General features: G+C 41.3%; 4 protein-coding genes across 4 annotated transcripts; all 4 read left to right on the forward strand.

Annotated features, from left to right (window-relative positions):
* Positions 1-17,005: 17,005 nt before the first annotated feature.
* On the forward strand, positions 17,006-21,420 carry LOC136884753 (cuticle protein 21-like). Its single transcript, XM_067157043.2, has 2 exons — positions 17,006-17,318; positions 20,945-21,420. Exons 1-2 carry the CDS (start codon positions 17,006-17,008, stop codon positions 21,418-21,420), a joined length of 789 nt encoding a protein of 262 aa, XP_067013144.2.
* A 1,672-nt stretch (positions 21,421-23,092) lies between these two features.
* LOC136884752 (cuticle protein 21-like) lies at positions 23,093-35,417 on the forward strand. The gene is made up of 2 exons (XM_068230050.1): positions 23,093-23,206; positions 34,914-35,417. The coding sequence occupies exons 1-2, from the start codon at positions 23,093-23,095 to the stop codon at positions 35,415-35,417; spliced, it is 618 nt and encodes a 205-aa protein (XP_068086151.1).
* A 19,907-nt stretch (positions 35,418-55,324) lies between these two features.
* Positions 55,325-55,861, forward strand: LOC136885123 (cuticle protein 21-like; the record flags this gene model as incomplete). Its single annotated transcript, XM_067157591.2, has 1 exon — positions 55,325-55,861. A coding segment is annotated over one exon (537 nt), but the record flags the coding sequence as incomplete, so codon positions are not given.
* Positions 55,862-66,106: 10,245 nt separating this feature from the next.
* On the forward strand, positions 66,107-67,989 carry LOC136884749 (cuticle protein 21-like). The gene is made up of 2 exons (XM_067157038.2): positions 66,107-66,217; positions 67,471-67,989. The coding sequence occupies exons 1-2, from the start codon at positions 66,107-66,109 to the stop codon at positions 67,987-67,989; spliced, it is 630 nt and encodes a 209-aa protein (XP_067013139.1).
* Positions 67,990-72,089: the final 4,100 nt, after the last annotated feature.

Genomic DNA, 72,089 nt, shown 5'->3' on the forward strand with positions numbered 1-72,089 from the left:
ACGGACTCCTGGCAAGAGCTTCTATCAGCAAGTAGTCCCGTGAAAGGGTGTCCTGCGGTCATCTCTTTATTGTAACCTAGCAACAGTACCTGCATAACCAAGTTATTGAACTGCTTTCGGTAAGCACATCACGGAGAGGCGAAACTGCGTTCGAGAAATATACTGCCAATACATTCTCCTGTTTATCATGACTGACCTACTCAAGAACAGAACCAGTGAGGCCTACCCAGTGTTGTGAGATACGAGATACTAGAAACTCAACGGTTCATCAAGAATTATAAATAGAATTCTCATGGTAGTTAACCAAAGGTAGGTTTTAGCTAGAATAAGAACCAACACTGGGGGGCCAAGGTGAATGGGGAGGCGGGGAATTCACGACTGGTTAAAATACTAATTTTTTCCCTGGCTGATGATAGGAATACTTTTTGCGTTGCATGGAAAACACGTTCACTCTACCTTATTTTAACCTACATATTATATTTGTAATGTATCTTGTCGTTCATTAACATCCCCACTTGTGCAGTTCCAAAGTTTCGAGGTAATGAAATAATACACACGAACTGTTGTGGTAATACGAGCATGTAATATTATATCAACAAACACTTGAAAATACGTCACAAAAAAGAAATATTACATCTGATTTTATGCAGCTTTGTGACTTTGTGAACTTATTGCAAATTATTAATATCTATTCGGTAAGTCTGTACATCTTTAGTAACTGCGAAATAATTAATCCAGTGCCGTAGAATAAACAATATTATATTTCACACACATCGCAGGTTCTACTACTAGTCATGAAGCTGATGTGAAGGATTCAGAGAGAAGATTTCTCAACCTATAACTTAAACGAAGTCTTTACAGCTAGAATGAATAGAGTCTAGAAAATACGGATTAAAGTCATCGTTCAAGAAGAGGAATGCCAAACTATGACACCAAGTAGTCCGCACCTGAAACTAACATTCCATACGCATTCATGGAACTGAGCTTCACTTTCCAGAGAATAAATTGCTGGATTTTATCATAGATATTCCTTAGTAATTTAAGTTCCAAACTATTCGTTTGTCCAGTCTATTCGTTAGGATTTTTGATATAAAAAATCCACGGCTCTATCCCTTCAGACAAGTAACTCAATTTTAAAATTTCCTAGAGATATGAGCTGCGAATTTTAGGTACATAAAATATAATGAAGTAGGAGAATATATTCTTTATTTATTCATAGAAATTGCAATCCTTTTCTTAATCATTGTTATCCGGTCGATTAGATTATCAATTTGCCTTGTTCTATCACTACGAGCGCTAATCTGAGCCAATGCAGAGTTTCACTTAAGCCCTTATAACTACATTCTGCGTGCACATTTTTCAAAAATCAAAAACGCCTGAGGACATTGAACCAAAGAACACATTACAGAAAAATGATGTAAATAAGTTAATTTGGTTCCGATTTGAATAAATTTCTTTTATAAGTTGCTTTACGTCGCACCGACATAGATAGGTCTTATGGCGACGATGGGACAGGAAGGGGCTGAGACTGGGAAGGAAGCGGCCGTGGCCTTAATTAAGGTACAGCCCCAGCATTTGCCTGGCATGAAAATGGGAAACCACGGAAAACCATCTTCAGGGCTGCCGACAGTGGGGTTCGAACCTACTATCTCTCGAATACTGGATGGTGGCCGTACTTATGCGACTGCAGTTATCGAGCTCGGTTGGTTTGAATCAAAAAGAGAACGAGTAAAGAAACAAGCGCGTTTAGGCTGTTTTCTCGGTACTGCATTTAGGCCCGAAGTAATTTTCGAAATTTGATTTTTAGTCTGACAGAGCTATCCAACACTCACAATTTGAAATCTTTCCGGGCCCTTAACCCTTCAACTATCAGCACAATTGATGAAATTGCTTAATTGTACGTTTTTCGTAGTACAGTATTTAACATTAACATGGCGTCAACACATGAACCTTCTACCCGTACATCACATATTATGACCAGTTTTATATGTCTTTGACAACATAACTACTTTTACGACCAGTCCGATTGCCTCATGAGCAGATCCCAGATTTTCAAGCAGTTGTCAGGAGTAACAAGTATAGTCTAATCTGCACAACGGTTGTGCTATGAGTTTGGCATAAACATTAGGGGTTCGGCCCATCAGACCCCCCAGAATGTATGCCACTCTCACTACGTTACGTTAGAGCGGATAGTCGGCGCTTCCTAGTAACCAATTTAGTTTGCAGTCTACCCTATACAATCCGGGGGCTGCTTATGAGCCTTGGTGCAAATTTTGGTACTGTTCAGTGGAGGCGTGTAGATTTGCATAACGAACAAAATAACATTTGAATCCTCTAGATTCAAAATCTCCTAAAGACCATTTTTGAAAAATTGAGATAAGCATAGCAGTAGATTTCCAAGGATGAGTTTGATTGTTAGTGAACCCCTGAGTCTCAAAACTCGCTAAGTTACATAGAACGAGCTACTTGAAAATCACTGTTAAATTCAAAATCCTCTATATCCACCACCAGTTACTTTCAAAAGCCTGTATTTGTATCAACCAATGAGAAATTCCAGATATATTGAGGAATAAGAATGACGTCACTTGTTTAGTAATGCAGCCAACTCTTACGATTTTCTCTTAACTGCAGATTTTCCTATGCTAATGAACCGAATGAAGACAAAACAATATGATTGTCAGAGGATAATTTGAACGTATTCACAGGGATTTTGAGTAAAGTAAAAGGTTTAATCACTGGAGAAAGGACAAGTTGTCCGTTCTTTCTACCTCGGACAGGAGAATTCTAAAGCAGTATGTTGGCAATATGCGTTACTCTGATAGTAGGTGGATTCCTAATGCATTAAGGAGAAAACGATTTGTTTTCCATTTCTTTGGCATCATTTATTGAAAAATGAGGGACGAAACTTTCCTTCTTGCTAAAGCAACTCCAAAAAGAGGGCAAAAAAGGTTGCGGCAGGTGGATACTTGGAAAAGGTCTAGGGAAAAGTGAGAAAGGTGAGTAATGTTTAGCGATTGAAGTATTATTGAAGTGCATTTAGTAAAATTGTTGACTGTGCTTTAGAAGTTTGTATTCATGATTACTAGGCCAAGAATACAAAACAGTTGTATAAACTGTGATTCAGGGATCTTATAGTGTTTAACATAATTTTCGTGACAAGAGCTGAAGTAAAGCGAGTTAGTTTCAAAATGCTCCATATCCAGTAGTATTCATGAATATGAGATTCAAAACTCCCTACGTTCATATTTAACACTGATTTTACTGCATATTAATATCTCTTAATGTATTTTATATACCTTATAATTGCTTCTGGATCCTCTTTGCATGTTTAGATAACATAAATGGTTCAATATCATTTTAAGAATAACCTGTCAAAGAAAAAGTCACTTCCTGAACAATTTATGAAAGTAGATATAGAGGATTTTGAATCTAGAGGTTTCATTTCATGTTATAGATTGATTATTACCGGGGACTGAAGCCCGCCTCGTGGCCATGAACGTTAATGTGATTCTAACTGCAGATATCGTTCGATTTCACTGTAACAGTACTACAGTGCACAGTGAGCGAAGTTAAGACGACAGTGGTTTTTAATAAACGACGCTGGCAATAGTGACCACGTGAATGCGACCGTGATGTGAATATAATGGTGTGTCAGTAACAGAGACGAATACGCGTTGCTGCTGCGCAGGTGACGTCACGCGGGGAGCATTGCGAGAAACCGGCTCCACAGCCACATGGCTTGCCGCTGTTGTACTGTATGTTTTGTGTGATAAACCTGCGTTATCTATTGAAATACGTGTCATATATAATTTGAAGCTCTGTTAGTATTCTCGTTAATGTACACGGATCACACTTTTGAGAATGCCAGACTGTGCAGTAGCAGGTTGTTTAAGCTACACCAGAAAAACCAAAGGATCAGACATAAAGTATTTTTCATTCCCGAAAAATGAAGACCTTGCCAGAGTGTGGGAAAACGCATGTCGGCGCAATGACAAATTCAGTTTGAAACATGGTACGTACTTATAAAATATGATAAATTATTATTGTCGTTATTCTATTTATGCTGTATTAAATTAATACAAAAGTATCTTATTGCTTTAGGTCGAGTTTGCTCGCTTCATTTTGCTACGACGTGTTTTGAAATCTTTCTAAGACAACAACTACTAAATTATCGGAATAAAAACAGCCGTAATTTAAAACCGGATGCAGTTCCCACTGAGAATTTACCACTAGCACGAATCATATTAACTCCCAATAATGACAGGAGGGTTGAGGGGGCAAAACAGAAAAATCGACATAAGGATGTAGCTGAGCTAAGATCGCCGACTGCTGGTTTGAACAGGTGAGTGAGGAAATACGGTACAATAAATATATGCTTAAATGTAACATTCCCACTTTTTTTCAACTGAAAGAATAAATAACGTGTCTATATTGATTTTAGGGAAGATGGAACTGAAGCAAAGAAGGACTACAACGGAGAAAATGGAACTAACGAACTGGAAGGTTTGAGAAGGAAGATACTACTGTTGGAAAGAGAAAATAGTGGCTTACGGAAAAAATATGAACAGCTATTGAAGAATGTAGGAGAATTACTAGAACAACTAAAAAAGGCAAATGACATTTCTGAGAGAATAGCTTCAATATTCGGACATACCTTTTCTCCAGGGCAAATAAAAGTGTTAATGAATCGTGAAAATAAAAGTGAAAGTAAAAGAGTTCGTTGGACTTATGACGATATAGCAGCAGCGATATCATTGCGAAGTGTTAGTCCAAAGGCATACCGTTACCTAAGAGCGCATCATTGCCCGTTTCCGGCTCCTTCAACATTGCGCACATGGGCGGCATGTTTCAATGTAGAACAGGGTATACTACGCGATGTGTTTGTTTTAATGAAAACCAAGGCCCAGGAATTAAGTAGTCAGGAGCGTTTAACTGTTATGGTATTTGATTAAATGTATATATCGAATGAAATTTGCATCGATAAGAAACTGCAGCAAAGGGTAGGACCACACAAGACTTGTCAAACTGTCATAGCAAGAGGCTTAGTTAAAGTATGGAAACAACCCATCTATTACAAATTTGATCAGGTGATGACACAAGAAATTCTGCGCGAAATACTGGTAGAATTGTACAATATCGGTTTCACTGTTGTTGCCATAACTTGTGACATGGGTGGTGGGAGTATGAAACTTTATTCCGGACTAAACATTGGATACAATAAGCAGTGTTTTATACAGCATCCTAGTGAAGAGTTACTGAAAATATTTTTTATGCAAATGTGCCGCATTTACTGAAGCTTGTGCGAAATCATCTACTTGATCAAGGTTTCAATGTGAATGGTGCAGTAATAGACAGATCAGCTTTTGAAAAATTGCTGTGCGCATCAAGTAGTGAAATACTGTAACACTTGCTCACAAGGTTACTAGGTACCATTTAGACGTGTCTGGATCTCAGAGACAAAAGGTACGACCTGCTGCTCAGTTATTGTCTAGGACAGTCTCAAAAGCGATCGAATATTGTGGCAGCCACGGCTTGATGCCAGATATTAACTGGAAACAAGTAGCTCTCCTGGTACAGCTGTTCAATGACTGGTTCGATATTTTCAATTCGTGGGCAAAATTTGGAGCCCATTCGGGTGTTAATGCTTTTGGCACAGATTTGACAAACCAGACTGCTCTTTTAAGCAAGGTGACGGAACAAGTGTTAGCAATGACTGTTGGAAAGCATAAGTCTTTGTTGCCCTTCCAGAAAGGAATCCTACTTAACAATGCGTCCCTGATAGAAATGTATCGGTACTTGGTCTCTAAATACAGCCTGAATCAGGGCGTTGTTGAAAATTTGTTTTCATATATAAGAGGAATGGGAGGTCCTCATGATCACCCAAGTCCCTTGGACTTCAAACATGGATTAAGGTGGTACATTCTGGGTAAACATTCTGCTGCTGTGTTTACTCAGAATAAGAACACCGTGGACAACAACGAATCGTGTTTAATTAAACCACTACATGATTGTGACAATTTACGTATTGGTGATGGAAAAGACGACGATTATTGCTTTACACAAACCATGCTGGCTCAGCTAAGCAAAAGCTTGGATGATGAAAACGGACAGAGTTACTAAGAAGAGGAAATTAATGCTAATATTTTCGTTCAGTCTGAATATCAGAGTGTAAACGAGGTGGACATGGCATATTTTAATATGACTCCAGAACACGCAAATGTGCTTGAAGCTTTTGAAGATATGTTATCAAAAGAAACAATTACCCAGGAAGGCTAGAAATACATTGCTGGCTATATCGCTCACAAGTTTCGCAACAAATATTCCTACTTAGGCACAATTGTTCAGCAGCCAGAAGCAACAAACAAACAACCAGACTGGCTCCAATGTATGTCAAGAGGAAATTTATTGAGTCCCAGTGACGATTTACTGGAAGTTACAAATATACTGGAGAAAGAATTTAATGACCTTCACGGTAATTACCTTTGCGGGGAACCCTGTATGTTTGACAAACTGACAGAGAGAACCATGAAGCAATTACCGCCAGCAGTGAAAATTCCTCGAGAAGTGATTTTAACCTTAGCGCGCACAAGATCTTATGTTCGCTGAAAACAATTGAACAGGAAGAACATTCTCTTATATTCACGTAGAAAAACGTCCAAGAAAATGTCAAAAATTACAAACTGCTAGTGCTATAACGCTTATGTATAAGGCATTCATTACATAAATTGACAGTAGTAACGTATTTGAGGTCTCTCAATTGTAAATAAATACATTTTGAGCGATGCGCTCTCTCCACAGCGCGAGAAATGTTACCGCCTTCCCTGCTTTGCTCCCAGCGTGACGTCACTACGTTAGACGGGATGCGCAATGACACACCATTATACTCACATCACGGATGCGACATGTTTTGTTCATTCTTCGCAATGACCGCGGTTTTAAAGTTGACTGCCGTTCGTTGACAACGGGTACAGTGAAATAAAAACTTAAAGACGCTTTTAGTGTTCGGGTAGAATGCGTATATCTCCGAAAGTATTTAACTTACGACAATGTTTCATGCCTCAATTGACACATAAAAGAGGAGGATACCTGTTGCAAAGATACATGAAAATCTGAAACGCAGTTTTCATAAAATAGCGCTTCAAAGTAAGACAAAATTTGTGCTAAAAATGTGATGTCACACCTATACTCTGTTATATGATGGCGCTATGTTGACTCACGCGTTCATTTGGAGATTAGCTGTCGTTTGAATACATCGTGGTCAGTTGTAGAGAATGACAAATTTTCACTCGTAATATTTAGAGCCCGAATTTTTATGCATTAATAGATTAGAATGCAAAGTTTCTGAAGCGAGCAGCAGGTATAGTCTACCTTCACAAAGATTATGCTATGAGGTTTGCATAAACATTAGGGGTACGGCCCATCAGATCTCCTGTAATTTATGTTACTCGTGCTACATTGGGGAAGAGCGGGTGGCCGACACTTCCTATTAACCAAATTTAGTTTGCAATCTAACCTGTTACGGCATAAAAATCCGGGCTTTGGTAATATTCCTCCCGAACTCTTAAATTATGTCTCCTATTTCTCATTTCACAACGAGTTATTGCCCACATTCCAAGTGTACCACGTTCTAATGAATAAAATTTATAATCCACATAATATTTGTCCTTTATTTTTCATAAGTAAATCTACGGAGCCCTCAAAACGCTGCGGCCTATACAACAGTGATAGCCTACCGTCAATTTTTTTAAAGAATCATATCTGAGGGTATGCAAACAATAAATGTAATTTTATTATTTAGCGTATGATGAATACATAATTATATACAATATGTACAATTACCATCTCATGTTCATAACTGAAGTTCAATGTTGCTCATGCCCGTAAGTTTCACCTTAAATTACCCTACACATGTCCCCCGGATGGTGCTAAGTGAGCAACATCAGAATAAGATGAGATCGAACTGTCGGATACGACCTCCCGGTCAAGGAAAACGGAGAAGAACCACACCTAGAGGACCTTCTCAGGGCCCTCAAGTTCGTAACATTGGCCCTTCAATGAAAATGTGCCAGCTTAACATCGAGGGCATAAGCAGAGCAAAGTGTGAACACCTAGCAAAGATTCTCAAAGAACACCAGACTCATATCATCCTGCTTCAAGAAACCCACACGGAAAATGTTCTCCAACTGCAATCCAGAGGGAGAATTCCAGGATTTAAATTAGCCTCCGCAGTTAATCATGCAAAGTACGGGATTGCCACCTATGTGAGGAGTGATATCACCCACTAGCAAGTCTTGCCATCATCCTCAGATAATAAATGTAATAACCCAGTTTTGCTAATTCTCCCTCCAAAAATATTTATTTATCCGTTGTACCTACACATGCTCACTCATATTTTAAGAAATTGTCCCTTCATGAATTCACAGCTTCTACTATCTCCTTAAAAGCACTCTTTGAAGTCTTTGCACACTATTGTGTAACATTTTATTCGGAGTTCCTTCATGAATTCTTCATTCTCCGATGTTTCAAATTGTTGTAATCTGTCCATCCAAGCAGTGCATTACATTATTCAAGCATCCACATTTTATAAATCATTCTAACCAATTTTCATACATCGGCCTCCTAATCGTGTTCGATACATCACCCTTTCATTCAAAATTTCCCACGCCAGCACGCGATGGGCATCGGCGCTGTCTGGCGGCCAGCGGAACACCACAAACCGCTGTTGCCCAATGAATAAATTCCGATGGAAATGGACAGAAAAGGACTTCACTACGTGATGTACTTAAGTGAGCAAGTCCTCGTAATTCAAGACATGCTGACGATGTAACATTGCCGCTTGCCAACCGTCATGTACCACTGATGTGGCAAAGAGATGCCGACACTCTGTGTTCCAGGTATTGCCAGACAAATTAGCTAGGCAGAATTCTTTGGTATGCAATCTCCTCCAGCGACATTTCTGGGTGGCGAACTTCGCCCTCCGGATCATCCACTGCATATACGAATGACTAGTGTTTAATACTCGAAACTACCAGCCAAAGCGATCAAAATGCAAGAAACTAACCATCTTATTATCTTCTACTATTTCTTCCACTTCTTGTCGTTTTGGCCAGCTATGAACCAGTGAATCCAACTGCTTCCTTCCACGAGCTTTAACACTTTTGCCAGTAAAGCCTTGTTCGTTCCGGATGTTGTTGCTTTCTTGAAAATGAAATTATCGAGATTTCAAAATAATATTTTACAAGATTGTGTTTTTCCTTTGTCTCGGATAACGCTCACTTCCGTCTTCACCACAGAATTTATTATCGCGGTTCACCAAAACTAAGTTTTCGTTTTAAACTGAGTTTGAACCGCAAATTTTTCATACTGAAGCACGAAAAACAAAATACTATGTGCTGCCGCCACTATCGAAATATAAACAAGTTTTTGATTCTATTGAGCAGATACGAAGAGAGAAGCCTAATATGAATTTCTAAGAGAGTGAAATGTTACTGAATTTGGTGGCAGAAAGCATTAACAACATAACATAGCCTACACATTGTATATTTCACTCGAAATATAAGGCAGTATTCCTTAATTCTACATTAAAAAGTCACCCAGTCGTGTACCGTACAAGATACAAGCTATGATCGAGAATTCGTCTTAGGCCTAGCTGTGTGTTGGGAATTCCAGGTTATGTTCGATCATGCATAACACTGACAGTGTGGAAGCTTTAGATGACCTAAACTGTGTCTGAAAAATCAGTGCCGTCGTAGTCCTCGAAATATGACGCTCGTTCTTTTATCCACCTAGGATGTTTATTAATTGAATAATCTTGATCCTATCACTCGTCGCTGCGATTTTCCTTTAGCAATTAGCAAAGCCCGGATTTTCATGCCGTAAGAGGTTAGATTGAAAACTAAATCTGGTTAATAGGAAGTGTCGGCCACCCGCTCTTCCATAATGTAGCAATAGTAACATAAATTATAGGAGTTCTAATGGTCCGTACTCTTAATGTATATGCAAACCCCATAGCATAATCGTTGTGAAGGTAGAATATACTTGCTGCTTGCCTCAGAAACTTTGCATTCTAACCTAGTAATGCACAAAAATCCCGGCTCTAGCAAATAGATATTCCAGCCTTTTACCAGCAGCCATCTTGGAAGCCTATTATCCTAGATTTCCCATTTTACCGGCCAACCAATCTCCGGCAAAATTTTAAACCGAGATAAGGTTGTTGGTGAATACAAATTTAACTCTTATCTCGGTTTATGTAGCATCAAACTTAAGATAAAAGATTTTACTGGCGTTTGCTGAATACGGGCCTACCTGAGAGTGAAAATACAGTGGAAACCTTTTTATGCGACACCGCTTTTAACGTCGTATTTGATATAACGGTGCAAACTAACGGTCGCATTTAAATTATATTTAAACACTGTATTTAAAATACCGCTTAGTACGACATCGCTTATTAGGACATATCGTACTAAACGACGCATTTTTTCCACATTTTCCGAAAAATGTTTCGACAATAACGCCCAATATTGATTTTTGTTTGTTACGCATTTGGGGATTGCCAACAATAATGCGAAGCTTATTTTCAAACTCTTGTTTTCAGTTGATTGTACATTTCAAATCAGTCTGTCAGTTAAACAGTCAAGGCAAGCATCGCTGTGGATATGTCACAAAAGAAAGGGAAATATTGAAGATATTATGTCACAAATAAAATGGGAAAACAAATATCAGAGTCGCGAAATAATTGTGTGTATCACAGTCAAAGATTTCTAAAATTTGTAACGACAGAAAGAACATTTAATTTATTAGCCACGACCGTGTGCGACATTATTGCTACTTCTTTCCTCAATATTTTATATTTTTGTGACATATTATTGCTGTAAGTACCGTTTGAACAGTAGAAGAAAAATTTCTCTTAGTCCCACTCCACAAATATTGTACTTCAGATATAGTAGTTACTTCACTTACGTTGTTTGAAGTTTCAACTTGACTCTGTTAATTAATCACGTAAGTGTGCACCTTAAAATTCAGAAATATGACATCTTTAACAAAAACAAAAAACTGCTTTACGACTATAATATATCAATCAATCAATCAATCAATACTGATCTGCATTTAGGGCAGTCGCCCAGGTGGCAGATTCCCTATCTGTTGTTTTCCTAGCCTTTTCTTAAATGATTTGAAAGAAATTGGAAATTTATTGAACATCTCCCTTGGTAAATTATTCCAATCCCTAAATCCCCTTCCTATAAATTAATATTTGCCCCAGTTTGTCCTCTTGAATTCCAACTTTATCTTCATATTGTGATCTTTCCTACTTTTACAAACGCCATTCAAACTTATTCGTCTACTAATGTCATTCCACGCCATCTCACCGCTGACAGCTCGGAACATACCACTTAGTCGAGCAGCTCTCCTTCTTTCTCTCAATCCTTCCCAGCCCAAACTTTGCAACATTTTTGTTATTGGAATTGGCGATCACTTCGGAGTCGTTCTAACCAGTCTCGACTTTACTTCGAAAGTAGCAATTTTTTGTGTCCAATAAACGAGCAAGTACACGTGACAAACCAACATGTTCTGAAAATTTTGAATGATGTTAAAATAAGGTACCATTAGCATTGACTGCGATGATAATGAAATAGTGCTTTGTCCTGTTGAATGTCTTAACATTTTCAGCTCCATGTGTATCAAAAGCACATTTCCTCCCAGCCCAAGATGTTTTAATTAGCAAGTACTCCGCCCATGTGCATCACATTGACACACAAGACATAGCCTTGTTCTTCAAATTGTGACGCTTTCAGACTCACACGTACATTGAAGCTGTGGGGCCACAGGGCAGTTAGGGGTCCTATATTTCTCGGATGTTGGCAGCACTGATTAGTTTTATCATTTGTTCTCGTCTGCCACTGTTGCCTTCAAATTAATAATATTATTTTCTTCCGATGCTTGTGTATTGTTGCACAAACATGGATTCTGATGAGATAAGAGAAGAAACTGGAAAGTATTCAGATGGCAGTGGTAGTGCTCTTAGTATGAAAGACTCAGAAGATCCGACAGTGCTCTTGTCAAATCTTGATTGCGACAGTAGTGATAGTAATAAAACTATATCCAAATTTGTATGGAAGAGTTATAACTGACAAAAAATAATTTTTGAAACTTTCTTCGTGTATCAAAATAACGCACACGAAAAGTTTGTATCACATTGATACATATGGGCTGCCAAGAAAAAAAAAATAAACACACAAATCTTATCCATGGCCCACGTCTTATTGACGCACACCTTATAGATGTGAGTTGAAAATGGGAAAATGTTTTTTTATTTATTTTAAAACATCCATACGCCATCGGAAAATCTATTTCATGCAATAGATAGCCTTAGTCTGTGGATTAAATTTTACAACTCTTAGGCTGGGAATAACGGTGTATCAAGGACTAAAAGTGTTAACTCACTCTATCTTTCAGGCACAAGTTAAACGAACAAGTTGTATGCTTCGTAATTTTTCTTAACAAACTAAATACTAAATATGATTAGTGCAATGTGATAGACTGTGCTGAAGCTATACTAGACTTAACTAAATTTGGCGTCTGACAGGTAAGGTTGGAGGGAGGAGCATTGCACGTGCCATTTCACGGTGTTGCCATATTCCAGCATTCTTTTCTACATGCTCTTATCCCTCTCTTCCGGCTCACTTGTTCCCTCCTTCATTCTGACCGCTGTGATCTGTTGTAGACTACCTGGCCAGGCGGTGTCGTCCCATTTGCGATCACTCTTATACAAACAATCAGGTTCTTATCAGTGACAGTGACAGGTTTGGCAACTCCCAGCAAGACGAGCTGCCCTGAAGTTTTATCTCCATGGCAACCGCAGTCGCCCCACCCTCGTTTCCATGGCAACCAAACAGCCACTCCCTTTATCCCGCCTAGGCAGGCAGTAAACGGACCTCCCTCTAAGAAATGTCACACACCAACTCTTATTATTAGCAGTATAGACAGAAATATCGTTTATGCAGAATTTCAGACAATCGCAGCTTCAGGAAGAATATAATATCTCTTACCTGTTAATCCTGACATAGCATTAGTTCTTAAGCGGAAGCAATAGCCTATACATTTAGCCTTCTCTGTCGCAGACAAGTAGACGCAGGTATAAATCTTACGTACAGTTTAGATAAATCCCTCCACTCTGGTGTTTAGCAGCGGACTACTGCACTCACAAAGTTCGCAAATCCGTAGGCGTCACAGAACAACTCATGTCAACAATAACACACTCAGTACGATTCATAAGGAAATTGTATAATGCCTGTTCCAATTCTATACAAATAATATGTATGGGATGTAACATGGGAAGTGTAACCTTTACTCATAAGGTACATAAATACGTTCGTTTCAAATTTCCAGTTTTTTAAGAGAGAAAATCCATTTGTATATCTCCCCCTTATTGTAGGAAAACCACAAAGGTTCAATATACTAGCTGATCCGCAAGGAAAACAAAAATACATTTACTTAATTTTAATTGGATTTTTTTAATTTTGCAGTATTTATTCATCTTCGGACAACTACACCGCCCTGATGGATTCTATTTATTCAGATTATTTTTAAGTTACACAGATGATTTTTGGAGTGAATCTCTCAAGATCACAATTGACATTTCATGTCGAACTTTAGCTGGGAGTCGAAACATTTTGAAAATATTCAGAGAGAAATTTGTGACTGCTCCGTGCGCATCAACCAACATATACCAGTAACTTGCCAGTTCTTAATTTTATACTTGTGTCTCAAGTCACGAAAGCAAGGCTCATAGTGGCTTTCCTTTTCTGTATCAACCTCTTTGGACTGCTCTTCGTGTCGCTCAAATCTCCCTGTTGGATCAATAATGACTCCTATGTCGGGTTTCCCATCAATGCCTACAATGTTTAATGGGGCCTTCAGCGTTACTTCTTCATAAACTTCAGATGTGGAAAACAGGCTTGCAAACTAGAATTATATGAGTGCGTCTAACTGAACAACAAAATGAGAGTTATTTATATGATTCTGGTTCAATTCCTTCTGTTAAAGTGATACATTCTTCAGTCCTTGTTTATCAATTTATGATACCTGACCACGGAAACAATTGCTTTGAACATATATATATATATATATATATATAATGAGAGTTTTGTCTGTACACTGCTCACTATTTAAAAAAGAGTAGCCGGGCTGAGTGGCTCAGACGGTTAAGGCGCTGGCCTTCTAAACCCAACTTGGCAGGTTTGATCCTGGCTCAGTCCGGTGGTATTTGAAGGTGCTCAAATACGACAGCCCCGTGTCGGTAGATTTACTGGCACGTAAAACAACTCCTGCGAGACTAAATTCCGGCACCTCGGCGTCTCCGAAGACCTTAAAAAGCAGTTAGTGGGACGTAAAGCAAATAATATTATTATTATTATTATTATTATTATTATTATTATTATTATTATTATTATTATTATTAAAAAGAGTAGTATATCTGTATCAATCGCGTCCGCGGTGAAAAGGAAGTGCACATTTTAAGTTCCCGTCATGGCTGTCTGTCTATCTGTACCAGCATGACGAGAAAATGCCGAAGAAAATGTAAAGAAAATCGGTATGTAATGTGGGGGAATGATGTATAACAATCTAGGCTAAAACTATTTTGTCCACGGTGAGTGAAATGGTAGTTTAGGGTATGGCCTAAAATGGAACATCCATTTATGCTATTAATGATCCTATGATAAAGACTACATAACTAAAAATATACAACTAAATTTCCGAACCTTTGTGTCTTGTACATTTTTACCGTACCGGCTATGACAACACATATATTCGTGAATTTCGATTTTTGTTGCTATGTTCATAACAACGCCGAATCACGAGAATATGGAAGAACAGAATTTAATAAAAATCGGTATGTAAAGTCTGGGAATAAGGTGCTACAGTCTAGGATATAAATATATTTTATTCATGCTCCATAAAATGGTAGTTTACGGGAAGATACCTAAAACTTAATTTTGTAAATACCTATGTTATTGGTCTTATCGAAAAGTACTCAGTTCAAAGAAATTAGGGGAACATGTTTCTGAACGTATGCCATGCTCCACAAAGCAATACCTCACACCCAGTTATATTACCAACTAAACCTTTATTCTTTACCGTTGAAGTATACAAAAGAACATCGGTGGATTCGCGTTCATTTTCAGAACACAAACGGTAATGTCCAAATAGCGTCGAAAACAAAGTGATAACAGTCCTCCAGGGTGGATTTTTATCACAGTTGGAGAGCTTCAATATGGTGTATGTCCTCCACGAGCACTTATCACACCTTGGCACCTACGTGGCATGCTCCACATAAGTCGACGGAGATCACGTTGCGGTATCAGGTCCCATTCTTCAATGGGAGACTGTTCGAGGTCTTGGAGAGTCTGTGGTGGAACACGGCGCCCACGAACACTTCTCTCAAGCCCATCCCCCACATGCACGATGGGATTAAGGTCGGGACTCACTGCTGGCCATTTCATCTCTTGAATGTCCAGTTCTCGCAAGACAGCTCTGGTGATGCGCGCTACATGAGCCCTGGCATTCTCGCGCACGAGTACGAGTTTAGGGCCAAGACCGTATGCAGCAGCCAACACATGCTGTAGCAGTATCTGGGAGCGGTAAGATTACTATGGACGACGACAAGATCCGTACGGCCATCAATACTGATGTCACCCCACACCATCACAGAACCTTGTCAAAATCGGTCGCCTTCCTGGACAACATTTGGCATGCACTTCTCACCACGGCGACTCCATTCACATTGACGTCCATCATGCTGTGTCAGGGGAAAACTGCACTCTTCTGTGAACAACACAGGTCTCCATTGGCGAAGTTGCCAATTGACGTGGATACGGGCAAACGGAAGGCGAGCTGCGCGATGTTGCTACATTAAACGGAGCACTCGAACAGGATGTCTGGGTCGTAAGGACACTTCTCTTAACCTGTTCCTTAGGCCGGCCGCAAAACGAGACGCAGGTCCGTGAGGTGACGCAGGTTGACTCACGTCGAATCCTTCACGGCAGAGTTATTTTATTTATATTTATATCGTGTCAGAAGCATACATAAGTTTAAAATTAAAGATAAGGAAGAACATAAGACATAATATAAATACTCCAATGGCGAAGAGCCACATTAAACTATGTGAACCCAAAACCTTGCAACATCAAGTGCATTTGGCTTCGCTTTAATCAGGTCTTCTGTTGTGCAGCTGAATGGGCATGAACTGCATTGCAGCAAATGGGCTGTGGTCTGCTCTTCTCCACATACACACAAGGTACCGTCCACTTCGAAACCCCATTTCTTCTGGTTTACCCTGCACCGCGTAACACCAGAGCGCAGTCTGTTCAGTGCTCTCCAATTCACCCAATCTGTGACATGGCCAGGAGGGAGTTCCTCTTTTGGGGTCATCCATTGACTGATCCTCGTATGTTGACTCCTGACGCGCCATTCTTGAATTCTTGCTTGCTGCGCTGTTCCTGGAAGTGTTTCGGCAGAGTGAGTCACGGCGACAATCGTTGCAAGTTGGATCGCAGTTTCAGCACGCAGTTTATGACCTATCTGTGTCGGTGCGACGCAAGGCAACTTGTAAAAAGAAAAAAAAATACTCATAATTACTTCCTTCCCTCATACCCCCTCGTCGTGACTTCGTCACATTATTTGTTACTTATCTTTCTCACTAAAACGCACTTTTTGTGTATGGAAATAAGTTGTTTTCAATTTGTATATCTCAGTCTAGCCATTACAAATAATTTGTATTTGTCACATGAGTTTATTTTCGGAATTTCTCATTTCAAAACAATTATTTTTGCATTCATCAATAGATAAAACATTTAACTGCAATAAATTGGTATTCTGTTGCTTTATATTGTACATTAATTCTTCCTCAAAACACAGTATATAGTTTATGGTAGTTTAGAAAAAAAAATACATTTAATGTGATATTTAAAAAAGAATTCCTGAGTCAGAAAAATGGTTTATCAACAATATGAACAACCAAAATCACCATGAGTCTTTCAGGAAACTGCGGAAGAGAGACTGCGGTACGCAGGGTCACCACGCGCAGCAACTGCGTCACGTCACCGTGCGCCGTAACAAGCGCGGGTCCAGTCAGTTCTGTGGTTCGCAGAAACTCACCGTGAGTCATCCTGCGTCACCTCACGGACCTGCGTCTCATTTTGAGGCCGGCCTTACTGTCTGGTCAGACACCGTGACTCCAGTGACCCTCATGAGGTCTTGTTGCAGTTCTCTGGCAGTTGCTGAACGACGCCGCAACGCACGCATGGTCAGATATCCGAGCTGTCAGTGGAATGACATTAGTAGATGAACAAGCTTATGGAGCTTTTAAAAGTACGAAAGATTTAATTATGAAGATAAAGTTGGAATTGAAGAGGACAAATTTGGGCAAATATTCATTTTAGGGCAAGGAGTAGGGGATTGGAATAAATTATCAAGGGAAATGTTCGATAAATTTTCAAAATCTTTGAAAGCGTTTAAGAAAATGATAGGGAATCAGCCCCCTGGGCGAGAGCCCTATATGCAGATCATTGATTGATTGATTAAGAAATTTAAGTTTAAATGTAACCTGGGCCTAAACGCCAATTTCATATATTTTTAATGTAACCTGAAAAAAGGCGAAGAAAATGGTCGGTTCAATGAGATCCGACACCCTCAACTCAGCATGGCAATGAATTTGTTTAAAAACGTATGTTGACTCTATTATAAGGAAGTGACAAACCTAATTAGTCCAGATTGACTATTAAGTGGTTCTCTCACTTCCTGTATTGCACTGAGTCATAAGATTTGTGAAGTCTACACATTCTAAATGAAGTCGTTGTTTTACTAACAAGCTGGCACCTCAACTCTTGCTCTGGGAGGCGCGGGGGGGGGGGGAAGGGCAAGAAACACGCTGTTCCCCACTTCACGACGTAAGGCGGTGGTCAACAAGTACAGTATATAAGGTGAGAGTGGGCCAGCAGTGGACACAGCTACATCACTGCACAGCCATGGCTCTCCTCAAGGTAACTATAACACACAGCAGGTCTACGAAAAACATATTTGAAAATATCCAAACAAATTTAAACCAGGAAAATATTTTGTAGACATTTTAAAGCAATATTTATTGGAGTAAAATAAATTAATCCTTAAAATTCATTTTCAAACTTTCGATAAGTTCAAATTTAATCAACGAAAGGAGCATTCCAAATATATAACACATATTTAAGAGGGCAAAGGCAAGAACCGTGAGGAACGATTGTCTGAAGACTGATAGGAAATTCATGAAATCATGAAATTCCTCAAAGTTTAATGCCACATAGCTTGATTTTATTTTTAAATTCGGATAGTCTTTACATTAATTAACGATTTAGTAGGTTCACTATTTTAATTAATTACTCATTATTTAAATATCACCACTTAAGTAAAATGAAATTTATCAGAAATTAAATTCAAATCGTTCAATAATAACTTCATCCTTAACATGAATTAACCAAAAGAAAATAGTTTCTGGACAGCGTGAAATAAATTTACAAACATATTCGACGTACGAGTAAAATTGCTGGGGAAAAAATTTAGACGATAAATCTCAAGCTTGTGGGTTCGATCCAGGCTCAGCCCGGCAGTATTTGAAGGTGTGCAAAGAAGCAGCCTGGTGTGTCGATTAATTGATCTTCGACGTAAAATAACACCTGACGGACAAACCTTCGGTGCCTCGGCGTCTCCGAAAAACACAAAAGTAGTTAGAGGAACGAAAAACCACTAGCATCACTATTGATATGAAATAGAAAGAACTGTCTCACAAAAATATGATGTATAGTGAAGGGGGTAGAGAGAGGAACCCTGAGGAACACCTGATCACAAAGGTACATCATAAAATTACATAGCAGAGCAGCACATAAATATTCAGATATCTTATTTTATTTGTAAATTCATTTATTTTATGTGAATGAATATTTAGTTAGGTTCACGGTTTTAATTAAATTACTGACATTCCACGAGTGTAATTACGTCAAAACTGAAAGGATAACAAGGTAAATAGTTGAAAACCATGCAGTGATACTGAAGTTCATTGCTTCAAGGGGAAACAGGAGATTATTCTTCCTATATACTAGGTCTATTAAGTTAAGAGGGAGGTTTGGAGAAATGAAGGGGAGAAATAATTAAAAGATTGAAAATGAATGACTCAGTACGCCACGAAAGCCTAGTGACGTCACCGAAAGAAGGCAACGAAAACAGATGAAGGTAATCCTCACAGGAAAGATAAAAGCAAAGAGAGGCACAAGTGGAAATATGCCAGAACTAGGAAGGTGCCATGTGTTTTCCCCTAGACAGTGAAGAATTGGGGTACAAATAAAAGCGGGGTGATACAAATTATTACTAACATTCACTCTTCAATTTTGGAGTTCAGAGACCAGTAGATACTGTCGATCAGACGTCACGAGAATGAAGGAGTAAAGTAAAAAATTAAGTGGAGAAATATCTGCTTGTTTAAAGGGGCCTAACATGTAGGTCAAAGCAAAGCAAAGTCACTTCCGTACAGCCCATGAAGGCCCTTGGAGGAGTGGAAGGTAAAGGCTTCCACCATTGTTAACCTCGGCACGTGATGGAGTAGAGTGGTTAGCTCTACGCCCGGCCGCCTTTGCCCCCAGGAATTAACCTGGTACTCATTTTTGGTGTAGGCTGAGTGAACCTCAGGGCCATATGCACCTCCGGAAGTGGAAATCTCGTTTCTTAAATTTTACGACTTCCTGACGGGGATTCGAACCCACGTCCTTCCGGGCGAACCGAGCATGCCTTTACCGCCTCGGCCAGGCAGCTCCTTAACATGTAGGTCAAAACCGAAAAATCTCTCTCGGTTGCGAGATTAGGCCTAATGATCGTTCACCAGTTGTACGCTGTTTACATCAACTCAAGGTGGTGCAAGGACCTGCTTTTTATTTACAACTTGTTTCACGTCGCACCGAAATAGATTGGTCTCTAGGCGACGATGGGATACGGAAGGGCTAGGAGTGCGAAGGAGACGACCATAGCCTTAATTACAGTCCCAAAAAGTGTGAAAATGGGAAACCACGGAAAACCATTTCCCAGGGCTGCCAACATGGGGGGTTCGAACACACTCTCTCGCGAATTCAAGCTACGTGACCTAAACCGCTCAGCCACTGGCTCGGTGTAGGGACGAGAATCGAAACATTGGTCTGTTAGGTTCGGTAACTACATCAAATAGTGTATAACACACGAAGCTGACTTAACTGATTCTCTTCTTTATTCAAATTTGTGATGCAATTTAAATAAAAATAAATGGTAAACCCCTCCATGGCACTACAGCCCTTGAAGGGACTTGGCCTACCAAGCGACCGGTGGTCAGTCCGAAGGCCTGCAGATTACCAGGTGTCGTGTGGTCAGCACGACGAATCCTCTCGGCCGTTATTCTTGGCTTTCTAGACCGGGGCCGCTATCTCACCGTCAGATAGCTCCTCAATTCTAATCACGTAGGCTGAGTGGACCTCGAACCAGCCCTCAGGTCCAGGTATAAATTCCTGACCTCGCCGGGAATCGAACCCGGGGCCTGCGGGTAAGAGGCAGGCACGCTACACCTACACCACGGGGCCGGCAAAATAAATGGTAAAGTGCTACTAATCTTCTTCCAATGTACAAATGTGTATTGTACGTTATACTTTAAAGAATGAGAATTAGCTTTATGTATTATCCTTCGTTTTGCATAAAGATGAAAGTGCATCAGTCAAGAAAACAACTGATGTTATTGTACATACAGAATTCCTTAAATATGTAGCCGCCTCCAGGGAACAGTTTGGGTCTACACTTAGTTTCCCACTGATTACAAAACCCAGTTCAGTCAGACTAATGACCATTCATATTGTACCTGAAGTAAATGAATACAGTATGTTTTAAAATGCTAGTACTTAAATAGCTGTTTTGTGTGTGTGTTTTCAGGTCCTGTCCCTCGCTGCTCTCGTAGCCGTCGCTAAGGCCGGCATCCTCGGCGCCCCCGCCGTCTACGCTCCCGGTGCTCCTCTGGCCGCCCGTGCCTACGCCGCTCCCGCCTATGCTGCTGCCCCCGCCGTTGCAAAGGTCGCCGTCGACACCGACTACGACCCCAACCCAAGCTACAGCTACTCCTACGATGTCCAGGACGCTCTGACCGGAGACTCCAAGGGACAGCAGGAGAGCCGTCAAGGAGATGCTGTACAGGGTAGCTACAGCCTGGTCGAGCCTGACGGCACCACCCGTACCGTAGAGTACACCGCTGACCCAATCAACGGATTCAACGCCGTCGTACACAGAGGACCCGCTGCCGTCGCTAAGGTCGCCGCTCCTGTTGCCTACGCCGCCCCCGCCGCCTACGCTGCCCCCGCTCTGGGATACGGCAAGGCCATCCTTGGTTAAACTCGACAGTACATCTCGCGCAGATCATCCCTCGCATGCATATTGTACAAATATATCATCCACCACGTTATACACTCATTAATAAATAAACCAATCTATTATAACCTGCAGCATTTCATGAATTCACAATTCCTAATCCCGTATCTTCCTTTTTCAAATATCCCGCTGATATCTGGAATAAAACTACTTATTAGAGCCCAGATTTCTAGGCTGTAATAGGTTAGTATGCGAACTAATTTGGTTATTAGGAAGTGTCATCCAGCGTGCTCTTCTGTAATGTAGCAAGAGTAACAAATCTTAGGGGTTCTGATTGGCAGTACCCCTTATGTTTATGCAAATCTCAGCGTGCTCTTCTGTAATGTAGCAAGAGTAACAAATCTTAGGGGTTCTGATTGGCAGTACCCCTTATGTTTATGCAAATCTCATAGCCTAACAGTTGTGCAGTTTAGAGTATACGTGTTACTTCAGCAAGTTGCATGTAGGGAGAGTAACAAATTCTAGGGTTTCTGAGTGGCCGTAACTACGGTGACGAACTATTGAAGGAAGGAATCAGGGACACGGCAGAAAGAAAAGAGGTATGGGCGGACACTCAATAATTTTGGGGAAAAGCTACACTTATAACTGTAATTTTAAAACGTCTTCGAAAGCATTTGTGTTTCCAGATTCCCCCTTTTTTGACCAAATTACCAAACGTCTTGTGAACGTTACTTCGATCAAGATATTAGTATGGCTTGTTGGTTTCCCATTCTGCATTATATGCATATATGCGTTAATTTTTTTTTCCTTCTGTCTTCTGATGGCTTCCTTTTTGTGACGAATTAGAAGTACAGTCATCACTAGAGTCCGGATTATTAGGTACTGATAGGTTAGAATGCAAACATGCTTTAGCCAGTAACAAGTATACCCTACACTGTACAACGGTTATGCTATGAGATTTGAATAGATATTAGGAGTACAGCCAATAGAACTCCTTGAATTTATGCTACTCTTCCTACATTATGGTACAACGGGTTGCATGACACTTCGTACAAACCAAATTATATTGCATTCTAACCTATTACCACCTAAAAATCCGAGGTCTAGTCATCACTAACCGAGTCACAAAATCATAAAGAGAAATCCACAGTTCTAGCCCTTCAGGCAAGAAACTCAATGTTGAAAACATCCTAGAGATATGAGCTACGAAGTTTAGGTAAATAAAATATAATAAAATATGAGAATATATTCTTTATTCCTAAAAATTAAAATCCTTTTCTTATTCATCTCTATTCTGGTCGATTAGATTAGCAGTTTGACATTTATTTACCAATACGAGCGCTAATGTGAGTCAATGCAGAGTTTCACTTAAACTCTTACTACATTCGGTGTGGACAATTTTTTTTAGAGAAATCAAAAAACGACTCAGTGTACTGAGCCAAGGAACACATTGCAGAAGGAATTATTTAAATGAGTTAATTTGGCTACGATTTGAATAAAAAAGAAGCGAGTAAAGAAACAAACGATTTTAGGTCGTTCTTCCGGAACTGCATTTATGCCGGAGGTGATTTCCAAAAGTCACCACCCAGCTACTTGTATTTCAAAACGATGGTGAATAATTGTTCATTAGTCATAAATGTCTTGTAAGCTTACACTCAATATTTTAGAAGTCAATCAAAAAACACATACCTTGGCCATGAAGGGCAGTTCTCCTCGTATCGACATGATGGCTTTGAGGGAATACGGCTCTAAAGGCTTCATGATAGATCCAATTTTTCGGTTCGTACACCACAAACGCCAACCAAGAGAGGTAACCGAGAGAAACACGAGGTTTACGGACCCAGAATAAAACCAAATACCATCTTCAAGAGATTGAAGTAATCGGACTAAAGGTCGGAGCTCACTACTCCATACTTCAAGAATTCGTCGACACATGGAAGCGTTTCCAGCTACCAGTGAACTATATGATAGCTCTCCGAGCTTCCATTAGGGTCCTGAGGTACCACATATTCAGTGCATAATGTCGTTACTGGCAAAAACTTCAGAAATTACGCATGCATGTGTTTTATTCCTTTGTAACGTATCCATCAGATTTGATCAGTTTTGCCTTGCCTTTCCTAAGAGTCTGTTAACACAGGAGGTTTCTTTTTATAAATTAATAATAAAGCTGTATATATCATTAAATATTTCTTTATCTATAGGAAACCCTACTAGTTTTGCTTTCTGTATTGGTTTTAGGTACCAACCAAACAGCCAGCTACAAATACATTAGAATACAAAATATAAGCAGTAAATATACACTTAGAATACATACAGGTATGAATCTTCTATAATATTGTACTTGGATTTCGTAGTTTTAATAGTTCTGAGTCCTTACAGAAAAAACACACACAGAAAAAAGAAGAAATGTAAACATTGCAACTGTAGTATGTTAAGTTACGAGGGGAAATCAATAAGTATCTGCAATATTGCTCTAATTATATTTAGGTTAGCTCTATGGCGTTGTGTGCTCACCAGCCGCTAGACGACACCGTTGTCTACGTCTGTGGTAGGTTTCAGCATTATCAGATCAGTACACCTTGCGCTGTTGCGACATAAAAATGGCCACGCCACTTTGTGTTTGCACCAAGAAAGGATAGCGTTCCGTAATCCGTTTTTTTTTTTTTTTTTTTTTTTTTTTTTTTTTGTGGTCAGAGGGTGTACCAGGAGCGGAAATTCATAGAAGACTTTCAGCACAATATGGGGACAATGTTTTGCCACAGCGAATGCTTCCATTTCATGCTCTGACGTTCGCTCTTTGGTTCGAAGTGGTGAACCCAAGTTTCATCTCCAGTGATGATCCATTTAATCTTCGTTAGCATAACGCTCCAGTAGGTGCTTAATAATTAATTTCCTGTGACTATTTCTAGCCGAGGGCAGCCCTTGTAAGGCAGACCCTCTTATGAGGATGGGCAGCATCTGCCATGTGTAGGAAAATGTGTTATTGTGGTGGAGTATAATGTTATATGTGGTGTGTGAAATGCAGGAATGTTGGGGACAGCACAAACACCCAGTCACTGAGTCAAGGGAATTAACCATTTAAGGTTAAAATCTCCAACCCAGCCGGGAATCGAACCCGGGACCCTCTGGACCCAAGGCCAGCACGCTAACCATTTAGCCATGGAGCCCGACGAGTAGGAGCTGACAGATTTCCACACTACTGCGCTTCTGCTCTTCATTGAGTTGTTTTAGAATCCATTTCGAACAGACTTTGTAAAAGTTAAGCCTGTTATGCATGATTTCATATGCAGAACCGTGGCTACTGAGCGAATGGTTTGCCACGTCATCAACAGTTACTCGTCCGACTCGTTGGCTGAACGGTCAGCGTACTAGCCTTCGGTTCCGAGGGTCCCGGGTTCGATTCGCGGCCGGGTCGGGGATTTTAACCTTAATTGGTTAATTCCAATAGCCGGGCGGCTGGGTGTATGTGTTGTCTTCATCATCATTTCATCCTCATTACGACGCGCAGCTCACCTACATGCGTCAAATAGAAAGACCTGCACCTGGCGAGCCGAACCCATCCTAGGATATCCCGGCACTAAAAGCCATACGACACTTCATTTCAACAGTTATTCGTCTCTTATTCAGGATCGTATCACTCCCTTGTTCAATATTGGCATCAGTTGCAGATGGACGCCCGGATCTTCCCTCATCCTTCACGCTCGTGCCATTCCTTTTAAACGGTTCAATCCACTGGTAAAGACTCCGCTGTGACAAAACATTGCCCCGTATTGTAATGAAGGTCTTCATGCATTTCCGTTCCTGATACACCCTCACTCCACAAAAAAAAAAAAAAAAAAAAAAAAAAAAAAAAAAAAAAAAAAAAAAAAATTACGCAACGCTGTTCATTCTTGGTGCAAATAGAGAGTGGCTTGGCTCTCTTTACGTCGCACTGATCTGATAACGCTGAAACCTACCATAGGCTGCTGAGAACCAACCTAAAGACAATTAGAACAAAATTTCAGATACTGAAAGACTTGCCTACGTATTTTCTCCGATGTTGTATCAGGTCAAAGTTTATAGTCTTACATCGGGGTCTTAAGAATTTGGCAATTGATTTATACATCTCTGGTTGCTGTTCCCCATTAGTTGAACGGAGAACATAAAGATGATCATCTTATCTGTTATTTTCTTTGCTTTTACACTTGTCTAAGAATTATTTCCGAGCGAATGTTTGTAAATACCTGCACAATGTCGTAGAGAACGAAAGTGATTAGGCAAGAATTTTCCATTTCAAAGCAGTAACTTTCCCTGAATCTTTAGTAAGTTCATTAGTAAGTTACGACACACAATGTTTTCAATCCACATACATTTACTAATTGTGCTGTAAGAGATCTTTACACATTGCTGCTATATCTGACCCTGAAAGTAACTTAACCGGAATAAGTATTACTACCTCTTTAAGATGATCAAAGGAAGGAGGAAGTAAAAATTCTGTTTTATTTCCAGCAACCCCAAACAATCGTCCATTTCTATAGCCTATGCTACAGTTGCTTTTACAGGAATTTCATCAACTTGATTCAGGGCTGCCAACAGTGAGGTTCGAACTCACTATCTTTCGAGTGCAAGCTACGCACCCCTTACCGCACGTATCTTCCTGGCCACAGAGCTGTGCTTCAGTACAACTCAACCTTCATCCAAACGTTTCGTTAACTGTTTCGACCTTCATCTTCAGGTGTAATCACAGTCTTCATCAAAGTTCCATTCATATTGTAATATAGCAGCTATGGACCATGAATCTTATTACTAGAAATGTTTCACTCTTTTATAGGCCTAAGGTGAACAACGTGGTATGTGTAATTCCCATTTTCTGAAGAAAGAGATAATTCAAAAGTAGCAAATAATTATCCCAAATATCGAGGGCAAAGAAATGACAACATATCACTTCATCTTATGACGTTGTAGCACTTATTTTATTTCAATTCGCACATTACGATATGTATTTTGACATATATGCCTTATGGCCGGGGGTCATGCGATAATTTTACTGAGGTACTGAACTTGATTACACAACCAGCCACTGCACATCTATCTGGCATGATAGTATACAGCCGTGCAGAGTGTGTGAGTCCGAGGAACGTGGCTTTCTATTTTACAAATATCACTTGTTCACTACATAGCGTCTTGACAAGCGCCTTTAACAGATTTTTATATTTTTTGCGTAGACACTGTGCAAGTTCTGAGCTGCACGTCCCTTACCGCACGTATCTGAGGATCTGGGTTGATTTAAAGATCAGACTGGAGAACAGAAATAAAATCTTCCTGGCCTCAGTGCAACTCAACCATCATCCAAACGTTTCGTAAACTGTTTCAACCGTCATCTTCAGGTACACACTGTTAGGTTCTTCAGTCTACCGAAACTACTTGTAGGAAATATATGTATTAATTGCATGAAAAATTAAAAAATATGATAAGAGTAAAAAAAGGAAGGGACTCGACACTTCGATAAATTAAGGTATCGGCCAAAGAAAGACAAGGGCCACGAAAGGCGTGAAAATAAAAGACACCCTGATCCCAGATACCTAATACCGCCGGGGTCGGAAAGGAACAAGAGTTCGCTAAGTCCCTTGGTCGCAGACACAAGTTCCCCAATTAAGAGACCTGGAAGCCCTTTTAGTCGCCCCCTAGGCCAGATAGGATATTCAACGGATACCATCCTACTGCCCCCACCCACAGTGGGAGGTTTAACAAAAACCGCGTAACATTTGGTGGTGCTAGTTGAGCTTTTTCCGCACCGACACAGATAGATCTCATGGCGACGATGGAATAAGAAAGGGCTAAGACTGGGAACAAAAAGACAGCCTTAATTATGGTACAGCCCCATCATTTGCCCGGCGTGAAAATGGGAAACCACGGAAAACCATCCTCAGGGCTGCCAACAGTGAGGTTCGAACTCACTATCTTTCGAGTGCAAGCTACGCACCCTTTACCGTGCGTTTCTTCTTGGCCACAGAGCTGTGCTTCAGTACAACTCAACCTTCATCCAAACGTTTCGTTAACTGTTTCGACCGTCATCTTCAGGTGTAATCACAGTCTTCATCAAAGTTCCATTCATATTGTAATATAGCAGCTATGGACCATGAATCTCATTACTAGAAATGTTTCACTCTATTATCTACTGTTTTCCTAAAACCAAACCAAACACTACGGCGCAACAACACCGAAGGGCCATGGCCTACGAAGCGACCGCTGCAGATCATGAGGTGCCGTTTGGCCAGCACTCCCCGCCCTTATTCTTGGCTCCCTAGACCGGGGCCGCCATCTCACTGTAGATAGCTCCTCAACTGTAATCACGTAGGCCGAGTAAGACCTCGAACCAGCCCTCAGATCCAGGTAAAAATCTCCGGCCTGGCCGGGAATCGAACCCGGGGCCTCCGGTTAAGAAGCAGACACGCAACCCCTATACCGCGAGGCCGGCATCTACCTGGGAGAATATGCAAGGTGACTGACTGAAAGTGAAAACAGCGCTCCGTATGTCCAGAATGACAGCAAAAGAGGTTTTGTTCACATGCTACACGCAAGGCACGACTCTCAGCACTTCGCTTATACGTGCAGGGCAAATAGACTTTTTACTACCTGCAGGGGTGAATGGCAAAGAATTAAATATGATAGACTATCATTACATCCACGCTCATAAATAATAGCCCTGGTGGAATTCACTCGTAACATACGTGACCGGTTGTCCTTCAAGTCTGTCAATTATACTGCTAAAGACGGAACATAATGAATTATTTCCTGATTTTAAAACTTAAAATATTTACGTGCCTGAAAATATATTATTATTATTATTATTATTATTATTATTATTATTATTATTATTATTATTATTATTATCATTCTTAATCTGCTTACCTTCCGGAGTAGATTTTCCCTCGGACTCAGCGAGGAATCCTACCTCTACCGCCTCAGGGGCAGTGACCTGGAGCGCGAGAATATGAGTCGGTGGATACACCTGAAGAGAAGGATCAGTAACTCGCCCAGGCGGCCTCACCTGCTATGCTGAACAGGGGCCTTGTGAAGGGATGGGATGATTGGAAGGGACAGGCAAGAAAGAGGGAAGGAAGCGGCCGTGGCCTTAAGTTAGGTACCATCCTGACATTTGCCTGGAGGAGAAATAGGAAACGACAGAAAACCACTTCGAAAATGGCTGAGTTGGGAATCGAATCCACGTCTACAAAGTTGGCCTCCCGAGGGTGAGTATCATTATTATTTTTAGTAGTAGTAGTATTTACGATAACGGCTGCTAAGGACCACATGACAATTTCAATTCATCCTTCATTGTTTTCTCTTCCGTTTTTTTTCAGTATTCCTCCATCATTGCACTATGCTTTATTCTTCTCACTGGGCGAGATGGCCGTGCGCTTAGGGGCACACAGCTGTGAGCTTGCATCCGGGAGATACTGGGTTCAAACCCCACTGTCGGCAGCCCTGAGGATGGTTTTCCGTGCTTTCCCATTCTCACACTGGGCAAATCCTGGGCTGTGCCTTAATTAAAGCCACGTCCGCTTCCTTCCCACTCCTAGGTCTTTCCCACCCCATCGTCACCATAAAACCTAATAATGCTATTTGGTTTACGTCCCACTAACTACTTTTACGATTTTCGGAATCGCCGAGGTGCCGGAATTTTGTCCCTAAGGAGTTCTCTTACGTGCCAGTAAATCTACCGACACGAGGCTGACATATTTTAGCACCTTCAAATACCACCGGACTGAGCCAGGATCGATCCTGCCAAGTTGGGGTCAGAAGACCAGCGCTTCAACCGTCTGAGCCACTCAGCCCGGCACCATAAAAGCTATCTGTGTCGGTGCGACGTAAAACAAGTTGCAAAAAAAAGGGTCGAGAAATATTTAGAAAGAAATAAAATACGAGAACAGGGAACTATGAAACTAGGGATTTTCGAAAATAAACTTTTTTGTATAGAAGGATTCTCAGGAAGAATTAAAAGTGAACCAGGTCCAAAGTGCTCTGAGGAGAGAAGAAAAATCATAGTGCAATGATGAAGAAATACCGGAAAGGTCGGAAGAGGAAACAACAAGGGCAATCGTAAATAATAAAGCCTCCGTGGCTCAGGCGGCAGCGCGCCGGACTCTCACCGCTAGGTTGCGCAGTTGAAATCCGGTCACTCCGTGTGAAATTTGTGCTGGTCAAAGCGGGGCTGGGACAGATCTTTCTCCGGGTACTCAGGTTTTCCCTGCGTTTCTTCAACCCAGAACACTCTCCACTATCATTTCATCTGTCAGTCATTAATCATTGCCCCAGAAAAATGGACAGGCTTCGTCAGCCGGCACATTTCATATCCTAGTCGCTAGTACATTCAGTACACTCCTGACCCGCTCGAATGGCTATGGATTTCCATTTTCAGTAATAATAATAACAAAACTCAGAGACACAATATATGAAAATTAGATGAGTATCACAATTTAAATATGTTAGTGAAACAGGAACATGGCCTCAAAACAAAAGCCAACGAAATGAGATGACAAACATAGGTATCTGCATACCGGCTAACCTAAAATGTCTAGTACACGAAACTGAGGGATTACGACAGTCATTAATAAAGCCCGGATTTTTATGCAGTAATTGGTTAGATTGCAAACTAATTTGGTTATTAGCACGTGTCGGCCACCCGCCCTGCCATAGCGTAGTAAGAGTAACATAGATTACAGGGGTTTTGATGGATCTTACCCCTAATATCTATGCAATCCCCATAGTACAACGGTTGTGAAGGGAGACTATACTTGCAACTCCCTTCAGTAAGTTTGAATTCTAACCTATTACTGCATAAAAATCCGGGCCCTATCCATTAAACCAGAATGTTTTATGGGTCAGAAATGCTAATTTTGAACAGAAATGCAGTGAAAACACTGTAAACACTGAAAAAAGCAACGCAAAATCATAAGAAAAATTTTAGGCATAAAAGCAAAAACTCGACTCAGAGGCAAATATGAAGTCAAATATTCAAAGTGATATTATGAAACTATGGACACTTTAAAAGAATACACACGAACAGGCTTACCAAACAGCGTAATTTTATGAAAACAGTAGTAAAACCAAAACAGACACAATGAAATGGATTGGTGAAATGAAAACTGATCTGGAACAGGCAAGAATTACATCAAGATATCCAAAACTGGGTATACTTCGGTCCAAAATTCAAAAATGGCAAGTCGACAAAGAGGAAAGACAAAGAACACTGGAAAAACCTGATCTGAAGACAGAAAAAAGTCCACAGTAAGAGAATAAAAGAGATATGGGCACAAAGGAAGGCGCACTCCTCTAAATTCTTAGCGTATTCCTAGTGGGCTTATTGGCTATTAAGAATGATAAATGCTGTCTGCGCAGCACAGTGCCTATCTCTAACTACTAAGAGCCCTCGAAATACAAGAAACGAGGTTCTTGAGAAAGATAGTAGGACCAAGGATCGTACCAAATGGAAGGCGATGGTCCAATCCCAACCGTAAAGTCTAACGAACACCGAGGAAACCTCAGAGAGGCCATCAGAAGACGAGGGCTGATTTTCAATGGACACCCGTTCAGAATGGACTGTCCTTTACGATCTTCAAGCAGCCAACAAGGGAAGAAGTCACTGGATCCCTGTGGATCAATCAGGTACAGAGGGATCTCGCAATGTTTCATATTAATCGAGCCACAATAACTAACAGGAGTAATTACCGTTCAACCAGCAAAATCAGAAACTTCCAATACATTCATTCCAGAAGAAAACCACAATGAGACAAAGAAATAGTTCAAGGTACGCAAGATAGGGTTGAGCAAGGAAATGAAGGTTTACCGGGCCAAAAAAAGCTCAAGGTACCTAAAAGAACACACGTAGCGGCAAACAACAACAACAGCATAGCTAAAACAGAAGCTCTGTAGTCCAGATGCCGCTCAAACGAATTAAAAAAATGCTGTCTATTTACCGCTTGTGGTAACAAATAATGACCAGAGTATCGGAATGAGATCTACAACGTGACATGGTACAAACTGCCTGCACCACTAAGATCACCCGTCAAAATACTGATCCATTAATTCTGGAATAAGACAAACACACTCACAGAGGCAGGTCAGTTCCTTACTCGTGAAACATACAAAATATGTATTCAAAGAACATATTACAGGGCTGGCACCTGTCGTAGACACAGTAGAGAGGGAAGGGTGGGCCGCTAATACCCCCACTTGACGGTGCTAAAGGCGGTGGTCAGCGAGTACCAGTATATAAGGTGAGAGTGGTCCAGGAATGGACACAGTCATATCACTGAACAGTCATGGCTCTCCTCAAGGTACGTATGCTACGTCTCTGAAATAACCGAGTCCAGAAAGCTGGCCAAAAAATTATGCTTATTCAAGGCACAGGTAGCAAATATTTTCAACAAAAAAATGCCTTTCAAATACTGTACGGCCTATTAAATAACGAAGGTCCTAAATCAGAACCCTGTGGAACACTATAAGCAACACTTTCAAGTCTGTCAAATACAATTATAATATTGAGTTTACGTTGCAATTAGTACGTTTACAGTTTTCCCAGATAATAATAATAATAATAATAATAATAATAATAATAATAATAATAATAATAATAATAATAATAATGGCGAAAAGCCTTCGAACAGGCCTATTGCAGGTCTTTTTCTAACAGATGGTACATAACTGACCTGCATGTCTGTGAGGATGACGAAGTATCTAACATGATTTCTAATGATGAAGACACCAAAAACACCCAGCCCCTGAGGCAGAAGTATTAACCAAATAAGGTTAAAACCCTTGGACCAAGGCCAGCATGCTAACCATGTATCCATGGAGCTGAATTCTTTCCAAGATTTCAAGGTGCTAGACTTTTATCCCGAACGAGTTCCTTTAGGTCCGCAAATGTGACCTTATTTGAGCACTTTCAAATCAGACTGAGGTGGATCGGTCCCGCCAAAACGAAGAGTAAAGTTCTCAGTCGCAGAAGGCGTAACAGGAGTGGGTGATTTAAGAAACAAATTATGGAATCTATAATTTATTAATAATTTCAAGCCAATTAGAAGAAGACTCGGAGCTAGAATAACACACAACGGGACGTCAAAAATTCGTATCGGAACACACTATTAAGTACCCTTGCGCGATTCCCCATGATTTGGCGCTTTCACATAAAAAACAACATGACGAAATTTAACGGTGCAAGGTAAAATAAAATAAAAACACAAACCAAAGGCTATTATAACAGTCTAAGAAAAGTTTCCTTTGATGACAATTTCAAACACGAATGTCCGATTTAATTACTTAAGATCATCTCATCAACAGCCAACGGCCGTAGCCGAAGTTAAGCAACATTGGGCGTGGTCAAGATTTGGATGGGTTGCCACGCGCTGTTGGTGTGGGGTAACGGAATGGAGGATCGGAAAGCAACTGGCCACCCTACCGTACGTAAACCCCGGCTCAGGCACACCTCTGCGGAGGTTCGGAATTATCTTCGGGCAGAATACACCCTTACCTTATCTCATTAACAGACACGTCCAACCTGGCGGCCATGATCGTTAAGGCGTTGAAGCCCAAACGGTCTAACACCGTGGTTAACCGGTTTGAGTCCCTTTGGTAGAAAATAGTTTCACCATCAGAATGTTGGCCAGCAGGACAGGAGAGGTGGTGGTATACAATCACTGTATTGCGTGCCAGAATCTTGGATTTAATTCCAAAGCTCTCCGCAGTGCTCATATGGAGTGGGGGCATATTACGCTGTTGATGGTGATTCGTCCGTCGGATGGAGACGTAAAGCGTTGAGCATACCCCGTGGTGCAATTCGACAGGTTTCACCATCTTCCTTTCTGCTATCGTATACCACGTCATTCATTTCTCCCATTTACTCTTCTGGTGAGGCTGACGTCAGGAAGGGCATGCGGTCGTAAAAGTCGCTACGAAGATTCATCTGACTTCATACAAGACCCCCCTAGGGAAACTGAACAAGGCTAGGACACACACAATATCATTAACAGACAGGAACAACTCAATGTAATTAAGCTTGGAACCTCACTATAGCTGAGATTGTACCTTTTCTTTTTCACGAGGAATACAGATATTCCTGGAATTTATGACGTAATAACAAGCGAGTACTTTCCTTTCATTCCGCTCGCCAAGAGGGGACATGTCTACACTAACCTGTCTATGAAATGTATTTTTTTTAATAATCTTCTTTCCGTCGCACTGACACAGGTAGCTCCTAAAGCGACGGTGGGATACGAAAGGGATACAAGTGGGAATAAAGCAGCCGTGGCTTTAAAGGTACAGCCCCAGCATTTGCCTGGTGTGAAAATGGGAAACCACGGAAAACCATTTTCAGGGCTGCCGACAATTGGGATCGAACCCATTATCTCCAGAATGCAAGCTGATAGCTAAGCGACCCAAGCCGTGCGCGCGGTACTTGCTCCGTTCAAATGACCTGTAGCTTAAAGGAGGTTGTGTCAGATAGCAGGACGACCTTAGTGTAAGGTGTTTCAAACAAAAATGAGGTAGTGATATCTGTTGACAATCAGAACCTCACCCGTGGACCTTGGTTTATAAGAAATTATGTGCGACTCGGCTGAATGGTCAGCGTACTGGCCTTCGGTTCAGAGGGCCCTGAGTTCGATTCCCGGCCGGGACGGGGATTTTAATCGCTTCTGATTCATTCTTCTGCCTCGGGGACTGGTTGTTTGTGTTCGTCCCAACACTCTCATCTTCATATTCAAACAACATACAACACTACCAACCACCACAGAAACACGCAATAGTGATTACACCCCTCCAAATAGGATTTGCGCCAGGAAGGGCATTCGGCCGTAAAACAGGGCCAAATCCACATACGCGACGCAGTTCGCACCCACGACCTCCACAGGTGTGGGCAAAGCGGTATGAAAAGAAGACAAGAAGAAGATCGTTATGTTTATTATTATTATTATTATTATTATTATTATTATTAATTATTATCAGCCCAGTTTATTGGGTTGGCAATAGTTCTGTATCTGGCCCAGTTTTACGGTCGTATGCTCTTCCTGACGCCCAGCGTATGTGGAAGGATGTTGCCATTATTGCGTGTTTCTGTGATATGTAGATTAAAGGAAATGTATCAAAACGAAAACCTTGTCCCAGAGCCGGAGTAATATTAACCGTATGCTATTAAAATTCTTGTGGCCCGGGAGGGAACCGATTCCGGGACTGTCTCAATCGAATGCCAGACCGTGGACCGTACAGCGTCAGAGTCCTATTTTCAGCAAGCTTAATATTAAATGTCTTCATGCCACTATGTCGGACACCAAGGAGCTAATGTTTTAAGATACTAAGTTGCATGTGACATTTCTCGTTCTGGACTGAATAAAAGGAAATACGCTCAGGCGTGATGACAGACAAATGTACACAGTTGAAAAGCTTTTAATATATATTTGTTATTCTTTACCTTAATCTAAATTGTATCTGATTAATGAAATGACCTGGGTTGTCTTAATGAATTCTGCCCATTTTTACAGGTCCTGTCCCTCGCCGCCCTCGTGGCCGTTGCTAACGCCGGCATCCTCGGCGCCCCCGCCGTCTACGCCCCAGGCGCACCTCTGGCCGCCCGTGCCTATGCCGCTCCCGCTTACGCCGCCGCTCCCGTAGCCTACGCAGCTGCCCCCGCCTACGCTAAGGTTGCCGTCGACACCGACTACGACCCCAACCCAAGCTACAGCTACGCCTACGATGTCCAGGACGCTCTGACCGGAGACTCCAAGGGACAGCAGGAGAGCCGTCAAGGAGATGTTGTCCAGGGTAGCTACAGCCTGGTCGAGCCTGACGGCACCACCCGTACCGTAGAGTACACCGCTGACCCCGTCAACGGATTCAACGCCGTTGTACACAGGGCCCCCGCCGTCGCTGCTGTCGCTAAGGTCGCCGCCCCCGTCGCCTACGCCGCCCCCGCCGTCGCTAAGGTAGCTGCTCCCCTCGCCTATGCCGCCCCCGCTTACGGATACGGCAAGGCCCTCATCGGTTAATCTCGATCACATAAGTAATGCCAATCATCCATTCCATCATCTTGTAAAATATTTCAATCATTCAGCAAATAAATAATTATTTGAAATATGCGATTACAATTCATTTATCCTTACATCATTTCAACTGTGCCTTCCTTCCAAATCATTTGCAAAAGACTGTACACTACCAACTGCCAAGAGGAAACTACTGTTGATTCCTTTAAGAATACAGTATTGTATTACAGAAGTATGTGTTTCCGACCTCGTATTCCCCTTAGTTTTACATACGGAGAATTTCAGCACTCTCATATTGCCGGAGAAAGAAAGGTTGTTATGTTAGTTTCCCAAGGAATAATCTTGAGATTGATACTACAGTTACCAGTGAGATGACCGAGTGGTTAGGGGCACGTGGCTGTGAGCTTGCATCCGGGAGATAGTTGGCTCGAACCCCACTGTCGGAATCCTTCAAGATGGTATTCCGTGGTTTCCCATTTTCATACCAGACAAATTCTTGGGATGTACCTTAATTCCATGGACGCCAATTCCTTACCACTCCTAGGTCTTTCCTATCCCATTGTCGTCGTAAGATCTATCTTTATCGATACGACGCAAAGCAAATTGTAAAAAAGTTTAAAATTTCAGCTGCTTCCCGTCGCCTTCTGAAGAGCTTACAGTTTTCTTTCTTAATAAATTCATTCGTCCTTAACAAGGGGAACAGACGGAGTTTGTGGCACCCCTAACCTGAGAAGACAGGAGTGCAATGAGTATCTATTTTATCCTTTCCACTTTTGATCTGCCAACGGCCGTAGCCGTGTTGAAACACCGGATCCCGTGAGATTTCCGAAGTTAAGCAACATTGGGCGTGGTCAGGAGTTGGATGGGTTGCCACGCGCTGTTGGTGGGGGGGGGGTAAGGGAATAAGGGAATGGAGGAGCGGAAAGGAACTGGCCACCCTACCGCAAGTAAACGCCGGCTCAGGAATACCTCTGCGGAGGTTCGGACCTGCCTTCAGGCAGAACATCCCCTTACCTTACCTTACTTTTGATCTTGTACAGATGGCAAAATGGCGGAGAGCTCAGTCATAGTGTAAAGTGTGTGTCAAGGCTAACTCGTAAATCTGCAAGATAAACAGCAACTAAGTGCCGTTCGCGACCTAATCTCCATAGTTTTAATAATCACCGTCCAATACTGACAAAAATCATGACGCTACGGGATGTAGTTCAAAAGGTATCGGCAATTGAAGATGCGATGCAGCATTTTCGCGCCCAACTCAAGGAGGCGACCAGCAGCGCCAACCGGGAGGAGAAACTACAGCGGCTGGAGGAGGAGTTCTGTGCGTTTCAAGAGAAAGTGTCTGGTGAACTGAAAGACATAAAAAACAATATTTTAAAAATAGAAGAAAAGCTGGACGAGCAAAGAGAACGGATGGACGAAGCGGAACAATACAGCCGCCGAAACTGTCTAATTTTGCATGGCGTCCCGGAAGCACCAGGTGAAAACGTGTACGCTAAATTATTATCAACTATTAAAGAAAAACTGGATATTGAGCTTAATATGTCAGACATTGACCGTTGCCATCGCCTAGGTGTTCCGAAGCGAACAACGGCTAATGTGGTTGCCACGGGTAAACGCCCACTGATTATTAAGTTCCTGCGGTACCAGGATCGTGACCGCATTTGGAGGGCTAAACGTCGGCTAAAAGGCACGCACCTTCTCCTGACGGAATCGCTCACGGGTACCAGGAAAAACATTTTAAATCGTGCACGAGATCACTTTGGCCTAAATCGTGTCTGGAGCCAGGACGGTCGCATTGTTGTGCTATGTGACAATGGACGAAAGGTGTTAATTACAACAATGGTACAACTTGTTAGTTTAATGTAAAACACGAGTGAGCATTGATACGGACTCATTACTGAGATGGCATTAATGGATAATGTTGTAGTTTTAAGTAAATGTGCGTGTATGTGTGTGAGTGAATGTGATTGAGCCCCTGGAAGTACTTGTGGTGAAAACAAGGTGAGTAAGCAGAAGTCTTTTTCTAGATAATGGCTAGTCACAATACAAGTGCTATTTCTACCGATTGTAGTAACCTTGATGTCAGTGACCCGCTCCCACCCCTTTCCCAGTCGCCCCACTCACCCTACCCTTCAGCAGCGTCAGCGGGAAACATTCTCAGGGAAAGTCTTTCAAGATATCGGCGAGCCCTACAGTGTTGTCATATTAACGCGCAATCGTTAATGGCTCACATTGACGAAATACAATCCCTCTTTCATGATAGTAATACCTTGCACTGCATATGTGTAACTGAGACTTGGTTACAACCCTCACTTAACTCAGGTCTGGTTGAATTAAATAACATGACTTTACATCGTCTAGACCGAAGAAAACGTATAGGGGGAGGGTGTGCTATATACTGTCGTAATGATCTCAAAAGTAAAATAGTGGCTACTTCAGACCAGACGATTCCCAATCGACCTGAGTTTATGTTTATAGAAGTTTTGGCTAACAATCAAAAAGTACTGATCGGAGTAGTTTACAAACCCCCAGACGTAAGACATATATCGGACCTTGAAATTTGCTTAGCAAAGTTAATTCCACTGTACGAAAATATAATTATACTTGGAGATTTTAATACAAATCTGCTGACTGCGACAAACGACTCATTACATTTACAAAATATGTTCTTTAGCTTAGACCTGAACATCCTACATCTAAATGCTACTAACCATCTACATACAGTAAACCGGACGACTCATACTTTGATTGACTTGATCATAACTAACAATACTCAGAAAGTTTTAAATCACGGACAGCTTGCAGTGCCAGGTATTTCTACCCATGATCTAATATATGTCTGCTATTCATTAAAGATGCCAAAATATGAAACTAAATATATAACACGCAGGGATATAAAAAATCTGGACAAGGAAAGAATACGACACGAAGCATATTATCTGCCGTGGAACGATATTTTACACATGGATGATATTGACGTAAAAATAAATAAACTATCTGATCTGGTGTTAGAACTGTATGACAGATTTGCTCCCAAGAAAGAGATCCGGGTGACTCGACCACCTTCTCCGTGGCTGACTAGTGAGATTAAATCAGAAATGGCAAAGCGTGACTCATGGTACAGAAGGTTTAAACGAACGGGTAATGCTAATGACTTTGAAAATTACCGTGTTCTCCGCAACAGGGTTAAACAGTTAATCAGAAACAGTAAATATAAACACATATGTCAAGTATAGAAATGCAAGAACTCGACAGAAATATGGAAACAATTACGAACGATGGGTATAGGTCGAACGTTATCAAAGCAGGCGCTGAATGTATCCCTTGATGACTTAAATTTACACTTCACGTCGGCCGAATCCACTGTAAGAGCAAATAATAATAATAATAATAATAATAATAATTTTCATAACTGTACAAGTAATAATAATAATTTTTATAACAGTAATAATAATAATAATAACAATAATAATAATAATATTCATTTTATGCCAATTCAAGATACATTTGTGTTTAAAGAGGTTGGTATAAATGACGTAAAACGAGTTATGTATTCTCTCAGATCAGATGCTGCTGGACACGATGGCATACCTCTGTCTTTCTACAAATATATCATTGGTGCCATCCTGCCGATCGTAACACACATTATTAACTACTGTTTAACCCAAGGAATTTTCCCTACGGCGTGGAAGGATGCCCTCGTCATCCCAATCCCAAAAAAGGATGGACCCAGTATTCCTTCAGATTACCGACCAGTTTCTATCCTACCACCCCTGTCCAAAGTGCTGGAACGCCTGGTACATGAGCAAATCCTTACGTACTTACATAAATATGCTTTACTCGACTCTTACCAATCAGGCTTTAAGAAAAAACATAGTACCATGACAGCTCTGCTGAAAGTGACAGATGACATTAGATATGCAATGGACAACAAACAAGTGACAATACTTACTCTTTTAGATTTCAGTAGCGCATTTGATACTGTCGATCCTAGGTTGCTTCTTTCCAAATTACAGTCCTTAAACTTTAGCCAGAAAGTGCTGGAATTTTTCTATTCATACCTCACAAACCGCCGGCAGTGTGTGGTTGCAAATAATAATAAATCAACGTGGCGAACAAAAAATATTGGTGTTCCACAAGGGTCAGTCCTAGGCCCTCTCCTATTCACTTTATATATAAATGATATCACCAGATCAATTAAGCACTGCAAGTACCATCTTTATGCTGATGATCTGCAAATTTATTACCACACTAGAACTAATAATATACAACAAGCAATATGTAATGTAAACGCTGACCTTGAGCAAATAGATAGCTATGCAATTAAAAACAACCTTAAATTAAATCCCCATAAAACGCAAGCCATTATCATCGGTACATCAAAGAATCTTCACATTTTAAAACAAAATTGCATTCCTCCCGTAACTTTAAATAGTACTGTTATACCTTATTGTGAATCAGTTTCTAACCTTGGTGTTATTATAACGGAAACTCTAAACTGGTCAGCGCAAGTTAAGAATATCTGCAAAAAGGTTTATTGTGGCTTGCACCCCTTAAAACGTTTCAGAAATGTATTCCCTCGATCACTAAAAATTCAACTTGTTCGGTCATTATTATTTCCCATTTTTGACTACTGTGATGTAATTCTTACGGATATAACAAAAGAATTAAGCTCGAAACTACAACGCACTCAAAATGCTTGTCTTAGATATGCTATGGATTTACGGTATGACGCTCGAGTTTCTCCCTACTATAAACAATTATCTTGGTTACGACTAGACGACAGGCGTAAACTACATGCAAATACTCTTATGTACCAGGTACTTTCGGAAGACATCCCTGCTTATCTCTCCAGCAATTTTCGTCACCTTGGTTCTTTACATCTCCATGATACTCGCTCAGTGTCCCTCCTAGAAATACCTGTCCACCGAACAACCACATACCATCGGTCATTTACTATCACCGCTTCGGGATGGTGGAATGCTCTTCTTAAAGACATCAAGGATGCTGCATCAAAAAGTATATTTAAAACCTCCTACCAGCAGTTCCTCGTTAAGTGCTTCCAGCAAGGTACAGTACCTGTATGAGTGGAACGAGTGATTGTGTGTGAAAATGATATGAGATTATTGCACAATAAAATAAATATTGGTTTAATATAATAATTTAAATTAAATTAAAAACATCCACATTGTATTTACGAAGTAGAAGTAGTCTAAAAATAGCTAGTAGTAAGTACAGTATTTAACTTAGATCTAGTCTTTCAAGGATACAATTAGTTAAATTTTCATTTAGTATTTTTATTAAGCTTATTAGTATTTTTACATTCTTATTTCTTTTGTTGTGTATTGATTTTTTTGTTTTCTTTTTCCTCAAACCTGTATTATGTAGGCAGTTACTTTTTCTTTCATTCTTCTTTGCATGTATATATTCATATTTTTGTCTTAAAATTTAGTGTTATTTGTAGTTCTTAGTATTTTAAGTTAATGTCATTGTATGGAATAATAATAATAATATGTGTGTGGTTAAGTGTAAGAAAGGGCCAAGAGCCCTAACTTCGCCACAGAAAATAAAGGCTTATCTATCTATCTATCTATCTATCTATCTATCTATTCTGAGGATATCTTCAGTGATGTGATACGTGTGTGAAAATACCAAACATCACAGGAATGTTAGCCATTTTTGACATAAACATCATCTTAGAGCTGGGAGGTCATCCGAAATAGTACATTATGCAAGAATCATATAATAGAAATAATTGACACGAGTGTGTTCATAAAACGAGCGAAGCGAGTTTTATATTTTCCATACGAGTGTCTTAATCACCATTACAGGCGAGCTGCATAAGACTGTTTATGCTCGACGATAATTATAACTCTATTTTTTAAATATTCATCAATTTCTGAACAGAGCGCAGAGTGCATGCGCTGGGTTATTGATTTTCCATGAGCGGATTAGAGACCTTGATAATGTCACATGTTGTCAAAGCTTTGATAGAAGGCTATCATAACCTAGCTTTATTTCAAATACAAATTGTTTATTGTACAGTTGGTGAAGTGAATTTGCAGGAATGTGTCTTGTGGTAGTGGGATATGGGAAGTAGAAGGTGCACTGATGTTAATATGTGTTTTCTTCTACTGAGTTCAATTTTGTGTTGGAGACTTCAATTTTATTGGTCAAACAGTTGTAGCACAATGAAAATCAGAACTCTGACTGGTGGAGAACCTGTATCAAAATGAAACTTGAACATGAGACTCATTCAGTTTTCTGGCACATAATATTTATATTTCGGTATCGTCGAGCATAAATGTGTGTAACGAAATAGCGTCATGTAACCAAATGTGTGATGCAATGTTTTTTTTTTTTTTTTTTTTTGCTATGGGCTTTACGTCGCACCGACACAGATAGGTCTTATGGCGACGATGGGATAGGAAAGGCCTAGGAGTTGGAAGGAAGCGGCCGTGGCCTTAATTAAGGTACAGCCCCAGCATTTGTCTGGTGTGAAAATGGGAAACCACGGAAAACCATCTTCAGGGCTGCCGATAGTGGGATTCGAACCTACTATCTCCCGGATGCAAGCTCACAGCCGCGCGCCTCTACGCGCACGGCCAACTCGCCCGGTAGTATCATTATTAGGCCAATTATTAGGCATATGCAAACTTATAAATTTATTTTACGATACATTTATAAGAAAATTGTATCAACTTAGTTAAGGACTTTATCTACTACTTCACACTTCGTCTTGTTTTTACCGCTTAATTTTATATCCTTTTCAAGTTTTTTCCACCGGTATTCGTCATTTTCCACGGCCCCTACAAGCATCACATATGGGGAGACATCTGACCATGCCAAAATTCATTCTAATTTGGGCACAGATGTTAATGAAAAGTCAATAATCTGTAAGGGTAATAAGGAGGAAATCATTCGGTTACAAAATGAAGCTCGTTCTTTCTACACTAGTTTCCCCGAGACAAAGAACACGCAAGTTAAGTATGTCGCGTGGCAACATTGTGAAACTAAAATATCAGATAAAACCAAACCCCATGGCACTACAGCCCTTGAATGGCCTTGGCCTACCAAGCGACCGCTGCTCATCCCGAAGGCCTGCAGATTGCGAGGTGTCGTGTGGTCAGCACGACGAATCCTCTCGGCCGTTATTCTTGGCTTTCGGGACCGGGTCCGCTATCTCACCGTCAGATAGCTCCTCAATTCTGATCACCCGGGGCCTCCGGGTAAGAGGCAGGCACGCTACCCCTACACCATGGGGCCGGCCAAAATATCATATACCGGTACTAAATTAATAATAAAGTAACATACATATTACTTATTTGAGTAATATGATGTTCAACAATGACAGCACTGTCAACAATAATACACACCAAGTTCCAAGTACGTGACGTAAACCGTGCAGGCAGTCGCTTTGTCGAGGAAATAGTCTTAGACGTGATGACGACGAAAAAAGGAACTCAATTAAAAAAGCTTCTAAAATATATTTATACATTCTACTTCTTAGGCTTAGTCTCAAATTATTAGGGTCAGCACTTAATGTAGAACGGCTCTGCCTACAGAAGAATGTTCTTTTTCTTTTTTTCTTTCTTTCTTTCTTTCTTTCTTTCTTTCTTTCTTTCTTTCTTTCTTTCTTTCTTTCTTTCTTTCTTTCTTATCCTATGCTATCCTTCCTGTGAGTAAGGATGTATTCCCTATTACGTATTTAAAAATGCTATTTGCTTTACGTTCCACTAATTACTTTTTCGGTTTCTCGGAGACGCCGAGGTGCCGGAATTTAGCCCCTCAGGAGTTCATATACGTGTGTGAGGCCAGCAATACTGTAAGTAAAGAAAAAGGCTGCCAATCCAAAATAAGAAATTTGTTACGTCAAATACAGACGGAGGAGGGGGGGGGGTTACTTCATGCCCATTCGTCTCTGAATGCCTCTGTGCGGCATTCAGACAGTAACAATTAGCAAACCATCTACATCACTCAGCGTCATTGTTGGTTAGTAAAAATAAAAATATTTCACGGCCTTTTATTTATAATATTAAAAGAAATAGAGGAAGAAATAGCAGGTGGTAGCCCGTTGGTATTCCTAGGGTAACATTAATGTGCCGCCGTATAAAAAGGTAACATATGGACCATTGTAAGCTGGGCTGAGTGGCTCAGACGGTTGAGGCGCTGACCTTCTGACTCCAACTTGGCAGGTTCGATTCTGGCTCAGTCCGGGGGTATTTGAAGTTGCTCAAATACGCCAGTCTCATGTCGGTAGTTTTTCTGGCACGTAAGAGAACTCCTGCAGGACTATTTCCGGCAACTTCGGCGTCTCCAGAAACCGTAAAAGTAGCCAGTGGGACATAAAGGTATTATTATTATTATTATTATTGTTATTATTATTATTATCATCGAACTATGAACACCGCAAGAATTAGCAATTCATTGTTAACACATGTATTTCAACAACAGTTTTTAGCAACTCACTGCTTCGTGGAAATCAGATTAAAATCACTGAAAACTATATGAGCTGTTGGGCAGGTTTGTCAGCTTGAAGTTTCCATGTTCAGATGTTTGCTAAGTGTTGAAAACAAAAATTCCTGAACACATCTTTGTACCTATGGTCCATTTTTAAACAAGGAAAAAAAAAAAACCAGGTGTATTAAGGTACAACCCCACCATTTTTCTTCTTATTATTATTCTTCTTCCTACTTTTCTACCGCTTTTCCCACATCTGTGGGGTCACGGGTGAGAACTGTGTTGCACATGTATATTTGGCCCTGTTTTACGGCCGAATGCCCTTCCTGACGCCAACCCTATATGGAGAGATGTAATCACTTATGCGTGTTTCTGTGGTGGTTGGTAGTGTAGTGTGTTGTCTGAATATGAAGAGACAAATATCCAGTCCCCGGGTCAGAAGAATTAATCAAAGGCGATTAAAATCCCCGACCCGGCCGGGAATGGAAGCCAGGACCCTCTGAACCGAAGGCCTCAACGTTCACCATTCAGCCAATGAGTACAACCCTAGCATTTTCCTGCCGTGAAAATGGGAAACTACGGAAAACCATCTTCACTCACCTTCTTCCCACCCTTTTCCGCAGCTCAAATCACCGCAGTATATCTACTGGCCAGAGAGAGGGAGTCACCCCACCCCCCCAGGAGGTACACCGTACCCCATCAGAGCACGGAATTACAACTTTCAGTATGTAGAGAAGAAGAGCATTGTGTGAAGAAAGTATCTGGTGTTCCCATTTCAGTTATCATTTACAACAGCCACACCGTGGAAGCATTTTACACTTCACCCACTTGGAGAGCGAAATAAACTGTGACATCACAGAGATGTCAAAAGTGAGGCATTACACGAACAGACGAATTCGTCACCAATAATTAACGGACGAAAGTTCAGGGTCAAGGCGTTCAGACCCAACCGTAAGTGTGGAAAATGAGGTCACCTGTGAAAAGAAAGCAATGCAGTTCGCCATCTGAGGTAACATTACAACATCCAGATAGAAAACTGGTCAGGTAAAGGGTAGCAGGGGAAGCATGAAGAAACAACATACCTGGAAAGATCCCAGATAACTACCACCATGGTACAGTAAAGGATATACAACAGACATGTATTTAAAAATTCGGTTAAGTATTTCTTTTTCCCACCATCTCTATTTTTCATGAGATATTTTACCTTTCCGACTTTTTAAGGGCCAAAAACATTCCATTCGGCACACCATGCTATACGATTTCGGCATCTACAAACACACGTTTGGTGTTCATCTGACATAATTAATTAAAACTCGGCTATGAATCGATCAACAGTTTTAGTTTCTCTGCCCCTTCGAACAATGAAACTGATTCGCAAGCAGCCTGCATGCAGTCGAATGAAAATGTCTCCAGCCCAGTAAGCGAGGACAAATTCTTATTATTAAATTGAGTTAAGATTGTACCTCCAACATACCATTACGAACCGATGTGCAAACCTTTCAGGTGAATAACAACAAACACTATTAGGAAAAGAAGGATTTCTTTCTACGATCACTTACCACAAATGAGACGAGAAAGAATGTCCACTCGAATATTTGCCTATTTTCTAAATATTTAAATAATCGAATAAAATAATCGATAGAAAAATTCACGAATGGAGTTTCGAATGAATTATCGAAAAATAATCGAATGGAAAAATATTCACTATTCGACTGCCTCATTCCTTCGAGTCAATAATCGAATGGAAAAATAAACGAATAATCGAGTAAAATTTAACAATCGAACAAGCAATAATGCACGAGTACCCGTTAGTCCCGTTTCTTGATAAGAGGTTGGAAATGAGGCGAGATGAATTTATAAACATTTGCGGCCGGATGCCCTTCTTGACAAAAACTGTCAAGGAGCTAATGAAGGTTAAATTAATGATGGGGAATGAAATTGGGTAAGGAGATGGAAGGAATAGGCTGTGGCCTAGAAAAGGAACTGTCCAAACATTTGCCTGGAAGTGAAAATGGTAAAACACGGAAAACCATTCTTAGGACAGCCAACGGTGGGGTTCGAACCCACGCGTCTCACGAATGAAGAGCTTGGCTCCATAGCCGTGTGGCCACTCCGCTCGTTTTTTAAAAACAGATAATAATTAAAAATGTTCTGTAGATATTTGTAGCTTGGTGCAGCCCTTGTAACGCACACCCTTAGACGGGGACCTCAGGGCCTCTTAACTTATGAGCGTGGGTTGGCGACCGTGGCGCCCACTTACTTGTGCCAGGCTCCTCACTTTCATCTAACCTAACCGACCTCCCTTGGTTAACTCGTGTTCTCTTCCGACCCCCACGGTTAGGTTTACGATGACTAAGGAGCCTTTATTTCCACGCCCTTCGAAGCCGTTGTCTTTCTTTGGCTGATAACTTGATTTTTCAAAATGTGGGACCCGTATCATTCCCCACCCCCCTTGATTAATTTAAATAGAGGATGGTTGTCCACTTGCACTTCTTCTTGAAACAGTAGGAAACCGCCTGTTATTCTTGTGGAGGATAGTATTGTGTGCGGTGTGTGTGACAGTTGCAGAGATCTTGGAGACAGCATAAACGCCAACTTCCCTGGCCAAAAGAAGTGACCATGCAAGATTAAAATCTCCGGCCCAGCCGAGAAGCAATTTTATGTCCTTACAACAATCTTTGTTATTCAACCTGTTCGATAACCTTCAGAAACTTTATGAACAGCACCTGGTGGTACACCATTTGAACACATACTGTACCAACACAAATAACATTCGTTTCTAATGAAATGAAATGGCGTATGGCTTTTTAGTGCCGGGAGTGTCCGAGGACATGTTCGGCTCGCCAGATGCAGGTCTTTTGATTTGACACCCGTAGGTGACCTGCGCGTCGTGATGAGGATGAAATGATGATGAAGACGACACATACACCCAGCCCCCGTGCCAGCGAAATTAACCAATTAAGGTTAAAATTCCCGACCCTGCCGGGAATCGAACCCGGGACCCCTGTGACCAAAGGCCAGCACGCTAACCATTTAGCCATGGAGCCGGACCGTTTCTAATGTCAAATACGGTACACAGGAGGACCACTGGAAACTGAAGAATATTTAGAAATTTGTAATGCATTTCTCAGAGCAAGAGGGTTGCATTAAGTGCAGCTCATTCCTTTCGTACAATATATTTTCCACACATTTCACCTGCAACTATGACGGACATCTTCAGAGGCATGTTGGTCATGTTAGAAGTTTCACTCGTGCTGTCAAGGCGACAATAATATAAATACATTATTTCGTGTTCATTTTAGCAGCAGCGAACATCTTATAACGTAAACACCGTGACATTGTGTCATACATTTCGGATAATCCGTGCAGAGCTAGTAAACTATACTCGTAATAGTTAAAGAAGCATTCTGACAGATGGAGGGAGGAGCATTGCACGGTGTTGTCACATACCTACATTCCTTTCTCCGTCCCCTCACTTCCAGCTCACTTGTTCATTCGTTCAGACCGCTGTGTTCTGCTGTACACAACTCAGAAGGGAGAGCTTTGGCAACACTACGCAACATGAGCTGGCCACCAGGCTTATCTCCATGGCAACCGCAGTGGTCACATCCACATTTCCATGGCAACCATACCGCCTACTCCCCACCCAGGCAGGCAGTGAACGCACCATGCCCTAAGAACTGTCAGAACGTTTCTTTCAGTATTACGACCTTAGAACGTACAATTTTAAAAACAAGAACATTCTTGTTCTTATTCTTAGTGAATATCCCGCGATGGTCTGCGTAACAATAAAATTTTAAAAAAATAAAATCTCATAAATCAAACCTGCACTGGCCAGGTTTACTTACAGAAAGAAGCCAATCACAAAGTGGTCAGCTACTGTGCCCCCCACCTCGGTCCTGATAAAACATAATACGATTAATCAATAAACGAAACCAAATCCCATGGCGCAACAGCCCCGAAAGGCCATAGATGGCCTACCAAGCTACCGCTGCTCAGCCCGAAAGCCTGCAGATTACGAGATGTAGTGTGGTCAGCACGATGAATCCTCTCGGCCGTAATTCTTGGCTTTCTAGATCGGGGCCGGTACCTCACCGTCAGATAGCTCCTCAAATGTAATTACGTACGCTACGTGGGGCTCGAATCAACCCTCAGATCAAGGTAAAAATCACTGATCTGGTCGGGAATCGAACCAGGGGCCTTCGCGTAAGATGCAGGAACGCTACCCCTACACCACGGAGCTGGCAATAAAAAAAACACCACAAAGAAAAAATTGCAGTCGCTTTATCGTACTTTGAATAAACAGTGGGGGTTATTATTTTAAGAGGAAGTACAACTTGTCAACCATTCTCTATTTACACTAATCAGAGGGGAAATATGCAAGGGATCCGACAGTTCTAAAAATGAAGGTATCGGCCAAAGAAAGGCAAGGGCCACGAAGGGCGTGAAAATGAGAGACTCCCCAGGCCTCGTAACAAAGTAACAAGAGTTGACCAAGATAGGTCGGATAGTATAGATTAAGGAGCGTGGCGCAAGTAAGGGGAAGCAATCCCAGGACTCGGCTAAGGGGCACGCGGTAGCCAACTCACGCTCCTTTTCGTCGCCTTTTGCGACAGGCAGGGGTTGCCGTGGGTGTAAATCTACCGTCCCCACCCACATGGTGATTAGAAGAGAGATATATCCAGAATTATACCGTTCCCAGAAATAGCATCGATGTAATTCCAAACTTCGAATGAACTCTCGAATTGAAGTTTTCTCTTGAATCTCCCGTTATGTAAACATTCATACAATTTTTCACTGCAAGACAGAGCGACCCAACAATGTACAGTACATTAAGTGTGACGCGATGATGGCTCCCTGAGGAACGCCTTAGCTGAGAATTGGGAATGCTGATCAATCTCACAGTCACACTTTAAGCCATCGAAATCAATCTCGATGTCAATCTAAACGGCTCATACCGTAGAGCGTTGGCCTTCTGACGCCACGTTCGTGGGTTCGATTCCAGCTCAGTCCGGTAGTATTTGGAAGAATTTATATATGCCAGCCTCGTATCGGCAGGTTTATTGGAACATGAAAGAACTCTTGCACATCAAAGTTCTAGCGTCTTTGCGACCTCGAAACAGTAAAAGTACATATGGGAACGAATAGAGTGTGGTTCTAGTGTATGGAGGCCCTCACCAGGATTACTTTATTCGAGAACTGGAAAAAGATCTAAAGAAAAAAGGCTCGATTTGTTCTGAGTAACTTCCGACTTAAAAACAAAAGCAGCGTTACGAAAATATTGCAGTTTGGACTGGGGAGACTTGGGAGAAAGGAGACGAGCTGCTCGACTAAGTGGTATGTTCTGAGCTGTCAATGGAGAGATCGCGTGGAATGATATTATTAGACAAATAAGTATGAGTGGTGTCTTTAAAAGTAGGAAAAATCACTATATGAAGATAAAGCTGGAATTCAAGAGGACAAATTGGAGCGAAAATTCATTTATAGGAAGAGGAGATAGGGATCGAAATAATTTATCATGAGAGATGTTTAACGAAAATAAAAATCCACAGTCTGCCATTTGACCGGGTCGGGAATGGAATGAATGAAACCCCCTTCTAGCGGCGAGGATGGGAATTGTGCCGGCTGCCGAGGCCTGTCGCACTCCTATGGGTCAATGATTAATGAATGATTAATGAAATGAAATGAAATTATAATAGAGAGTGCTGCTGAAATGAAAGATTACAGGGAAAACCGGAGTACCCGGAGAAAAACCTCTCCCGCCTCCGCTTTGTCCAGCACAAATCTCACATGGAATGACCGGGATTTGAACCACGGTACCCAGCGGTGAGAGGCCAGCGCGCTGCCGCCTGAGCCACGGAGGCTTCAGAGATGTTTAATAAATTTCCAAATTATTTCCAATTATTTAAGAAAATTCTAGTTAAACAACGGATAGGGAATCTGCCACATGCCCTAAATGCAGATAAGTGGTGTTTGATTGAAGATGATTGAAAACCAATTATTATTATTATTATTATTATTATTATTATTATTATTATTATTATTATTATTATTATGTGCGTATGGACCCAATGGATCACGCAAAGCTCTAACGATTCTGTTTTCTGAGTTGCCAAACAGCTCTCATCCTTTCTCCGTGGATCCTTTTTCGTTCTTCTGTCCACTTTGCTCCAGTCTTCTTTTTCACTTCGTTCTCTGGTTGCACTTTCCATCCATTAATTTTTTTCCTACAAAGGTTTCTGTCCGCGGTGTCATTTGGGTTTATCTGGGCTTTTTCCAGATCCTTCTTCACTTCTAGTACCCATGGAATGTTTTTTAGATGTTCTATGTAAGTGAGAATCTTGTGTGTCAGTCTACTTGCCGGCAATCTGTGGACGTGCCCATAGAATTTCAGACGTCTTTTGCGGATGTCTGCTGCAATGTTGGAATGCTCTTCTGTCTCTTTGCGTGACCTCATTCTATATCCATCTTCTGTTTTTCGGGGGCCGAGAATTTTCCTCAGGATTCTTCTTTCTTCTTTTAAAATGTTTTCTAGGTCACCTTTCCCGTTCAGTGTAAGGGTCTCGCTGGCATATAAGACTTCGGGCTTTATTACTGTATTATAGTGTCTGATCTTTGCATGGCGGGACAAGCACTTTTTATTGTATATGTTGTGAACCCTACCGTAGGCTTTCCGAAATTTTTGTAGGCGAATTTTCTGGGCAGCCTTCTCGCCTCCCGTTGGTTCAAGTATTTCTCCCAAGTACTTGAAGTGTGGTACTCGGTTGATTTGCCCATGTGTCGTGTTCAAATTTTGGATGTCAAATTTTGAGCAGAAGAACTTAGTCTTTTCAAAGGAAATTTGTAGGCCAACCTTTCCAGCACATTCGCTAAGGGTTTCAATTTGTTTAACGGATTATTATTATTATTATTATTATTATTATTATTATTATTATTATTACTATTAATTTTAGCGCTCTTCATTCTCCTCGTAGGCCTATCAGGAATATACTATTCATCTTTAAGAGTAACGTTCTACACTTAGATGTATGCACGTGGCTTCAGAGCGAAGGTAGATATTATTAGTTTTTTTTTTTTTTTTTTTTTTTTTTTTTGCTAGGGGCTTTACGTCGCACCGACACAGATAGGTCTTATGGCGACGATGGGATAGGAAAGGCCTAGGAGTTGGAAGGAAGCGGCCGTGGCCTTAATTAAGGTACAGCCCCAGCATTTGCCTGGTGTGAAAATGGGAAACCACGGAAAACCATTTTCAGGGCTGCCGATAGTGGGATTCGAACCTACTATCTCCCGGATGCAAGCTCACAGCCGCGCGCCTCTACACGCACGGCCAACTCGCCCGGTGATATTATTAGTAAAAGGGCACGAGTTTTAAAGCAATTGAGAAGCAATACTTTCAAATGTGTTCTTCTGATACTGAGAGCATGTACGATATCAGTCCATCATTCGGAGTAATGCACTGCCTCACCCGACAATTTTGTTATAACTAGAATGAGTGAGATAACGAAAATTTCTTCAACAGCAGCATACTCTTGTGACGAGAGAGGGGAAAGGGTACGGCGCAATGTCCCCACTTTCAAGAGCAAGGCGGTGGTCAGCGAGCACAGTATATAAGGTGAGAGTGGACCAGCAATGGGCACAGTCACATCACTGCACAGTCATGGCTCTCCTCAAGGTAACTATAACAGTGTGTGTCCCAGTCTGGCATCACTAATCTTTAACAAATACCTTAAACAGACACTCAAATTAACAGTTAAATAATTCTAAATTCGTTGAAGACATCTTTATGAAATGGACCTCTATAAAGATCACTGATTCCAGTCTTCGTAGTGAAAAATAATTTTAGCACTTTAGAGCGTTCTAAATGTATCACTAAATTTGACGGTAATAGAAGTCTTTATCCAAACTTCGAGGGAAAATATTTTCTTATTAAAAACGCAGCAGTGAAAGTTAACTGATTGAAGCAAATTTTAAAATAATAATTAGTATTAGGTAGAAAACAAAACAAGGTACTACTATAACGTTGTAAAATATAAACTAACCCAAATTTTAGTTTTGGCAAAAGGAACAATTTTGCATTCCACACCTCATCCCATAACATGTCGTTGATATGCGAGAACGTGTCGTCTTAAAACTCCGAGTATCAAAATCCACGAATTCCAAAAAGAGGATTAGTAAGTGTAAGTTTCTTTTTTTTTTTTTGCTATTTGCTTTACGTCGCACCGACACAGATAGGTCTTACGGCGACGATGGGATAGGAAAGGCCTAGGAAGTGGAAGGAAGCGGCCGTGGCCTTAATTAAGGTACAGCCCCGGTATTTGCCTGGTGTGAAAATGGGAAACCACGGAAAACCATCTTCAGGGCTGCCGACAGTGGGGCTCGAACCTACTATCTCCTGATTACTGAAGCAATTTTAAAATAATAATTAGTATTAGATAGAAAGCCGGCCCCCGTGGTGTAGGGGTAGCGTGCCTGCCTCTTACCCGGAGGCCCCGGGTTCGATTCCCGGCCAGGTCAGGGATTTTTACCTGGACCTGAGGGCTGGTTCGAGGTCCACTCAGCCTACGTGATTAGAATTGAGGAGCTATCTGACGGTGAGATAGTGGCCCCGGTCTAGAAAGCCAAGAATAACGTCCGAGAGGATTCGTCGTGCTGACCACATGACACCTCGTAATCTGCAGGCCTTCGGGCTGAGCAGCGATCGCTTGGTAGGCCATGCCCCTCCAAGGGCTGTAGTGCCATGGGTTTGGTCTTTTTATTAGAGAGAAAACAAAACAAAACAAGGTACTACTATAACGTTGTAAAATATAAACTAACCCAAATTTTAGTTTTGGAAAAAGGAACACGTTTGCATTCCACACCTCATCCAATAACATGTCGTTGATATGCGAGAACGTGTCGTCTTAAAACTCCGAGTATCAAAATTCACCAATTCCAAAAAGAGGATTAGAAAGAGTAGGTTTCTTTATCTGGGTCAGTCTCAAAACTCACGAGCCGGGCCACTGTTAGCGCCAGTCGGAACTGCGTGCCCTCTTGTAATTGTCATCTCCCTCATCAAGAGGTGCGATTGTCGAGTAGCCTCGTGACAGGAGGTTGAGAAACTCACAGCCATCGGGTCGGCTGTGCCACTTCAAACGCTATTGTCACTTGTAATTCAATGAAATGATAATAGAGAGTGCTGTTGGAATGAAAGATGACAGGGAAAACCGGAGTACCCGGAAAAAAACCTCCCCCGCCACCGCTTTGTCTAGCACACGGAGTGACGGGGATTTAAACCACGGAACCCAGCTTTGAGAAGCCGGTGCGCTGCCGCCTGAGCCACGGAGGCTTCAGAGATGTTTAATAAATTTCCAAATTATTTCCAATGCAGATCAGTGGTGTTCGATTGATGATGATTGAAAAGTTTTCAGGAGAAGCATTTTTTTGTGTGTTTCAACAATACGAAATCATCGAATCACCAAACACTGTTAATGATTTTTCTTAGATTTTGTTTAATTCAGAACCTTAATCGTGAATGAAATTAACTTGTACTACTTTGACCGCGCATTATTTTCTTAAGTAGAACATTAAAAACCAGAGCGTGTAAATCGCATTTGTATACTGTTAGCTAGTAAGATTTGCTATTTGTTTTACGTCGCACCGACACAGATAGGTCTTATGGCGACGATGGGATAGGAATGGGAAGGAAGCGGCCTTAAGTTATAGCCCCAGCATTTGTCTGGTGGGAAAATGGGAAACCACGGTAACCATCTTCAAGGCTGCCGACAGTGGGGTTGGAACTCACTATCTCTATCACTATCCCGCACGGCCAATTCGACCGGTCTATTAAGATTTAACAGTTCACCAAAGGCAGCTGCGTAAATTCTCTACCAATAATTCATTTCCCAGATAATAATGTCTACATCCACAATAACTAAAGAAATGTGTTACACGTAAGAAAATTACTTATCTGGTAGAAACCACTTTCATTAACAATATTCACAATATTAACAAGATAACTCAACTTATTTGGTTCTTACCGGGGACTGTTTTTGTATTCTTGAATAATTTGGAAGATAAATTTGACTATTTCTTCCATACTATGACGAAATGACTCATCTTGTTAGTGTCAAAGGATGGAGAACATTAACCTTGGTAGGTTAATGCAACCATTAAAAAAAATTGGACCTATCTGTTTTTTTCCCCGAGATGAGTGAATTATAACTTGCACACGCGGATGACAGTCTTTTACGACAAAACCATACTATTTTGCCCGACTTGTTTTCTCGCTGCTTATAACACCTATAACCGCTGTACATTTAAATTTGCGTAGTTTACACTTTTGAGATTAAATGCTCGTTGACACCAAGCGGAATAAGATCAGTGTTTTACATGAAGAACTTGGTTTGTGGCAGGGTGTTAATTCCTGTTAACATCACTCATTCGAAAAGTGCGTGGACAAACATGGGTTGAAGGACAGCGGGAGTCACCGCGCACCTCATCCCTCCTGCGGTTATTGCAGGCACCTGCTGTCCGGAGTCGTGAATTTTGATACTCATTACAATGTTAATTTAGCTACTAGTTTGTAGTCGCGAGTTTTGATACTATTTTCTACTAACTTCAACCCGTGAGCAATGAGACGTAACCGTGCTAGAAATCGTCATGACCATCCGCTGTTTACGAACGATTAAATCATAACGTTGTTCAATGACAATCAGGTTTCTCTTAAATATTCGCGCTAAAAACAACCGTGCATACAATCAACAATGTTGTTCAGGTTTCTAAGTATAACCAGTGGAGATATCCAAAGACTGTATATCGTCTATTGCTGATGTAAGGTTCAAAATTGAATGTTTAAATTTCTCATGATGTAATACAATAAGGAATGAAATTGAAATACATTCAAAAAACACGGCAGTATATTTACAGGAAATAATCGGCTACATTAATATATTTTCTAACAGGGTATGTGCCGTTCTTCGTAATATAGGACTATGCAAGGCAAAAGGTTTGGCATCTTCAGTCACATGCAATTTATACAAACCTCAATAGAAAATGCCTCGATAATGGTAATAGTAATGGTGTCAAATTAGATCCCTGAGGGTAACATTTAGTGGGAAAATTCAACACTTACAATCAAGTAAATATCAGAGTAGATATTGACGTTGCTGACAGTACAAATCCAAGAATAGTTACTTTGAAGATTCATTTTAAGATGCGAAAATGAAAAATAACCTACTTTAGTTGGGAGAGAAACTGGAAGGTTCACGAATTCACTACTGAATAATATAGACCAAACATCTCATATTAACCCGGAAAAGTCACATCTCAATATGTATTATTTTGAAGTTCTTATATTTAAAATTTTCACCTCAATCTTTAGCGAGATAAGGCAAAAAAAATTGTGTGCTTTATTCAACAGATCACCACTTAAATAAATTATACTCTTGATTTGTCCATAATCGCTCTGATTATTTTTACAGGTCCTGTCCCTCGCCGCCCTCGTGGCCGTCGCTAACGCCGGAATCCTCGGCGCCCCCGCCGTCTACGCCCCCGGCGCTCCTCTGGCTGCCCGCGCCTACGCCGCTCCCGCCTACGCTCACGCTCCCGTAGCCTACGCCGCTGCCCCCGCCTACGCTAAGGTTGCCGCCCCCGTCGCCGTCGACACCGACTACGATCCCAACCCAAGCTACAGCTACTCCTACGATGTCCAGGACGCTCTGACCGGAGACTCCAAGGGACAGCAGGAGAGCCGTCAAGGAGACGTTGTCCAGGGTAGCTACAGCCTGGTCGAGCCTGACGGCACCACACGTACCGTAGAGTACACCGCTGACCCCATCAACGGATTCAACGCCGTCGTACACAGAGGACCCGCTGCCGTCGCCAAGGTCGCCGCTCCCGTCGCCTACGCCGCTGCCCCCGCCATCGCTAAGGTCGCCGCCCCCGTCGCCTACGCTCACCCTGCTGCCTACGCCGCTCCCGCTTACGGATACGGCAAGGCCCTCATCGGTTAAAAACTGACGACATAATTCACGCGAGTCATCCATTTCATTCACCTTGTAAAATATTTCATTCATTCCGCAAATAAACAATATTTATATTGAACTTCAGACTTGTCCATTTAGACCTATGTATCCTCGTTCCCATAATTCTTTAACTTGATTAAAACATATAATTATATAATCTGCTCTGTTCGTGTAGAGGAGTGTGTGCGAGCATTTAGGAATGCTTCGTACGAGCTGTTTCTACGGCAGTAAGATCCATTTAATAGAGCCATCTCCACTGAGACAAACACAATCTTGGAATCGAAGAGGCTTCCACCGAATTTAAGCACGGTTCTCCGGGGGATGGATTTAATTTCTTTTTAAAAAAGGTATATCTACTAACGCGGCACAGCTATTCCTTCCTTAACCCTATACTGCTAATAATAAGAGTTGGTGTGTGACATTTCTTAGAGGGAGGTCCGTTTACTGCCTGCCGAGGCGGGATAAAGGGAGTGGCTGTGTGGTTGCCGTGGAAACGAGGGTAGGGCGACTGCGGTTGCCATGGAGATAAAACTTCAGGGCAGCTCGTCTTGCTGGGAGTTGCCAAATCTGTCACTGTCACTGATAAGAACCTGATTGTTTGTATAAGAGTGATCGCAAATGGGACGACACCGCCTGGCCAGGTAGTCTACAACAGATCATAGCGGTCAAAATGAAGGAGGGAACAAGTGAGCCGGAAGCGAGGGGTAAGAGCATGTAGAAAGGAATGCTGGAATGAGGCAACATCGTGAAATGGCACGTGCAGTGCTCCTCCCTCCAACCTTACCTGTCAGACGCCAACTTTAGTTAAGTCTAGTGTAGCAATGCCAACCTGTATACCAATTTGAATATGTGGAAAGGGGGGGGGGGTTACTATGTGACCACCACTTAAAGTCAAGTTTCTATAAGTTTCTATGATGTTTATTATTGGAGACATTTATACAAACAAAATATAAATTACACAAATTAAATTCATTACACTCAACTAAAGAGATCATTCAACAATAACAGCTTATTTCAACTTGGTCACATTATCAGCTTTCAACCTTTAAATGACTTACCTATAAATAAACTGCTGAATGATCTATTGTTAAAATGCCAATATTTCAAATGTTCTACTTTCATTTTTATGAATCCTATCTTCCAATCTGTTTTCCACGCGTCTTGCGGATAACAGTTTTGGAACTTTGTTTGTCTGGGTCTCTCTTGCATGATGAACATACGATAGTAGTCTAGCTCACTTTCTTATACACTTCATTTTTTGAACGGTATAGAGCTGTTATTTTCTTACTTCCGTCTTCATTTTCACTTGCAGTCATATCACTGTCATCATCTTCAGACGAATTAGCTAAATTGGAGAATATATTTCAGCATCCATCAGATGCAAATTACTCATTGTGAATGCTCTTGGAGTAGACACAGAACTATGCAATTTATATCCAGTTAATAATGCCTAGTAGAGATGTCTGAAAAATAACGTAGAAGTCACTTTGTCACAATTATATGCCTGTCACTGTTAGGAATGTAACGACGACAAAAAAATAACACGTTACCGAGTAACGACAACAGAATAACGTACTAGTGAAAACAGTAACTGGGAACTGTCACTAGTAGTAGCTTACACACACAGAATGTGACCTTCAGAGCTCAGACAGTACGCATGTCTTTCAAGTGAGAGCGCTTTCGTAGAACATTGCTTTAAATCAAATACACCATAGTGTATAATATACTCCATAGTTAATTGTTATAAGTTGCTGCTGTCATCTGGTAACTAAAGTGTAAACTGTTATGACACATTCAACTGCTCAGGGATAAACGTTGACGCAGACATTGCGCAGGGCTACCTATATTATAATATTATTATAAGTTTTACCCGTATAATTTTTCTTGTACCATAAATAAATTAGTATGCTAACTTTCCATATTGATATTATAGATAACATGACATTACTTCATTTTACTTAATCGATCCTCTTGTACCGGTTTGTGTCGAGGTTTGGCAGACTGGTCATCACGCTGACTTGTCTTCTATCTTTGATCGGAGCATTGTCAAACTAACTCCTCTAGATTTCAGAAAAGTCACTATGCTATCTTTTCATTTGATCCGTTGTCTGCCTGTCGTTAACTTTATAGCAAACAGGAATGCGTGTTTTGGTGCACCTACTTTCCAACAGTGCAGTGATGCGCAGCTGTAAGGAGACCAACTTGAAGGCGTGACCAGGCTGTGACCAATAAAAGCTGAGTAACGTTGGACGTTATTTTAACTGTCACTGTTCACAGTTACTTTATTGTAGCAGTGACAGATGTAGCAGTTACACAAAAAATTAACCGTTTGTCACACCTCTAATGCCTAGTGGCAGTCAACAATGAGTTCCACAACAAAGAAACTGTTTATATTTTACTCTGAATGGCCAACAATGCTGCACGTTCTAGCCCTTCAAGCAAGCAACTAAAGGTTCGAAAACATGCTAGGGATATAAGCTACGAGTTTTTAGGTAAATATAATAAAGTATTAGAATATATTTATTTATTTATTTGTAAAACTTACAGTCCTTTTCTTAATCATCGTTATCTGGTCGATTAGATTAGCAGTTTGCCTTTTCCTACCACTACGAGCGCTAAAGTGAGTCGATGCAGAGTTTCAGTTAAGCTCTTAGCCTATAACTGCATTCCGTGTGGACATTAAAAAACGCCTGAGGGTATTGAACCAAGGAACACATTACAGAAAGAATAATGCAAATAAGCTAATTTGGCTAGGATTTGAATAAAAAAAAGAAAACGACCGAGCTCGATAGCTGCAGTCGCTTAATTGCGGCCAGTATCCAGTATTCGGGAGATAGTAGTTTCGAACCCCACTGTCGGCAGCCCTGAAAATGGTTTTCCGTGGTTTCCCATTTTCACACCAGGCAAATGCTGGGGTTCCTTCCCACTCCTAACCTTTCCCTGTCCCATCGTGGCCGTAAGACCTACCTGTGTCGGTGCGACGTAAAACAACTAGCAAAAAAAAAAAAAAAAGAAAGAAAACGTGCATATAAACAAGCGATTTTAAGGCCGTTTTTCCGGAACTGTATTTAGACCGGAAGTGATTTTCGAAATTTGTTATATATTTATTTTGATAGACCTATCGAAGTTTCACAAGTTGACACCTTTCCGGATCCTTTAGTCCTTCAACTTTCGGCTCAATTGAGGAAATTGCTTAATTTTACGATTTTCGTAGTATGGGGACTCGTACTTTGTCTGCTAACACATGTTTTCAATATTAAAATGACTGCCAATACTAAGTACAGTAAGTCATTTGTAACATCAAATGTCCACTCATGTTTGAATGACTCTCTACCGCCTTCAGACTGTGAAAATTAATAAACCAAGTACACCATTCGGCGTCATTGTTAGTTAGTAACATTACATAAATGTTAATGTCTTTTGTTTGAAATGTTAAAAGAAACAGAGGAAGAAATAGCAGGTGGTCGGTACAAAGTAACGCCCCGTTGGTATTCCTAGGTTTAAGTTCTTATATTTTATCTACTTAGTTTGGAGCTCCCGTATCAGAAATAGGAAATAAAGTTGTCACTTATCAAGTAAGAAAAATCCTGTCTTTATCCAGCTTCCTGATTATCCTATTTTTCCCTAATGTCCCCTCAGTGAAAGTTATTGTTCGTACTCCTGATGAACTGAGGAAGCATGAAAGAGCTGGGATCGATAAGGTAAAAGGCAATTTATATGAAGATGGAAGTGTACGAAGATGAGAAGATGGTACTTTCGTATGTTTTTACGTTCGTTTTATCTCCTTTTTCTTTGAATTTTCTTTCTTTACGTCCGACCGGCACGGACAATGGGATATGAAAGGGGCACGACTGGACTTAATAAATGCACCACCACCGGGCGAGTTGGCGGTAAGCTTGCATCCGGAAGATAGTGCGTTCGAACCCCACTGTCGGTAGCCCTGAAGATTGTTTTCCGTGGTTTCTCATTTTCACACAAGGCTGTACCTTAGTTAACATGTCCACTTCCTACCCACTCCTAGGCCTTTCCTATCCCATTGTCGCCATAAGATCTACCTGTGTCGGCGCAACGTAAAACAAATTGAAAAAATTAATGCACCGCCCCAGCATTTACTTGGTGTGAAAAAGGGAAATGACTGAAATCCATCTTAATACCTGCTGAATAATAGTAGTTGCCTACGTATCCCAAACCTCATATACAACTCAATCTGTCTGCCCTTTCCGTTGCTCCTTCTTCCCATACTGACTTCTGTGTTTTTCAAGGGTTCCTTTTCATATTTTTGTCCCTCTATACAAGGTGTTCCGAAAAATGGTGTCAAACTTCCCTTTGAAATAAAAACCTTACCCGTGTAGCTCTTATAAAGACCATACAGCCGAGCTCTATTTCTTCTAGATTAAAGACTTTCCCAATTATTTGTAGTCCTCCTATTTTTGTTTACGAAACGCAACGCTCTACTTGTAAATTTTTCTAGGGAATTTATTAAACCTCCCCTGTACGGTTCCCAGCATGCATATCCACACTCGAGAATCTGTCTTACCGAAAATTTCTTATTGTAAGCATAGAACGTATGTTCATAGAGATGCTTTTATTGTTTATGGATTTACAATCTACGCCACGTTCTAAAAGAGAAAAGAGTGAAGTTCTGCGAACGTAAGGGTAGTATTCAATAAGCAGGGTAGAGTGGACTAAATGGCATGTAGAGTAACTTAATGGTAAGAAACTATGTTTCAAACGGTACTACCTTCGATTGAAAATTTTCATTCCTTAAAAATTTGTTTGCGAAATGTCACTGCATTGCTTTGCCCTTCAACACGTGTTACAATACGATGGCAATTAAACATAAATGTATTTGATGTTATCAATACTGAGCTGTCTTATTTATAAGCTGCCGGCGCCGCAGACTAGGGCTACCGTGCCTGCCTCTCACCCGGAGGCTTCGGGATCGAGTCCCGATCAGATCTGGGATGTATACCTAGACCTGATTGCTGGTTCGAGGTCCACTCAGCCTGCATGATTACAATTGAGGTGCTATCTGACGGTGAGATAGCGGGCCCGGTCTAGAAAACCAAGAATAACTGCCGAGAGGATTTGTCGTGCTGAACATGCGTCACCTCAGAATCTGCACGCCTTCGGGACGAGCAGCGGTCGCTTGGAAGACCAACGCCTGTTAGGGCTGTAATTTCATGGGGTTTGTTTTTTGTTTCATTAACTGTAACCTAAACAATAATTTATATCTGGCGGCCCAAGGTACAAAGACAACTTGTACCTCCGGTTTCTTGACACCTATTGCATTGTCTACTACAATGATATGGTTCCATTTTAAAAAAGCCAAACACGGTCTCTGTTTTGTTGTAGATGAATAAGAAAATAATTTAATTTTATTGAATAATAAACTACGATTGGAAGTGAAAGCTAATTTATCATAAAGCACCAAATTACCCAACTCTACCCCACAACTTTTAAATAATTTCGAAGAGGAGTTTTACAATGTCTGCTCATTTGTGAGGAGAGTTATTATACACTGAGGACAATCAGATGTCTACTATTTGTTTCTATTTTGTTATTTGGTTTACGTCGCACTAACACAGACGATCTGATTGATTGATGTTTGTTGTTTAAAGGGGGCTCTTACGACAGGCAGGGGATACCGTGGATGAATTCTTCGTCTGCCTCCCCCACCCAGTCCGCCGGCAAGCTGGTTAGGACCCCCCTATCCGCCACCTGGGACGAGCCAAGTGGGAGTATCACCTCTCCCCCTGCTACGCCAGCGTAGTAGGTTCCTGGACAGATAGGTCTTATGACATGTGATAGGAAAGGCCTAGGAATGGGAAGAAAGCAGCCAAGGCATTAAGGTACAGCCCCAGTATTTGCTTAGTGAGCAAATGTGAAACCACGGAAAACCATCTTCAGGGCTGCCGACAGTCGGGTTCGTATCCACTATCTCCCGGATGAGGGCTCACAGCTGTGCGCCCCTAACCGCAGGGTCAACTCGCCCGGTCACATGTCTACCTATTGTTAAAGAACCAATATTGAAATATCATACATACATATTCAACGTAGACTTTTGCCTTTCAGCGTTCAGTTTGCAAGCTTCTGTTAATTTACCACAAGACTTCACAATCCTCTAACTACCTTTGTGGCTTTGTTTACTTCCATATCACTTACGTTTAAGTAAATCAAAACTCAGTCTCACCACCATCTTCTTGGTCTGCCTCCACTTATCCTAGGCTCCATGACAGATTCAAAAAATTCTCCACTCGTCTCAAATGACTCCAAAACATTCAAAATGTCACAAAAACCAAAATTCTTCCCAGCGGCTGGCGGTACGCACCGTCTCACTGCACTATAAACAATTAACAGTTGCAACTTATCTCGGCAGCATAATAACAACTGATAGAAGAAGTTGAAGAGAAATTGCCAGCAAACCAAAACAGTTTTGAATAAGAAAACTTTGTAATCCAAAAACACAATATGAAGATAAAGTTGGAATTCAAGTGGACAAATTGGGGCAAATTTCGTCTATAGGAAGGGGAGTTATGGATTGGTAAAACTTACCAAGGGAGATGTTCAATAAATTTCCAATTTCTTTGAAATAGTTTAAGAAAAGGCTAGGAAAACAACAGATAGGGAATCTGCCACCTGGGCGACTGCCCTAAATGCAGAGCAGTGGTGACTGACTGACAAGGCCGCATTATTAGGCTGAAATAGGTTAGAATGCAAACTGATTATTATTATTATTATTATTATTATTTAAAGGGGCCTAACAGCTAGGTCATCGACTTCTAATGGTACGAGGTGAACGAAACGAAAATTAACACTTCAAAATTTATCCAACAAAGCCATATGGCATGGCTGCAACGTCATGATCAGAGCTGGCCGTGTGCATCGTCTACCTCCGTTTGGAGACGACGTCTTAAGAAGAAGAAGAAGAAGAATCCAAAACGAATTATAATGAAAAAGTGATAGTGAATGAAAAACATCAGCGGATCCAATTCACAAACTCTGAATTACTTGGATGATGCATAATTATCTAAATGGGTCCAAAATCCAGGTCGCCGAGTCCTCACAATGGTACTAATCGCTAATAAATTAGAATCATGGTGTTCCTCGTGTACCAGTACTGCACCAGGGCACAGAAAATGCCATAGGACGATAAAAGTACAAGATTACACACAGCCTGCGATTCATTTGCGAAATGGCCAGCATTGAGGCCTTCGGGCCAGAGGGTCACGCGTTCCATTCTCGGCTGCGTCGAAGATTTTAATCGCATTTGATTAATTCAGCTGGCTCGTGGACTGGGTTTTTATGGTTCTGACAAGATTATCCTTTTCAAATTCAGGCAACACACCAACCACAATGGAAACACGCAACAGTGATTACACACCTGCATGTAGGGTTGGCGTCAGGAACGGCATCCGGCCGTAAAACAGAGCCAAATCCACACGTGAGACAATTCTCACCCGTGACCTAACAGTTGTCGGAAAAGCAGTAGCAGAAGAACAAGAAAACAAACCTTCAAATAAAGAAACGCTGAAAAGGACTAACGAAAAACCAAGCGAGCCTGTTGAATAAACTAACTCATAGAAGATACAATTGGATCGGACTTAATCTTGAGGCACGGAAGTCTTTTGCATACGGTAAGTCGAGGGCAATGCAGGAGGAAAAATACAGCAATTAAAGGTTATCATAATTTCTTGGAACTTGGAACAGAAGACATTAGCCGCAGAAGAGAGAAGCCGCTACAAACCGTACTTTGTTTTCAACACCTCAGAAGTACAAAATCCACCATCGAAGGCAGTTTATGCGTACCGCTTCATCCATCGAGTTCATTCATAATAATGATAGTGATGTGTGTAAATTAGCCAGGAGATCAAGAGGATTGTCGGGCCGCCAGAAAAATTGTTGCCCGCTTAGCTTATAATAATAATAATAATAATAATAATAATAATAATAATAATAATAATAATAATAATAATAATAATAATAATAATAATAATAACTGGCTTTACGTCCCACTAACTACTATTCTTTATGTTTTTCGGAGACGCCGAGGTTCCGTAATTCAGTACTGCAGGAGTTCTTTTACGAGCCAGTAAATCTACCAACACAGGCTGACGTATTCGAGCACCTTCAAATACCACCAGACTGAGCCAGAATCGAACCGGCTACGTTGGGGTCAGAAGGCCAGCGCCTCAATCGTCTGAGCCACTCAGCCCAGCGAGTTCATTCCTAACTAAGACTTTACATCCTCATTCCGAGTACAAAAGGGAATTCGGGAAGTTAGGACTGAAAGACTGCGACCAGCGGTGGGGTCGTTCAAGACGAATGAATGAGGCTGTGTTACCTAGGGTCGTACTTAAAAACGGAAAGTGCAGGCCTAAATCAAGTCACACAACTTTTATCACTTTTTCGTCGTACTGGCACAGATAGTTTACAAGTAGAGCCCGGATGTTTATGCATTAATATATTAGAATGCAAAGTTTCTGAGGCGAGCAGCGAGTGTAGTCTACCTTCACAACGATTATGCTATGGGGTTTGCATAAATATTAGGGGTACGGCCCATCTGAACTCCTATAATATTCATGTTACTCTTGCTACATTATGGAAGAACGGGTGGCCGACACTTCCGATAAACCAAATTTAGTTAGCAATCTAACCTGTTACGCATGAAAATCCGAGCTTTGGTTATAAGGCGACAGTGGGATAGAAAAGGCCTAAGAGTGGTAACAAAGCGGCCTGGCCCTTAGGGATCAATCCCAGCATTTGCGTGGTGTAAAATGGGAAACCAAGGAAAACCATCTTTGGGACTGCTGACAGTGGGGATCGAACCAAATATCCCCCGAATGCAAGCTCACAGCTACGCGACCCAAACCGCGCAGCCACCCGCTTTGTGCAACACAACAAGTTGCAGCTAGAAGATTATGGAGGATTACAGATAATTCACAGAGGATTGCAGACTGGGGGTAAAAGGCATAAGAGTCCATAATGATGTATACAATGTATATTACAAACCGGTTTCATTTTCTTTCAATTTAGCACATTCACAGGAGGGATCGAGTCGTATAACAGCCCTAATTAAGGTCACGGCCGCTTCCTTCCCACTCCTAGCTCTTTCCTATCCCATCGTCGCCATGAGACTACTCCGTGTCAGTGCGACGTAAAGAAAATTTAAAAAAAGACATTTCCTTTCGGTAACGCTACATGTGTCGGCTAGGATTCAAACCGTAGATCTTCTCCAGGGACAAAAACCTGAGATTACATTACATCCCCGATACTGTAACATACGAATAACCAATAAACAACTTGAAACACTGCAAGTTGCTGTGTGATTCGGACCACGTCGTCATTTTACGAGGATTCCCATTTTCACACCTAGGGCAGAACGCTGGTTAAGTCGACGGCTACTTTCTTCACGGTCTTAGCCCTGTCACCATAAACCTGTCCGAATCGTTGCAATGTAACGCCAATAACAGAAATCAAAGACACCTTGAACTACAAAACATATCTGTTTATATTCATAACTACAGTGGTCTGAGAAATGCTATTAGTACAAAAACTTTCGCTGAGCTAGCAAATCAATGTATGGTTTTAAATCTCCAAGTGTTTATGTGACCATTTAAACATCAGAGCAGTGCGTGAGAATGTGTCCTAAAACCGTGGGAAAGACCGGCCAGAAATTAGAACCCTGCGGAACGTCAAGTTGAAGCTAAATCTCGACATTTTCAATCCTATCATGAATGCAAACACTTGGAATTTGATACTACAAATTATTCTCTATGATATTATATTCTGAAAATTGTTTAGAGTGGTTCAACCTCACATTAATTCATACATTTTCGGCGACGGTGGGACGGGAAGGTATAGGATAAACAAGGAAGTGGCAATGTATTTCTTAAGGTACAGCCCCAGAACACGATTGTTGTGAATATGGGAAACCATCTCCAGAACGGCCCATACCAGGCGTGAAAATTCTAAACTACAATCACATACGCACTCGTTGTAAAAGCTAATGCGTCTGTATGCCGGCACGACTTTTACAACAACAGTAATGCAATTTGCTCGAAGTTATTTTTCTGATGCTGAGAAGATGTATATATATTAGTTCAGTCTATAATTCGTAGAAATGCACTGCCTCACCACAACCATTTTTGTATAATCTGAATGAATAAGATAACGAAAATTTCTTCACAGTGCCATACTCCGATGACGGGAGAGGGGGAAAGGTAGAACGCAATGTCCCCACTTTCAAGAGCAAGGCGGTGGTCAGCGAGCACAGTATATAAGGTGAGAGTGGGCCAGCAATGGGCACAGTCACACCACTGCACAGTCATGGCTCTCCTCAAGGTAACTATGCATACAGTGTGTCCCGGTCTGACATCACTAATTTTTAATTACATCTTCTAAAATACCATAATCCTTTAAATTATTTTAAATCAACACTCAAATTAACAGTTATGTCATTATTAACCCGTGAGGATCGGACATGTTTGAGAAAGCAGCGTTTCGAGAGACCAGCAGAGTTCCAGTCAGTGTAGTCACTGTCACACTATTTGACAAGCATTTCTCTGCGTTATGTATCATTACATTGAATTTTAATTAAAATAGTTGAATATTCTTTCTTTAAAATTTGAAGAAAAATTAAATTTAGTTGAATAAATGAACTCTTATGATAAGAATGATTATTATAAAAAATATGGTACAGGGAATAGTATATAAAACAGCCACATTTTTACATTTCTTGCAACCAAATGTGAAACAATGACACAGGAAAATATTTCACGGCCTAGCATTCCTATTATCTGTTGATGTTCAGCAAGCGAGGCCATCAGCGATGTCCAATGCCGATATCAATTGCTCGCGTAAGGTTCAAGGAAAATGTAGTTTTGTCTCCGATACCATTCTTGAATACTAAGCATGTGAACTGAAACATGATCCGAATAACACGTCCACACTAATATAATATCCCAAATGTGTTATATGCCTGAGAGTAGTGCACTTGAAAGTAATATCGGTCTCTGAAGCTATTTGGTGAGCCTCATGGCATATGTACGCCATGGGTCTGGCGTCCTTAAAGCTTTCGTATTATCCAAATGTTCACATAAAAGATTATCGCAGGATAAAATAATTATATAATGCAGATAGTAATGGTCTCAAGTTAGAACCTTGAGGAACGTCTAGTAGAAAGTTCAAGATGTAATTTACCTTCCAGCTAGAATAGATATTGAGAAGACTGAGAGAATACAAACTAGAACAGATAGTAAGACCTTTCAAGGCGCGTAATTGGACAACAGCCCCACGTGGTCGAATACATAGACTCACTAAGAACTTACTTGCTGAAAATCCCGAACAAATTTCCTTGTATCATAATAGAGCAATCACTCAAAATCGAAAGTGTAATAAATTATAAACCTACTAGAGTTAAAATTCTCATGTTTAGAATCTTAAACTTCAGTCTTCCCCAAGATGCATTCACTCATTGATTCACTAATTTATTCATTCAATATATCAGCAGCTTAAAGGAAATTCTATTCCTCCAATTTAACCAAAATAACTCTCTAAATCTTAATGAAGGTTAAAATAGTAATTTTTTTTTACAGGTCCTGTCCCTCGCCGCCCTCGTAGCCGTCGCTAACGCCGGAATCCTCGGCGCCCCCGCCGTCTACGCCCCCGGCGCTCCTCTGGCTGCCCGCGCCTACGCCGCTCCCGCCTACGCTCACGCTCCCGTAGCCTACGCCGCTGCCCCCGCCTACGCTAAGGTTGCCGTCGACACCGACTACGACCCCAACCCAAGCTACAGCTACTCCTACGATGTCCAGGACGCTCTGACCGGAGACTCCAAGGGACAGCAGGAGAGCCGTCAAGGAGATGTTGTCCAGGGTAGCTACAGCCTGGTGGAGCCTGACGGCACCACCCGTACCGTAGAATACACCGCTGACCCCGTCAACGGATTCAACGCCGTCGTACACAGAGGACCCGCTGCCGTCGCCAAGGTCGCCGCTCCCGTCGCCTACGCCGCTGCCCCCGCCATCGCTAAGGTCGCTGCCCCCGTCGCCTACGCTCACCCTGCTGCCTACGCCGCTCCCGCTTACGGATACGGCAAGGCCCTCATCGGTTGAACATTGACGACATAATTCGCACGAATCATCCATTTCATTCATCTTGTAAAATATTTCATTCGTTACGCAAATAAACATTATATATTGAACTTCTGACTTGTCCATTTGAACCTATGAGTCCTCGCCTCCATTAAACTTAACAATCAAACTTCATATAATCATATAACCTGTGCTGTTCGTGTAGAGGAGTGTATGCGGGCATTTTCTACCGCAATAAGGTCCATTTTTACAGCCATCTCTGCTGAATCATACAGTCATGGAAAAGAAGAGAATTCCAATGAATTTAACCACGGCTCTATGGGGGATGGATTAATGTACTTTATAATATTTCACACTGCTATCGCGACGCAGCTATTCGCTCCTTCCAAAGTTCTTAGTTTGGAACTAATGCATCAGATATTGGAAAGGAGGTTGTCATTTACCAAGTAAGAAATTCCTGCCTTTAGCCACATTCATGCTTATCTTACGCTTCACAAATTACGATTGAATACCTGTCAGGATGTCCCTTCAATGAACGTACGTGTCCATCCTTCTGATGAAGCCGCAAAGCATAAAATAGCTCGAGGGAAGCTGATAGAGCTGGGATTTAGAAGCAGAGACACTATCGAAGTAAAAACGGAATGAGATGATTGTCGTTGTCCTTGTGTGTGTTGTAATGTTTGTCCCTATCTCCTCATTACTTTTAATTTTTTTTACATCGCAGCGACAAAGACAGGTCTTACGAAGGCGATGATGTAGGATGCCTGGTGTGAAAATGAGAAACGGCGGAAGTGCATCATCAGGGCTGCCGACAATATAATGAATGCGGACAACTACGTGATTCAATCCGCCGAGACAACTGACTATCTCCTTCCGTTGCTCCCATTGTTCACATACACTTGTCATGTGTTTATTAAGGGTTCCTTTTCATGTTATTTCTCTATCAAAATGTAGGAAATCAGAACGTGAATTGTACACTCAGAAGCGACACAAAATTCTCTATGAACATTGTCGATCATTTAGGGGTGTACGCCTCTTTATGTAATCAGGAAGTAAGGAGAAGCGGGTAACAAGTATAAGCTATTCTGCACAACGGCTATGCTATGAGGTTTGCATAAGTATTAGGGGTATGGCCCATGAGAAGCCCTAGAATTTATGTTACTCTCACTACATTACGGAGGAGCGGTCTAGACGACATGACGTAATAAGCAATTTATTTTGCATTCTAACCTGTTACTGCATAAATTTCGGGACTCTAGTAAATAATATTTCCAGAGCAGCTTTGGAATATCTAGCAAAAGACAGACTACGGGACGTACATGATCAGAGGGATGTTTGATATTGTTATGGGGTGTACTATACACGTCCTGATTACTTCCCTGAATAAGAATTGGTTTGTCACTTGTTTTTCTTATTCCCATTACTTAGGTCGATATTTTAAAAATACGTCAGTGATAGTACGATGCTCTTCAATATACAATGCCTTATTCAACAGAGAAAAGGTGAAATTTTACGAACGAAACAGTAATAGTAAGTAGAGTAGACTGGGGAAATTGGGATATGGAGTAATTTGGTTCAGAAATGTATCTGATGTACCCAATACTTACCTGTATTATTTATAAATTTAACCACACTTTATATCTCCTCGTCCAAGCAACAAAAGGTCGTTGTACCTTCGGTAAACAGACACTTGGCTCGTAATGAATATTAAAATATGTCAAACAAGTTCTCTACTTTGTTGTAGATGAATAAGAAGCTTATCACTAGAAAATCTAAAAATTGGAACTGCAAGAAAATATTCATACAGCATTAAATTATCCCGTGGTAATATGATATGGATATTTCCCACTACGTCTGAATATTCCCATTTACCAACATCCAATATTGGCATTAAATTGTTATTCTTCTACCATACGTACTTCAAATTAGTTATATCTTGACCCCTTCAAAGTACTTAATGCATGTAGTCCAACCCTTGTCCCGTTTCTCTAAAGGGTCGGGTATGAAGTGAGATGAACCTTCGTAGCAAGTATTTAGGGCCAGATGCCCTTCCTGGTGTCAACCTCATCAAGGGAGTTAATGAGATGAAATAAATGATGTGGTATATGACAGAAAGTGGCTTTTTCGCCGCACCGACACAGATAGGTCTTAAGGCGACGATGGGATACGAAAGGCCTAGGAATGGGAAGGAATCGGCCATGACCTTAATTAAGGTACAGCCCCAGGATTTGCCTGGTGTGAAAATGGGGAACCACGGAAAACCATCCTCAGGGCTGCCGGCTGTGGGGTTCGAACCTACTATCTCCCGGATGCAAGCTCACAGCCGCGCCCCTAACCGCACAGCCAACTCGCCCGGTGAGGCAGGATGAAACCCTGTGCCAGCACATGGGCTACTCTTGTCGAATAGCTCAAAGCTTAACGTCCCCATCATCAACAGCGTCACACCATATTAATAACGCGGAGAAGTCTGAAACTGAATCCAGTCTTTTGGCACACAATTTAGTGATCAAAAATTGGATAGCTCCACCTCAGGTATCCTGCCGGCCAGGATTCTGATGGTCAAATATCTTTCGACCAACGGGACTCGAAGAGGCTAACCATGGTATCAGACGATATAAATTAGATGCCTTAATGACGATCACCAGGCGGGCTCTTCAAACAACTTAATAACGCGAGCAATTTAAGGTTAGAAAATGTAACACAAATTACCCAACAATAAAGCAGCGAAATCAGAGTGTCCTTACGCAAGTGAATGTCTAGTTTTCAACTATAGTTTAGATAAACTGGAAGTACTGGAAACACAAATAAATGAAATACACTGCCGAAGAAATCACGCAACATCCTCAAGGACCATGCTCAGTGGCACTGCATACTGAGGGATGGTTGTGTTAGTGATTCATTTGTCACGGACATTGGCGATCAGATGGCGCTCAGGACAACTGTCCGTACACACTCTGTTTTGACTTTGCAGGCAGTAACTGTGCTGAGGTTAGCGGTGACCAGTCTTTGAAATATTCATTGTAGATTACAACCGTGTCCTGCCGAGGAGTACTTGTTCCTGCTGAACAGCAGCAGCCATTTGAACGGGGTCGCAGTGTGTGCCTGTGGGAAGCTGGATGGACATATCGACGGACTGCTGTACATGTTGGGCACAATGTATCGGTGGTATATCGTTACTTTCAGCAGTGGTCTGTGGAACATTCCTACACCCGTAGACCAGGCTCCGGACGTCCGTGTAGTACAGACGCACGTCAAGATCGACGCACTGTGCGAGCAGCGGTGCTGACCGAACCTCAGCCAGGAACGAAATTTGGTCACAAGTTGCACCTTCTATGTCACCGTCGACTTGCCTCTCACCAGGCTAACACTAACACCACCACCCCGCCAAGTACGGCTAGTCAGGTGTCATAAACGAGTCAACTCTTCAGTGACGAGAGTAGGTTCTGTCTGTATGCAAGTGATTGGACCTGGTGAGCGGCCTATTCCAGAGTGCATTCGCCCATGACACCCAGGTCATCGTAAACCGTACATTAGTTACAACTCGCGGTCACAGTTGGTTTCTCTGCAGGGTAACGAAACCAGTGCCCGCTACAATGCTCAGGATGTCTCCATGATACTGCCATTTCTTGGACAGGAAGGTGACGTGCTTTTTCAGCAGGACAATGCATGGCCACATACAGCTGCTGCGACAAAACGTGTTCCACGTGGTGTACAACAACTGCTCTGGCCAGCACGATTACCGGATCTCACGCCAACTGAACACGTGTGCGACATGATGAAGTGGAAACTTAGCGTTCTCTGGAGCCGGTAAGAACCATTGCCCGAACTCCATCAATAGGTGCAAGATGCTTGAGACAATCTATCGCAGGATGCCATTCGGTTGCATGAGCAAATGCATACCTGCATTGCCACCAGAGGGGGGTACACTGTATTGATGTGACAGTTTAGGCACCCTTTACTGTGACATGTGTGTTCCATTTGGTCTGAATTTGTAATCATATACTCCTGCAATGATGAACAACCTGTCACATCGCTTATGAATAAAATTATCTTGTCCTTGAGTTTACATGTGGAAGGTAGTGTAAATCGTTGGGATATTAATTAAATAATAATTATGTTAT

The sequence above is a fragment of the Anabrus simplex genome, chromosome 13 (assembly GCF_040414725.1).
Source record: "Anabrus simplex isolate iqAnaSimp1 chromosome 13, ASM4041472v1, whole genome shotgun sequence".
NCBI lineage: Eukaryota > Metazoa > Arthropoda > Insecta > Orthoptera > Tettigoniidae > Anabrus > Anabrus simplex.

Coding starts and splice junctions, on each gene's coding strand:
- LOC136884753 (XM_067157043.2), top strand. CDS start 17,006: ATGAACAACCAAAATCACCATGAGTCTTTCAGGAAACTGCGGAAGAGA. Junction 17,319..20,944: donor CATGGTCAGATATCCGAGCT/GTCAGTGGAATG, acceptor GTACTTAAATAG/CTGTTTTGTGTGTGTGTTTT.
- LOC136884752 (XM_068230050.1), top strand. CDS start 23,093: ATGAAGGGCAGTTCTCCTCGTATCGACATGATGGCTTTGAGGGAATAC. Junction 23,207..34,913: donor ACAAACGCCAACCAAGAGAG/GTAACCGAGAGA, acceptor CCATTTTTACAG/GTCCTGTCCCTCGCCGCCCT.
- LOC136884749 (XM_067157038.2), top strand. CDS start 66,107: ATGTCCCCACTTTCAAGAGCAAGGCGGTGGTCAGCGAGCACAGTATAT. Junction 66,218..67,470: donor CAGTCATGGCTCTCCTCAAG/GTAACTATGCAT, acceptor TTTTTTTTACAG/GTCCTGTCCCTCGCCGCCCT.